The following is a 72,089-nucleotide window of genomic DNA, read 5'->3' on the forward strand; positions in this document are numbered from 1 at the left end:
ACACAACTGAAGGTAAAGAAGGTGATCATGCCCATGGTCTATTCATCGTCCGCAGCCGGATGATGACAGTTAGCACAATAGCCGTGATAGACGACATCATATGCAACAAGGGTAAATAAAACCCTGAGTACGAGAATGTACTCAGCTAGACTTACCCGTCATAAACCAAAATAAAGTGACACCAAGGAGTATGCTTATCTTTGTGGGCTGGTTTAACTTTCCTTTTGCATAAAAAGCTTTAGTTGTATGTAACATATTTATAGTATTTCAGCAGCAGGTTCATTACTTTAACAACTATCCACTAGATTAGCACCTGTTCTAAGCACACACTTGAGTACTTAAGCATCACATTAATAACCATATCCGGATTATCACTTTGCTATCAACATTCTCACCATAACCATTAAGTTTATTTAGTGAGATCTACGTTGCCGCTGCCCAAGTCAAGTTCTCACTATCCAGGAGAGACGGCGATTCGAATCGATTCCTATCCAGCTGGAGGGGTATTCCTAACACTCACCCGAGCATACTTTATGAGGGCAGCTCAGATCACCTTTAGCACAACTCCGGACCAAGTCGCGGGTCCGTACAGCACCGCACACCCAGGGACCGCCAATCTGCCAGGGTCAGGACTCTAACCTGACACCTCGTTCTTACGCCATTGACTCCCCGCACATCCTTACTACCAACCGGGGTGCGCACTTTAACCAGATCGGGGTATCCGGCCGGAGATGCACTCGTAGGCTTCGCGGTCGGAATGACTTATCCAGCCAACTAAGTGATAGGCATGCGTTCAACATGACACGGGGACATACAGCGATTCGGTCCTTAAACGACACGGACGGGGATAGATTCACACCCAAGACCTCCATGCCTTCATCCCGCCCGGTCTCAAGTTTATTATTAGCACATGGTTATTTCCACGACAGCAAATATAGCCAACCGTGATCAGCATCCACCTATCTCTCGCAGGTGACAGGAAATCACTCGGCTTCTACCGAGCTAAGCATGGCTAAGCATCATTTCGATCTTGGACCTACTTAGGTGAGGTATGAGGTAGACAAGGTAGTCATTATGCAGCAAGGGTGTCATATTAACGCCTAACACTTAATGCAACAATACATAACCATAGTTAATTGATAGCTGGACATGATAACAAAATAGTAGGAGGCTTATAATGCTCCGGGGCTTGCCTTCAACGTAGGTGGACGGACGGTGGTCGGGACACTCCGGCAGGTCCTCCTCCTCAGCTCCGCGAGGTGGCTCCTCTTGCTGTTCCTCCGGCTCGGGCAGTTCGTACTGCAGTACCGTCACTCCCTTGGGTACAACTATGTATGCATGACAAGGTGATAAACATAGGGAATGCACATAGAATGCAATATGTCATGATGTTGAGCCAAGGAACACACAACAAGGCATAAACATGAGCATAAACTCCTAAAATTAAGTGAATCATAGAATAACAAGTAAGTGCATACTTCTTCTCTGGTAGAGAGGCTAACTAGACAGGTTAATCAACCTTAGCTACTCCTACTTGGTCACTGGTTTCATAGACAGACCAACTAGTCACAAGTTTCAGCTATAACTTAAGCATCGGTTGGCAAACTAAGCAAATAGATACTTTCTGGAAAGCTTAGAAAATTGTCTACAATTCACTTTTAGACATCCCAGAATGATTCCCAACCGAAATATGCTAAAACATACAAAGTTGACTGGCTGTCCTGGAAAATCCAGAGAGTAAGCACTTTGCAGCAGTCACTTGTAACATTCATAACTTTTAAACTACTCAACCAAATGTCATGAAATTTTGATACGAAGTAGATACGCGTTAGCTACAAGTTTTGTTATAGACAAGTTTCCCAGAAAACATCATCTTCAACTAGTTCTTAAGCAATTGCTATCAGCTACTCAGAATTGCTCTAGGAAAGGCATAAATAGCAAAAATAATATTTTACACATAACAAGAATGTATCAAAGGGTCAATCCAAATATACCAGTAGATAGAACATGTCTAAGGAACACCAGAAAACATCATGGCAAGGTCTAAACTCATTTCTATTATCACCTTTTTCATTCATTTAATTATTAAGGTGATTTAATGAACATGCATCACAAGTGCTCCAAGAATTCTAAGAAAATTACAGCAAGCTACCTATGCTAACACAAGGTTACTGTAAAACGTTTAGGGCACGTGCTCATATAGATTGTGAGATACAAAAATGATAAGCTAGCAAGGGCATGCAAGGCATAAATGTGAAACCCTATCAAAAAGTGTCAAACAACAGATTTCAGATTTTTCCTTGCTTTGTTTACATGTGAGTACAACACTCAGCAAGTTTCACCATAAAAGGAGTTATAATTTATTTATTAAAAATACTACAAGAAACTCTAGTTTAAACAAGAAATATTTATAACTTCACAATCAGACCTCCAAAAATCATGATAAATTTATCAGAGCCTATTCATGTCATAAGTGACAACACCCTATATTTGCATGGCCACCACATCAACAGATCTCAAGATATAATTACCTCCTAAATAAACAAGATTAAATCATATATATTTATTTCTGCAAAAACATGGCATGTTTCATATTTTTAATAAAAACTAGATTACCACATGAACCTAGCAAAATTGGAACCACATCATTTGGATCTGCAAAACGCAAGATATGAATTTTACAAATTACACAGGATCTGCAAAACAGTAAACCAGAGGTGTGAGAGAGAGAGGCTGACAGGTGGGATCCGCTGACACACGGGACCCACGCGACAGAGAGACAGAGACAGGGGAGAAGCTCGTCGCTGGTGAAACTCGACGACGGCGAGGTCTCCGGGGAAACCAAGGGCACCAACGTGACCCTCTCACCAAGGCGGACTTGCCGAGGTGCAAAACCCTAACTCTACCGAGCTCTAGGGGGCTCGACGGCGTGAATGGCGGCTCGGCGGCGCTGCGGGCGATACGCCGGCGTGCACAGCCGATGCCGTCCAGGTTGAGGTTCACGCCGAGCATCAGTGAGCCACGGGAAAGCGATAGGAACAAGAATGGAGAGAAATGGTGGATCAGAGAGGCCTGGCCACGTCGCCGGTGAGCTCGGGCGGAACTCCGGCGAGGAAGAACGGCTAGGAGCTCGGCAATGCCGCCTTACCTGTGCTCGACAGTGGCCAAGGAGGTGACGCCGAGGTAGAGGAAGCTTTGGTGAAGTGTTTGGCTGGCTTTCTTGGTCGGAGACAGCGAGGGAAGCGCGGGCGAGGCTGCTGGTTCGCGGCGGAGCTCGCCGAGGTGAAATGGAGGTGAGAGGGAGCGCTGGGGAGGCGAAATGAGGACGGCCAAGGCTCGGGGTGGCGTCGTGGCGTCCTAGTGAAGGCGTCGGGGCTGACAGGCGGGGTCGCCTTCGACGTATAGCCGCCACGGGTCGTCCACGCGTCGGCCGGCCAGCAACTGACGAAACTGAATCGAACGATTCAGTCATCGTCGACCGTGTCTGAAACCTAAAGTTCATCGACGTTTTACTCTTGATCCACTCGACGGTTTTGGCTCAGATTTGTTCCATTGGATAGAGCTACACGTGTTCTACAAGATTGCTTGAAGGATCGAAGTCTGGTTCGGCTTGGATTTCAAACTACAAAGCTCTCAATCACCCTATGTCGAAACTGTAGGATTCCACACTTAGCCAAATTCGGCTAAGTGTAGAAACAACACTGTTTTCTGGCTTGTGGGCCACTTTTGGTCAGGTTCCAAGCATTTTCATAAAAATTCATCAACAAAACTTTTGTAGCTTATGAAATTTACTACAACTTTGTTTTAGGTGTTATAGACATGCAAGGTCTCTAGCAGCATTTTCATAAAACATCTTTAAAAGAGGTCTAGGAGGTCAATTAGGTCAAACTAGGGTTAACCATGACTTTGGGGTATTTTTGGACAAAACCCTCAACACAAACTTTGTTCCAAATGTTATTCTAAACATGATTAAAGTATATTGGAAGACAATGTACATTTGTATGCATTGGTCACCCTATTACAATCAACCATAGCAAGTCATATAGCAATTCAATCACATAGTATATGTAGCAAATGGCATGTGATCATGGTATGATGCTCATGAGTGATCATGATGATGCTTATGTTGATGTAATGCTCATGATGATCATGCAAGCTAACACTAGGAGTGTTACAACCCTCCCCCCTTACAAAAATCTCGCCCTGAGATTTGAAAGACGTACCATTTTCGTAGAATGCGGGATAAGTTACTTGTAAATAGTCTTCCCTTTCCCAAGTGGCATCCCTTTCATTTTGGCGGTTCCACAGAACTCTAAAAAGTTTAATCACTCTCCCACGAGTAACCCTCTCCTTGACATCAAGAACTTGTACAGGCTTTTCTTCATAGGAGAGATCGGACTACAACTTGATATCTCTTGTTTCAACTCTCTCTTCGGGCACACGAAGACACTTCTTGAGTTGAGACACGTGGAATAAAGGAAAAATAGCTCTCATTTCCGGAGGTAGTTGTACTTTGTAAGCTACCTTGCCACTTTTCTCGATAATTTGATAGGGACTCACATACCTAGGGGCAAGCTTTCTTTTTACACCAAAGTGATTTACTCCTTTCATGGGTGATACTTTCAGGTATACAAAGTCACCTACTTCGAACTCGACTGGTCTTCTTCTTCGGTCAGCATAGCTTTTCTGTCTAGCTTGGGCGGCTTCCATGTGTTTCTGGATAGTGAGGACTTGCTCTTCGGCTTCTTTGATAGAGTCAATTCCGTAGTACCTCCTTTCACCATGTTCAACCCAGTTTAGAGGAGTTCTACACTTGCGGCCATACAAGGCTTCGAAAGGAGCCATTTGGATACTCTCTTGATAACTATTGTTGTAAGAGAACTCAGCTAAGGGTAGCCATTTCTCCCATGCACCCTTGGAGGAGATAACACATGCCCTCAACATATTCTCTAAGATTTGATTCACAAGCTCAGTCTTTCCGGAGGTTTGAGGACGGTAGGCTGAACTGCGAACCAATTTTGTACCAAGGAGTGAATGCAGGTGCTCCCAAAAGCGGGCACTGAACTGAGGACCTCTATCAGAAATAATAGTGTGGGGCACTTCGTGCAATCTAACAATCTGAGAGAAGTATAACTTAGCATAGTCGGACGGTCGGTATGTAGAATGTACGGGAATAAAATGAGCTGACTTGGTCAAACGGTCAACAATAACCCAAATAGAGTTGTGTCCCTTTTGTGTAAGGGGAAGTCCAACAATGAAATCCATACTGATTTCTTCCCACTTCCAACCCAGAACTGACAAAGGTTGCAATAAACCTACAGGTTTAAGGTGAACTGCCTTTACCCTGCAACAAGTATCACACCTAGCAACATAAGCTGCTATCTCCTTCTTCATCTTGGTCCACCAGAAACGAGGTTTCAAGTCTTGGTACATTTTGCTACTACCAGGATGAATGGACAACTTGGAGGAATGAGCTTCATATAAAATTTTGTTGCATAGGACACGGTCTTTAGGTACAACTAGTCGATTGTCAAACCATAGTACACCTTTCTCATCTACCCTGAAATGCTTGGTGTCTTGCTGTTGCATTTTTCTCTTGACATGAAAAATACCAGGATCAGTCTTTTGGAGCTCTATAATTTGACTCTCTAGCGAGCAACCGACTACAATGTTGTGCAAGACCACCGGATGCAATAAATTGAACCCTTCCTCCAAGAGAGGTTCAACATATTGTTTTCGGCTGAGAGCATCTGCTACAACATTGGCTTTGCCGGGATGATAATGTACTTCCAGATTATAGTCCTTTATCAATTCCAACCATCTCCTTTGTCTCATGTTTAATTCAGGCTGAGTAAAGATATATTTGAGGCTCTTATGGTCAGTATAAATGTGACAAAGATTACCCAACAGATAATGCCTCCAGAGTTTCAACGCGTGTACAACTGCCGCTAACTCTAGATCATGAGTCGGGTAGTTAGCTTCATGCTTCCTCAACTGCCGAGAGGCGTATGCAATAACTCGGCCTTCTTGCATAAGTACACAACCTAAGCCAGTGCCAGATGCATTACAGAAGACGTCAAATGGCTTTTCAATGTCAGGTTATGCCAGAACAGGAGCAGTGGTCAGCAGATAACGTAAAGCGGTGAAAGCGGCTTCACACTCCTGAGACCACACAAACTTCACATCTTTTTGCAATAGCTTGGTCATAGGCTTGGCTATTTTGGAGAAGTCTGGAATAAAGCGGCGATAATATCTAGCTAGACCGAGAAAACTCCGAACCTCATGCACCGAAGTCGGGGCCTTCCAGTCTAGAACCTCCTGCACCTTTGACGGATCAACAGAAATACCATCTTCAGACAAAATATGGCCTAGGAAAGGCACTTTCTTCAGCTAGAACTCACATTTGCTGAACTTGGCATAGAGCTGATGTTCTCGCAATCTAGTGAGCACAATCCGAAGGTGCTTCTCATGGTCTTGGGCATTTTCAGAATACACCAATATATCATCAATGAACACTACCTCAAACTTATCCAGTTCGGGCATGAACACCGAATTCATCAGGTACATGAAATGAGCAGGGGCATTAGTCAGACCAAAGGACATGACTAGATACTCATACAACCCATACCTGGTAGAGAAAGCCGTTTTAGGAATGTCTTCGGGTCGAATCTTGATTTGATGATACCCGGACCTCAGATCAATCTTTGAGAATACCTTAGCCTTAGCTAATTCATCAAACAGGATATCAATGCGAGGCAGGGGATACTTGTTTTTGATAGTCACGGCATTCAGCGGACGATAGTCTACACACATACGTAGAGACTTGTCCTTTTTCTTGACAAAGAGAGCCGGACAACCCCATGGAGAAGAACTAGGCCGAATAAGACCTTTCTCTAGGAGTTCTTGCAATTGCTCCTTCAACTCCGCCAACTCGTTGGGTGGCTGTTGACACTTGCTAACACCACTTGAATACTAGGTTGTCATCCCCAGCATGACACTAGAGTGTACTATGGTATTTATACGCACACAGATAATCCGCAAGCGCACGGATTCCGTTGAAGCTTTTACCCGGTTAAAGGTTTTATCGTATCCACAGGGAAACGGGAGAACCAACTACGCTCTAACTTAACCAAGATAGATAGATAGGTATAAATAGGAAAGATAGTTGAATTGAATAAGAACAATATTAAAGGTAAGATAACAGTGAGTGATAATATGGGAATAGAGAGTAGAGCAATTCTAGTATATGGGCGATGGTAGCAGAATAGAGAGGATAACTATGGTTTCTCTACTTCAAAGGGGTATGTCTATGTCTGGGACGAACCACGTGATAAGAGTACACCGCAAAGGATGCTTATCCATAGGCCGATAAACCCTACCCGTCCTGCTAACGAGAGGTGGACTACAGGGGACCAACATAACTGTCACCTACGCGGCCTACCACACGATCCAGCTAGTCAGGGGATATCCACAAGTAATCTAGGTCTAAGCACCACGCTTACACCTATACTACAACTCTAACCTATAGGGTCCTATAGATTAGAAGTACTCAAAAGAGTTGTGAACCAGAACATACATGATTAGTAATTGCATAATGAATTAGAAGTAGATTACCAGAGTCATCCCATGAGCAAGCTTGATTAGAGCTTGATCATGGCGAAGTACAACCGGAGGAAGAACCGACAGGCCGGCCTCTCCTCTAATCCTCCTTCGCTCTCCATCTCGCTACTATCTAGATCTACTCTAGTTTAGAGAAGAGAGGAGAGCTCTCATCTCTAAACCCTAGCTTTTGCTCTGTCTATGAATAATGAATAATGATCAAGGGGTGCCTCCTCCAGGGGCCAGGGGGTCTGGTTTTATAGTCCCCTCAAGTGAACCTGGGCCGTCGGATCAAACCGACATTGATTGAATGGTTATTCTTGATCCTTTAGGTCGGTGGAGCATAATCCGCGAGATTGAGCGCGATTGGCCACAGGAGGTGGGCGGGCGCCCAGTAGGACAGGGCGGGCGCCCTGCCTCTGGCCCCGTTTCGCCTCTGCTTCGGTCTCGTGGCTTCTGGAGTCTTCTAGATGTAAGATAATTGCGCAGCACGTTAATATCTTTACGTAATCCCGGTATGTGGGCCTTTCTTCCATATTTCCTGATAACCCCCTGCAGAAATAGACAAACACTAAAACTCGTGGAATTCTGTCAGATAAAACCCTAAGTCTTGATGTTGATTTCATTTGGATCCTTTTCTTTGTTTATTTGATAGTTAAATTTGATACTTAAGGACCGTCAACAGTGGCATTCGATACGGCCTTCTAGAGATAGGTGCGGTACCCGGAATTAAGTCAATTTTAAACTCTACGTCTCTATCCGGTGGCAACCCGGGTAGATCCTGTGGAAAGACATCCGGAAACTCACACACTACAGGAATCTCTGCCACAGTGAGTGGTCTGATAGCATTAGCAGCGTGACGAATGTCATCATTCTTGGGGAGTTGGACTAAGAAGGCTTCTTTGCTATCAGGCTCCCATAACATAACTACCCTCGTGGAGGTATCTATTAACACCTCATGCTTACTCATCCAATTCATTCCCAGAATAACATCTATCCCTAAGCCTGGCAAAATTAATAAATCTGCCGAATAATAACGCCCTTCGATGGCAATATTTACATCCCTCACAACTTGATTTGTAGCAATTTGATTACCAGCAGCACTAATGCAAAATTTGCCACTGTCAAGATCAACTACATGCTGCCCATGCTTAGATGCGAATGCTTGACTCATAAATGAATGCGAAGCTCCAGAATCAAATAAAACAACTACAGTGTGTTGATTGACAAGAAACATACCAGCCGTGACCACTTCACGTTCGGGGATTTCTTCAATGGTGGTATAGTCCACCCGGCCGGGATGAGTAGTAACCCTAGCTACAGAATTCCTCTTGGGATAAGGGTAATCTCTCGCCCAGTGATCAACTTGTTTGCAGTTGAAGCAAGGGCAGTTGTTAGGGGGAGTCTTGGGACTTCCTTGACCTGTAGCACCCCTAGGGAGAGCAACCGTGAAGGACTTGCGAACACCCATATTCACATTTGATTTCTTCTGTGGCGGCTTGTACCTTGTCACAACATTGGGCGGGCGATAGGCCGGCTTGCTTGTCACCGGAACCTTGGACTGCGAAGCACCTGCCCCATAGGCCCTCTTACGGTTCTTGGATGCAGCATAAACAGCATTGGAGTTCTCCTGGGTCAACGCATCACTCACAAACTCATTAAAGGTGGTACTTTTGTTACCAGCCATGTTCTTGGACAGCTTGGGTCCCAACCCTCTCTTGAAACTAGCAAGCTTCTTGGCTTCAGTATCAACAAACTCGGGAGCATAGCGAGACAAGTTATTGAAAGCATGAAGATACTCAGTCAAGCTTTTAGTGCCCTGAGTTAGGTTCATGAACTCGGTGTGCTTGATAGTCATTAAGCCTTGTGGAATATAGGTGTTCCTGAAAGCAGTTGTTAACTGATCCCAGGTCACAACAGCATTTGCAGGCAGGCTGGTCGTATAGTGACTCCACTAGACTCCTGCTTTGCCCTCCAACTGGTGGGCTGCATATTCCGCTTTCAATTCTTCTGTCACCCTCAACAAGCGGAACTTCTGCAAGAGAGTGTTCAGCCACTCATCCGCTTCTAGGGGTTCAACGGCCTCCTTGAAAAGTGACGGCTTTGTGTCCTGGAAATCCTTGAAATTGCTGTACTGATTTGCCTCTCCGCCTTGGCGGGCATGGCGACCACCCCGGTTCTGCTGCGCCATAGTCTGCATAGCTTCATTGAGCATTCGCTGGCCCTCAACAAGAGTTGCTAAGAGCTCTGCAGGTGTAGGCGGGGGAGGAGGTGGTGGTGGCGGCACCTCATTGTGACCGGAGCGAGTATTGCGAGCCATCTGCACAGGGCATACCAAGTGACCGTTTAGGATAACATGTATGGTTGCCATGATATGAAGTAAATTCATATAATACAAGGCACCATCATCCATGTACAACAAGAGAATATCATCCACGACACTGGTAATTCTCGCGATCATTCACAGTCACAATTCACAAGGGTTAAAGACATTGCAGAAGATTATTTAAGATCAACATAAACATGCAGCATCACAAATCAGTGCATAGGGTTACATAGAGTCACTGCCACAACTTAAGTCTTACAAAAGGGGCACCATGGCCAATACATAGAGTTTCAGCTGAAATTCAGATTACATGTCCATTGCACAACGAGATGGAAACTGATACATGAGCATGGAAATCATTGCTAGGCTACGTATCTTCCTCAGATCTCCATTAGAAATGATGCCATCATCCTAATCTTCCTCACTAGGAGCTTCTTCATGATTAAAGGGAACAGGATGTGGGATAGGATTTATGATATTATTTAAGCGATGGACATCTAACTGTAGCTCAGCAATCCTAGTGATCAGCTCTTCCTCTCTAATTTCAGCATGGAACAAAGCTCCAACTCTAGCAGCTTCTCTATTCTCAGCCAAGCGCATAGCCTAATCTCGCTCTCTAGTCATTTGCATCATCCGGGCTTGTGCTTCATTGCGCTCTCTAACTGCATTTTCGACTTGGTTGCGGCGGGCTTGTAAAGCGGTGTGATAGTTTTGAATTTCAGCTTGTGCATCGCTAAAGGCCTTGCGGTGCTTGCGCACGCGCTTGCCTAGTTTGCGATGTCCAACTTGGGCTTGCTGAAGTGCTAGCATGGCTTCTATGTAGGTGTCTTGGCGTACATAGTACAGCTTAAGTACCGCCAGCATGGCACTCATGGCAGGGCTAGAGCTATATCCTAGTATGGTTTCTCTCATCTCTAGAGGCTCAGTTCCTATCTGGGACATAAAAGTGTTAGTCACACTCACTCTAGGAAATGATCCAGCTGGGCCATTAATTAGCTCATCCCCATAGTCTTGGCATATTTCCAATAGCACTTCTAAAGCTGCTACTTGGGCACCCTCCCAAGGAGTTTGACCATCGGACTCCACTATCCAACCTAGCCACTGTGGGTTATTTGGACAAGGGGGAACTGTAATTTGGACATCTACCCAAGGTAAAGATCCTGCATGCTCGGCCTCGGTCCAAGTGTACTTAGGTGGTTCCTCATATTCCACTGAACTTAGCACCCTCCACAACAAAGTAGGAGTGCCAAACATGTCCAGAAAAGTCTCACTTGCGTGTGGGGCTGCCATCTATAGGAAAGACCACAATTTGAGTAAGGGAGATTAATTACAAGGGAAGATAATTAGATATAATTTTCAGAATTATAAGAATTAAGTAGTGTATGAGGAATGCATGAATGATTCATGATGCATGCATGTTCCATACGTCCTTTCTATTCCTAGAAGAAAGTTCTAACGATATAGTCGGTGGCATATATACGTGCACTCTTCATACGTAACTTCACGGTCTTCACGTTTCGTTGTTAGTGTACCTGCAGAAAATTTCATTTCAGCCCAACCCCGCAAGAGTATATGTGCAGAAATGAAAATCTAATCATCTACATTCAAGCTAGGTACTCTGATATATATTCCCGAACATATATCGCAGCACCCTACCCATTTGGGATACACCCATATTATACATCAAACATGTATACATGGATGCACCTACTACCCACAATTAAGTACCTTCATATATACATGTGTAAAACATGTAAATATTCCAGTAACCACAGCTAACACTACCCTAGACCGACGGTTGGACGGTCATGCTCTCACAGCTCACCCTTACCGTAGCGTAGGGGCATGTAGATCCATACATTACCACTCAAGCAAGTGGCATCCATACAATTTCACGCCGTATGGATGACGAAAGAAAACAAACATTGCTTACCATGGCGTAGAGGTATATGATCCATTCATTACCACTTAAGTAAGTGGCATCCATATTATTGCACGCCATATGGACGACGAAAGGAAAAACCCCCATGTTAGTAATATTAAGCCACCTAGAAGTCCTTATATGGTCATAAAGGGTATGACCACTAGCATGGTATATGTTACTGAAACATTTTTAAAACAACCCTTTGTATAATATAATTTGCCAAATAGTTTGAGAATACAAATTCATTTGTTTTTTAAATACATCTATTATGGTTAAATGCTTAATCTGGCTCTGATGCCAGCTGTAACAGAACCGTCCAATTTATAAGAATTCAATTGAATTAGCGATCACGAAAGCAGTCAAGCCAATGGACTTGAACCCATATAAACCCGGTAGTCCGACGAAATCTCAAAAGACCTCGATTCAACCAACATACAACCAAGATCGTACATGATCAAGCATCGCCATCACAGATTACATACATTCATCACATAACATAGTTTTACATCACATCGGAGTTCTAAACAAAGTTATTACAAACAAGTTTAGTAGCGGAAGCAAAGTAGTTTTGAAACCTCACACACACAGTTTAATTACATGCTAGTTTCATAGTCATCCCAACAACAACACAACTGAAGGTAAAGAAGGTGATCATGCCCATGATCTATTCATCGTCTGCAGCCGGATGATGACAGTTAGCACAATAGCCGTGATAGACGACATCATCTACAACAAGGGTAAATAAAACCCTGGGTACGAGAATGTACTCAGCTAGACTTACCCGTCATAAACCAAAATAAAGTGACACCAAGGAGTATGCAAGGCTTATCTTTGTGGGCTGGTTTAACTTACCTTTTGCATAAAAAGCTTTAGTTGTAAGTAACATATTTATAGTATTTCAGCAGCAGGTTCATTACTTTAACAACTATCCACTAGATTAGCACCTGTTCTAAGCACACACTTGAGTACTTAAGCATCACATTAATAACCATATCCGGATTATCACTTTGCTATCAACATTTTCACCATAACCATTAAGTTTATTTAGTGAGATCTACGTTGCCGCTGCCCAAGTCAAGTTCTCACTATCCGGGAGAGACAGCGATTCGAATCGATTCCTATCCTGCTGGAGGGGTATTCCTAACACTCACCCGAGCATACTTCATGAGGGCAGCTCAGATCACCTTTAGCACAACTCTGGACCAAGTCGCGGGTCCGTACGGCGCCGCACCCCTAGGGACCGCCAATCTGCCAGGGTCAGGACTCTAACCTGACACCTCGGTCTTATGCCATTGACTCTCCGCATATCCTTACTACCAACCGGGGTGCGCACTTTAACCAGATCGGGGTATCCGGCCGGAGATGCACTCGTAGGCTTCGCGGTCGGAACGACTTATCCAGCCAACTAAGTGATAGGCATGCTTTCAACATGACACGGGGACGTACAGTGATTCGGTCCTTAAACGACACGGACGGGGATAGATTCACACCCAAGACCTCCATGCCTTGTTGCTGCACTATCGTCATCCCGCCCGGTCTCAAGTTCATTATTAGCACATGGTTATTTCCACGATAGCAAATATAGACAACCGTGATCAGCATCCACCTATCTCTCGCAGGTGACAGGAAATCACCCGGCTTCTACTGAGCTAAGCATGGCTAAGCATCATTTCGATCTTGGACCTACTTAGGTGAGGTATGAGGTGGACAAGGTAGTCATTATGCAGCAAGGGTGTCATATCAACGCCTAACACTTAATGCAACAATACATAACCATAGTTAATTGATAGCTGGACATGATAACAAAATAGTAGGAGGCTTATAATGCTCCGGGGCTTGCCTTCAACGTAGGTGGACGGACGGTGGTCGGGACACTCCGGCAGGTCCTCCTCCTCAGCTCCGCGAGGTTGCTCCTCTTGCTGTTCCTCCGGCTCGGGCAGTTCGTACTGCAGTACCGTCACTCCCGTGGGTACACCTATGTATGCATGACAAGGTGATAAACATAGGGAATGCACATAGAATGCAATATGTCATGATGTTGAGCCAAGGAACACACAACAAGGCATAAACATGAGCATAAACTCCTAAAATTAAGTGAATCATAGAATAATAAGTAAGTGCATACTTCTTCTCTGGTAGAGAGGCTAACTAGACAGGTTAATCAACCTTAGCTACTCCTACTTGGTCACTGGTTTCATAGACAGACCAACTAGTCACAAGTTTCAGCTATAACTTAAGCATCAGTTGGCGAAACTAAGCAAATAGATACTTTCTGGAAAGCTTAGCAAATTGTCTACAATTTACTTTTAGACATCCCAGAATGATTCCCAACCGAAATATGCTAAAACATACAAAGTTGGCTGGCTGTCCTGGAAAATCCAGAGAGCAAGCACTTTGCAGCAGTCACTTGTAACATTCATAACTTTTAAACTACTCAACCCAATATCATGAAATTTTGACACGAAGTAGATACGCAGGTTAGCTACAAGTTTGTTATAGACAAGTTTCCCAGAAAACATCATCTTCAATTAGTTCTTAAGCAATTGCTATCAGCTACTCAGAATTGCTCTAAGAAAGGCATAAATAGCAAAAATAATATTTTACACATAACAAGAATGTATCAAAGGGTCAATCCAAATACACCAGTAGATAGAACATGTCTATGTAACACCAGAAAACATCATGGCAAGGTCTAAACTCATTTCTATTATCACCTTTTTCATTTATTTAATTATTAAGGTGATTTAATGAACATGCATCTCAAATGCTCCAAGAATTCTAAGAAAATTACATCAAGCTACCTATGCTAACACAAGGTTACTGTAAAATTTTCAGGGCGCTTCCTCGTACAGATTGTGAGATACAAAAATAACAAACTAGCAAGGGCATGCAAGGCATAAATGTGAAACCCTATCAAAAAGTGTCAAACAACAGATTTCAGATTTTTCCTTACTTTGTTTACATGTGAGTACAACACTCAGCAAATTTCACCATAAAAGGAGTTATAATTTATGTATTAAAAATACTACAAGAAACTCCAGTTTAAACAAGAAATATTTATAACTTCACAATCAGACCTCCAAAAATCATGATAAAGAGCCTACTTATGTCATAAGTGACAACACCCTAAATTTGCATGGCCACCAGATCAACAGATCTCAAGATATAATTACCTCCTAAATAAACAAGATTAAATCATATATATTTATTTCTGCAAAAACATGGCATGTTTCATATTTTTATTAAAAACTAGATTACCACATGAACCTTGCAAAATTGGAACCACATCATTTGGATCTGCAAAACGCAAGATATGAATTTTACAATTTACACAGGATCTGCAAAACAGTAAACCAGAGGTGTGAGAGAGAGAGGCTGACAGGTGGGATGCGCTGACACACGGGACCCACGCGACAGAGAGACAGAGACAGGGGAGAAGCTCGTCGCCGGCGAAACTCGACGATGGCGAGGTCTCCGGGGAATCCAAGGGCACCAACGTGACCCTCTCACCAAGGCGGACTTGCCGAGGTGCAAAACCCTAACTCTACCGAGCTCTAGGGGGCTCGCCGGCATGAATGGCGGCTCGGCGGCGCTGCGGGCGATACGCCGGCGTGCACAGCCGATGCCGTCCCTGTTGAGATTCACGCCGAGCATCAGTGAGCCAAGGGAAAGCGATAGGAACAAGAATGAAGAGAAATGGTGGAGCAGAGAGGCCTGGCCACGTCGCCGGTAAGCTCGGGCGGAACTCCGGCGAGGAAGAACGGCTCGGAGCTCGGCAATGCCGCCTTACCCGTGCTCGACAGTGGCCAAGGAGGTGACGCCGAGGTAGAGGAAGCTTTGGCGAAGCGTTTGGCTGGCTGGCTTGGCCGGAGACGGCGAGGGAAGCGCGGGCGAGGCTGCTGGTTCGCGGCGGAGCTCGCCGAGGTGAAATGGAGGAGAGAGGGAGCGCTGGGGAGGCGAAATGAGGACAGCCGAGGCTCGGGGTGGCGTCGTGGCGTCCAAGTGAAGGCGTCGGGGCTGATAGGCGGGGTCACCGTCGACGTACGGCCGCCATGGGTCGTCCACGCGTCGGCCGGCCCACGACTGACGAAACTGAATCGAACGATTCAGTCGTCGTCGACCGTGTCTGAAACCTAAAGTTCATCGACGTTTTACTCTTGATCCACTCGTGGCTCAGATTTGTTCCATTGGATAGAGATACACGAGTTCTACAAGATTGCTTAAAGGATCGAAGTCTGGTTCGGCTTGGATTTCAAACTACAAAGCTCTCAATCACCATATATCGAAACTGTAGGGTTCCACACTTAGCCAAATTCGGCTAAGTGTAGAAACAACACTGTTTTCTGGGTGTGGGCCACTTTTGGTCAGGTTCCAAGCATTTTCATAAAAAGTCATCAACATAACTTTTGTAGCTTATGAAATTGTCTACAACTTTGTTTTAGGTGTCATAGACATGCAAGGTCTCTAGCATCATTTTCATAAAACATCTTTAAAAGAGGTCTAGGAGGTCAATTAGGTCAAACTAGGGTTAACCATGACTTAGGGGTATTTTTGGACAAAACCCTCAACACAAACTTTGTTCCAAATGTTATTCTAAACATGATTAAAGTATATTGGAAGAAAATGTACATTTGTATGCATTGGTCACCCTATTACAATCAAGGGTTTTTTGGATCTGTACCATTGCAATTTTTGGTTCTTGGAAAACTACCATTACTATTCGTCTAATTGGAACCATACCATTATAATTCTACGTGACTCTGAAGAACACCACAGAATACGTTTTGGAACGGCTCAGGCCCATCTGCAGGCATATACGCTGCCGCCGTATTTGCGTATGGACAAGTCTGCCCCTGGGTCAAGTGGATAAGGCCCTCACCCGCTGCCTTTCTTCCACCTGTCGTCAAAGACTCAGACTTCGGTGGCGACAACGACGGCGACTAGGTCTGCGACGACTCCAACTTCGGCGGCGACGGCGACCACATGCACTGAGTCCAGCGCGTCGCGAGGCACACCGTTGACCGCCATGGGTGATCCGCAGCCGCGCATCCCATTGGAGATGGCGGACGACGAGGGCAGGTATGGCTCTTCCTCTTCTTTCCCTTTGTCTCGTGGCACCTGTAGATTTGAATTTGAACCGTAAACTACTGATTGACCCTTGATTGATTGGATTTGGGGATTGTTCTGTTTGTTGCTAGGGTTTCTCTGTTTTCACTAGACATAAAAGTGAAAGGATTTTGTACCACAGACAGTAGTGGTAGAAAGACATACACAAAGGGCCGAGTGATTAAGTTGGATGTTGAAGTAGCTTCATTTTCTTTCGATTTGTTGTTGACAAGTCTGAGCAATGAGGTTCAGTGGTCCAGTAGGCAGTGTCCTAGTGTGTGGTTCTTTAACAAAAGGCTGTGTGAAGAAGCGAATGTAGAAAATGATTTTCAGTTGCATGAAATGTTTGAAATGTATAAGGAGCATATGCAATGTCCAGTTGTTGTAGAGATCGTTGACAAAAGTCTTAGAGAGGCTGATGAGTTTGCTTGGTTAGATCCAATTTGTGCTATTCCACCAGATTGCTATGATGATGATAACCGCGATAAGGACCCCAATAGCAAAGACATTCCACCAAGGAATAGGGATTCCACTAGCCTTGATGGCAACCATGCAACCCAGCTTGATGTTGAGCCTGAACTTGAGCCTGACAGGGAGCCTGACCTGTTTGACAATGAGGAGGAGTATGTTGGTGTTGATGATGAGGGCCTGTACATGTCTGTAGAATCTGCACAGGCAACTAACAACCCTTCTACATTTGCTAATGATGATAATTTAGATAATGATGCTGATCAGTTTGATGGGGTTGCTGCTGCTGAAGGAGGTGATCCTCTTGAGGCAGAGGTAAATGATGCAGATCCAGCGGAGGTACATGTTATCCATGATCCAGAAAACCCCAAGATAAAGAAGGGACAACAATTTCCTGACATTGTTAGCTTCAGGAAGGCAATCAGACATGTTGCAGTAGTCACAGGATTTGAATTGGCTAATATCATTACAGATAAGACTAGGTTTATTGCCCATTGTAAAGCTGAGGGATGTCCTTGGCGCATACATGCTTCAAGGATCTTTGATGGCAAGACTATTGAGGTGTTGCTTTCTTACCACATATATTTGAATTACTTGCATGTAGTTTCTGGTAATAAATTTTATTTCATTTTTTTGTTTTGTGTGTGCAGATCAAAGTCTTGCCAGAAGACCATAATTGTCTTACTTCTAAACTTAGGTAGGGGAAGATGGCAAGCCAAGGATGGTGTGCAGATAGGTTTGGGGATTGGCTCAAGAAACATCCATCTAAAGGTCCGAAGGATTGTAAGGAAAAGTTAGAGGGAGACTATGGTATCAAGCTGAAGTACTCCAAGGCATGGTCTGGCATGAAGCTAGCACTAGATCAAATTCATGGAAAGTATGAGTAGAGTTTTCAGCTTCTTTTCAATTGGGCAGCTCAAATTGAGCAGTCATCACCTGGCAGTATAGTACAGATAGAAGTAGAGAGGGTTGAAAAGAAGCAGAGGTTCAGGAGGATTTTTGTAGCGTTAAAGCCATGTATTGATGGATTCCTAGAGGGATGTAGACCCTTTATTGGTGTTGATGCTTCCTATTTGTGTGGCAAGTACAGAGGTCAGTTGGCATCTGCAACTGGTATAGATGGGCACAATTGGTTATACCACATTGCATATCGAATTTTTGACACCGAGAATGAGGACAACTGGAAATGGTTCTTGGAGCAGCTGCACAGAGCCATTGGTGATGTCGCAAACCTGGTTATTTGTACAGATGCTAGTAAAGGTTTAGAGAATGCAGTAGGATCTGTATTCCCAAATGCTGAAAATAGGGAATGCATGAGGCATTTGTACCAAAATTTTATGAAACACTATCATGGTGATGTTTTCACAGATCACTTGTATCCTGCAGCTAGGAGCTACACAACAGGGATGTTCCAGTGGCATATGAAAAAGATTTTTGAGTCTGCACCAGAGACAATTGTGTATCTACAGACCCACCACAGTAGGATATGGTACAGATGTGGGTTCTCTGAAAACAGCAAGTGTGATTACTTGACCAATAATGTGTCTGAGAGTTTCAATGCAGAAGTGAAGAAGTTTAAAGGATTGTTGTTACATGAACTAGTCGACAAGCTGAGGGAGCTCATAATGGAGAAGAGGTACTTGAGGAAGAAGCTTGCTAGGCAGTGGACCAATGAGAGAATTCTCCCTAATGTTATCAAAGAGCTCAATATGATTAGCAAACAGCTCAATGTGATCAAAGTAAGCACAAGTGATGATGACATTGCAGAAGTCACTCTTTTGGACCAATGGAACAATCAAAAAAGGCATACAGTGGACTTGCAAAATCATAATTGTTCTTGTAGGGAGTGGCAAGTCACTGGGAAGCCATGCAGGCATGCTTTGGCCTGGATAGCATCCCATAGGGGCATCAAAGTTGAAGACTATGTGCATGAATACTACTCAGTGGCTAAGTTCAAGAAAGCTTATGAAGCAAGAGTTGAACCTATACCTGATAGATCCCAATGGCCTGAAGTGGATCTTGGGTTCAAAGTGCACAAACCACTTTTGGGTAGAGGTCCAGGCAGGCCAAAGGTGGTAAGGATTAGAGGCTGCATGGAAAAAAGGGCAACCAAGAAAAAAGTGAGATGCAAAAGGTGTGGTGAATTTGGTCACTTTGCAAAAACTTGCAAAGAACTAGAAGTTGGTGAAGATGGTGCAAGGGGACCATGTAGGAACAAAAGGTAATAATGTGGACACAATATGCATGAATCTGATCCATCTGCCAAATTATTTTCACTAACTTTGTGGCAACATGTAGGAAGAAGACCACACAAACTGATGCTGGTCCTTCACAGGCGCAGAAGAAGAAGAAGAAGACTACCACTAAGAAGCCAAAGACACCTGTGAAGAAGAAACTGAAAAGGGCAGAGGCCAACCCATCTGCTACTGTTGTGACCAGCATCACAAAGCTCGTGTTTGAAGGCTCGTCTACTTGATATAGCAGTTCTTCGGCTGCTTGTAATGCTTTTGGGGTCACAACCCAACTTGTAATGCTTTTGGGGTCACAACCCAACTTGTAATGCTTTTGGGGTCACAAACCTTGTACTGTTGTGCTGCTGATGGCCTGTGAACTTTAGTGGTGTATGTTGGCCTATTTCAGTGAACACAAGTATGATGGTCTATGAACTGCACTAAATATGTTTCAGTGTTATTAACAACGGTTGCTGTCCAATTTCACTTATATTGGTCCTGAATAAGTTTCAGTGTTCTTTTCTATCCACTTTTGAGGTCTTTCTATTGTCTGAACATGCACAAATATATCAGAAAAGGGCACACATGCTGCTCAAAATATTCTGGAAATTAGCAACCAACACATGCTGCTCAAAATATTCTGGAAATTAACAACCAACACATGCTGCTCAAAATATTCTGGAAATTAACAACCAACACATACACAGTTGCAACATGATTACATTAGAAGTTGGGTAATTTCGACAACAACCAACCAAATTCTAACCTACATCTAAGCTACACTACCAACCACAACTACATTGCAGCATGATTACACTAGAAGTTTATTTCGAGCACACAATTGCCACCAGGACAGCGACTAATATTGCCAAGAACAACACAGCAGTCTCATTGTCAAAGACAATTGGGTTCTTTGCCTTTCGGACCTCATCTTTCATTTCTTTCACTTCAGTCTTCAGGTTGCCGATCTCCAGTTTCATGTCAGCAAGCACCATATTCAAATCAAACCCAACCATCCCTTGAACAGCAGTAGCAGCAGGCTGCTGGACGCCTTGCTCAACAATAGCAGGAACACCAACTTGATTAGCACCAGCAGCATAGAATCTCTCCAACAGATTGGGATGGTTATCGCGCAAATATAGCTCATAAGTATCCTCAAACCACCATTTACCACATCCATTTGAGCACTTGTAGTAGTAGTTGCCGTTCTTGCTCCTGCACTTCACCACCGGCACCATGCACTGGGGGCAGTCGATGCAAGGGAGACTCCTCCCCGGCTGTGCGGAGCTCGAAGTTGAGGTGGCCATGGCCAAGCGCCGGCGGCGTGTGTGGCTGCGGCGACGAGGATGTCGGCGGCGTCTGGCTGCAGTGGCTGGGGCGCGGCGAGGTTGAAGAGAATCGCACGGAAGACGAATGGTGGCAAAGCGTGAGGACCTTATCCTCTTGACCCAGGGGCAGGCTTGTCCATACGCAAATACGGCAGCAACGTATACGCTTGCAGATGGGCCCGAGCCGTTCCAAAACGTATTCTGTGGTGTTCTTCAGAGTCGCGTGGAATTGTAATGGTATGGTTCCAATTAGACGAATAGTAATGGTAGTTTTCCAAGAACCGAAAATTGCAATGGTACAGATCCAAAAAACCCTACAATCAACCATAGCAAGTCATATAGCAATTCAATCACATAGTATATGTAGCAAATGGCATGGGATCATGGTATGATGCTCATGAGTGATCATGATGATGCTTATGTTGATGCAATGCTCATGATGATCATGCAAGCTAACACTAGGAGTGTTACAATCACGGTGCTTTTGAGAAGATCAAGTGTATATTTTCTATTGAGCTGGTGGGAAATTTTGGAGAAGACGCGAGAGTGGCCCTGGACGAAGGGTGCAGAGGCACCGGACGCGTCCGGTGTGCTGTCAGTGCTTGGCCCTGTTAGGGTTGAGCACAGGACGCACTGCACCGGACGCAGGGTGTTCCCAGTTCATGCGTCCAGTTTGGCCTGACTTAAGTAGAGGGTGTCTGACTCAGAGCACCGCATGCTATGAGTGCGTCCGGGGGTGTGCGTCTGGTGTGAGGGGGTTTTGCAACCCTCTCTGCGCAGGAGTCCGGTGAGCATCGGATGTGTCCGATGCTCCGAGTCCGGTGAGGTCTTGAGTTTGCAGAACTCTCTGCGCACGAGAACGGTGAGTACCGGACGCGTCCGATACTCACTTGGTCGCGTCCGGTGGTCCACAAGTGACCGTTAGAGTTCAACGCATGAGATTCAAAGTTTGACACGTGGCTAACATCTATGCACCGGACGCAGGGGTCGAGCATCTGGTGGCTCCCTACTGAGCGTCTGGTGCTTAAGATTTCAGCCCAGTGACAGAGCCAACTGGTCTATCTCTTTGGAGGGCTTATAAATATAAGGTAACCGGCTCTGGGAGGCTCTCTCTTGCACATTTGATAACTTATGACATACATTGAGCTATAGAACACTCCTTCCACTCATCTTCTTGCTTGATTGCTAATCTTAGTGAGATTGAGTGAGATTCAAGTGCATTGCATTGAGAGTTGCATCTAGTGGCACTTGATCCTTGAGTTTGCTGTAGTTTTCTTGTTACTCTTGGGTGTTTCCTGACGCCCTATACGGCTTGGAGCAGTGGAGGTGTTGAGCTCATGATTGGAGATTGTTTCGAGCCTCACCAAGTGATTTGCGAGGGGTTCTTGAGCCTTCCCCGCGGAGATCGCAATTGGCTACTCTAGTGGATTGCTCGTGGCTTGGAGGATCCCCATCTTGTTAGTGGATGTGCGGCTCCCGCTGAGGGTTTGGCTTTGGATTGCCAATTAGCTCATGATCCATCAAGTGCGTGTATCGCCACAACAAGGACTAGCTTGCTGGGAAGCAAGTGAACCTCGGTAAAAAAATCTTATGTCGTCTCTTGCTGAGGATTCTCTTGTAATTGTGATTGATTGATTGCTTATATATATATCTACTCTACAACGTGTCTTTTCTTGCCTCTTTGGTTCTTTGTGATTAAACTCTTGTATGCTTGTACCTATTCAACCGTAGCATTTCTTTGGTTCTCGTGGTGATAGCCGCACCGCTAAGAACCCTGGTGATGTCTTAGTGCATTTAGTGCACCAAGGTTGCGGTACCCTACAAGTAGTTTGAGCACTCGTGTTCTTTGTGTGTCACTCTTTCTGATTCCCCATCTCTTACCATGGTGAGTGGATTCGAAGGAGTAGACCACTTCCCCTTTCCTCTCTCTTTGTTCCACCCTCTCTTGGCTCTCGCCAACTACAATGGCGTATGGATTGAGAGAGACCGGAACTTCTCGTGCTCATAGTCTTTTCGATTCCCGTCGATCTCCGTGACGCATGGATCAAAGGGCCACTAGCCGTGGTGTTTGCTTAGGATAAGTTAGGGACTAAGCCATTTATTAAAGCTGTATAGGTTGACAGAGTTGACTCGAGAAGTACCGGCTAGGCTAAGACTCCAGCTTGTACTTAGTGAACAACCATTCCCATTTCTTTTAGCCTAGGGATCGGACATCCACCGAGAGGGCTAAGCCGTTATCATTTCGGTGCTCTCTTAGTGTAGTTGTTCTTCAGTGTTCTATCACCTATTTTTGCAGTCTTTCTAGGTCTAGTGGTCTGATTGTTTCGCCTTGTTTGTCGCTCACGAGGTAGTTGCTTCGGGGTTAGCGTTGATCAGGTCAGGACCCGTTGGAGGAAGTACATGCAGATGGAAAGGCTTTGGATGAGAACTACAAGTGCACTGAGGATCTTGGAAATGTTATTCAACAGGTGCCACGTCCCACCCAACCTCGTAGAATCCTATTCGACAAGCAATATTATAGATGCTAGTGCTTTACTTTTATGCAAATGAACTGTGATAGGTTGCATGGTAGAAATGCTTGTGAGCCATTGCCTTGTTGCAACCTATAACCCTCGCACACCCGCTGTTAGGTTAGATGCTTGCATACTACTTGCTACTGCCTCTAGTATGCATTATATCTGTGATGTGATGCAATGTGGGAGATTGGATGTGAGTGGATAAGGCACGTGGTGCCAATAAATGGATAATGAGATGGTAATGGATTTGGGGAGACCTTGGCATGTGTCTTGGGTGTGTGGCGAGGGTTGAGTCGACCGAGCAGGATCTACGATGAGCCTTGGGACAAGTCTTGCCGGAGGATGCTACCTGGGCGTTATCCATGAGAGATACCTGTGCTGGGTACATATGACAGGGAGAGGTCCCGTAGTGGAGTGTCTTCGTGGGACGAAGCACCGGGATGGGAGGTGCTGTTTAGCACGGGGTAGCCGGATGTCCCATCAAGCGGGGCATCAGTTGGCCTCTCGTGAAGATGTCCTGTTCGGTCCCCCTAAGGACTCATGAGTTCTGGGAACCGGTTCATAGGAATCCCTGCATTCCCACTCGCCTTAGCCATGGAACGGGACGGATGTACGACCAGCTAGTGCGGTGCCACTACTACTAGGTTGATTGCAGATAGTGTAGGGAGGTACGGGCATGAGGACCCACAACCTCCTAAGACAGCATAGTGACATTTGGGGAGCCGGTACTACGCCTCACAGTCTCAGCATGTTAGTGGTACTCCGGTATGGCCCCAGTTCTGAGTGGTAGGGTGGCATCGTATTTAGTTGGGAGGCAGCTCGGAATCAGCCTAGGCGGGGGCCACCGTCGATGATGGTGATCTTGTCGGTAGTGCAAACCTCTGCAGAGTTTTTGGTTGATTGATCGATACATATGCCGTTTATGGCTATGGATCTTTCCTATGTTTCCGCTTCACTTGACTAGAGAGAGGAGTCCCTTCTACCTTCCCCTAGGTTTGTGTTGGATCCGGCGTTGACCGTTGAGGCAAGGCACGAGCGGGAGTCGTACTTGCCGCCTAGAGAGTGAGAGTGTGGTGAGATGTGTGTGATGGGATGGATGGATGGATGTGTGGATGAGATGGATTAAAACTTGATGAATTATTTTTATAAAATATTGATGAACTTGCATAGGAAAACTATAGCAATATATGTAGGTCTTTTGATATACCTTTTGCATTTCCACCTACCACAAAGCTACGCAAAAGCATAGGGTGGGAGCTAGTGGCCAGTACAAATCGTACTGAAAATTATTTAGCATGTTTTGAATGTGGTCTATGATGATAACTATGAAGAATAAAAGGATTAGGTGGTCTCATTCCTGCGCTCAAGTTTGGTTCAAAGATGAAGGCTACGCCTACTGATAAACTACGCCGACTTTGATGATTGCTCGTGAAGGAGGAGCCTTCACTGCTGACGTGCTACATCGACTCTGGTAAAGACTCGTGTGTGTTTCCGCTAGAAAAACGATGTAATAGGCTTGTTGACCAAGAGTTGTAAAGTAAATGTGTTGTAATTTTGTTTTTTGTACAATGTATGACTATGATAACAGCTGATATATGATAATGTGATGGCTCAATTTCTGAATTATCACATTATAATTCGAATCTGTTGATTTTCCCCTTTGTGGAAAAATCTAGGTCATTTCATGGAGGATGAGAGGTGGTGGTTTTATAGAAGATCCAGCAAGAGGGTGCCTTGGTCGGCCGCCCTGCCCTAGTGGCAAACACCTTTGCTCTTTTTTCCCACTCACACTTGTCTAAAGCTAAAACAAAATTTGTGTCGGTTGAGTGCGTTTGGACGGTGGAAAAGGAATGGTAGTGGAGACATGATGTGATGGGTGTGAGTGTGACTATGACATGTGGGTCCCAAAAGGTGGCTCCCCTTGCTGTTCCTCCGGCTGCGGTGGTGCGAACTCCAAGACCGTCACGCCCTTGGGTACACCTAAGTATGCATGACAAGGTGATAAGTATAGGGAATGCACATAGGATGCAATAGGTCAAGATGCTGAGCCAATGAACACATAACAAGGTATAAACACGAGTACAAGTTCCTAACATTAAGTGAGTCACAGATTAACAAGTAAGTGCATACTTCTTCTCTGGTAGAGAGGCTAACTAGACAAGCTCTTAGCTACTCCTACTTAGTCACTGGTTTCATGGGCAGATTAACTAGTCACAAGATTCAGCTATAACTTAAGCATAATTTGGCCAAACTAAGCAAGTGGGCACTTTCTGGAAAGCTTAGCAAATTGTCTACAATTAACTTTTAGACATCCCAGAATGATTCCCAACCGAAATATGCTAAAACAGACAATGTTGGCTGGCTGTCCTGGAAAATCCAGAGAGCAAGCACTTTGCAGCAGCTACTTGTAACATTCATAGCTTTTAAACCACTAAGGGAAATGTCATGAAATTTGGACACGAAGTACATACGTAAGTTAGCTACAAGTTTGTTATAGACAAGTTTTCCAGAAAACTTCATTTTCAAGCAGTTCTTAAACAATTGCTATCAGCTACACAGATTATGCTCTAGGAAGGACATAATTAGAAAAATAATATTTTAACACATACTAAGAATGTAACATTGGTTCAAACCAAAAGCACTAGTAGATGCAACATGTCTAAGAAGCACCAGAAAACATCATGGTAAGGGTTAAACTCATTTCTATCATCACCTTTTCTATTTATTTAATTATTAAGATGATTTAATGAGCATATATCACAAGTGCTCCAAAAATTCTAAGGAAATTACAGCAAGCTAATTAGACTACCACCAGTTCACTGTAAAAATTTCAGAGCACTTGTACATGCACATTGTGAGATACAAAAATAACAAGCTAGCAATAGCATGAAAGGCACAAATGCGAAACCCTATCCAAAAGTGTCAAACAACATATTTCAGATTTTTCTTAGCTTTGTTTACACATGGTTACATCACTCAGCAAGTTTCACTATAAAAGGAGCTATAATCTATTTACTAAAAATACCACCATAAAGCCCTATTTAAACAAGAAACATTTATAACTTCACTAACAGTCATTCAAAAATCATGATAATTTTATCAGAGCCTATTCATGTCATAAGTAACAACATCCTAAATTTGCATGGCCATCGGACTCACAGATCTCAAGATATAATCACCTCTTATTTAAGCAAGATGAAATCATATCTATTTATTCCTGCAAAAACATGGCATGTTTTATATTTTTAATAAAAACTAGACTAAATCAAGAATCTAGTAAAATTGGAATCACTTCATTTGGATCTGTAAAACTCGAGTTATGAATTTTTCAAAAACAACACAGGATCTGCTAAACAGTGAACCAGAGGTGTGAGAGAGAGAGGCTGACAGGTGGGGTCTGCTGACAGACGGGACCCACGTGACAGAGAGACAGAGACAGGGGAGAGCTCGTCGCCGGTGGAGCTCGACGACGGCGAGGTCTCTGGGGAAACCAAGGGCATGTACGTGTTCCTCTCCTCAAGGCGAACTCGTTGACCTACTTTACTCGTTCTCTACTGACCTCTAAGGTGCTCGCCGTCGCGAATGGTGGAGTAGCGGTGCTGCGCGGCGTTACGCCGGTGAACCTAGGCAATGGCGACGCGGTAGAGGTTACGGACGAGCAAGAGTGAAGGAAGGTGAAGCTATAGGAAGAAAAATCACGGCCAGAGGTGAACCAGAGAGGTCTGGCCACGTCGCCGGTGATCTCTGCGAACTCCGACAAGGTGGAGCTCGCGACGGAGTTGGCAATGCGGCCTCACCGGTGCTCGGCTAAGGGAAAGAAGCAGACGTCGAGGTAGAGGATGTCGAGGCGGAGCTCTGGGCGGGCTGGCTTGGCCGGAGACACGGTGGAGCGGCCGGGGAAGCTCGCCAAAGTGCGGCGGAGCTCACAGAGGACGAAGGCGGACGCAATGTGGAGCACTGGAGGGGTGAATGGCGCGTCTGAGGCGTCCACTCGGTGCGTGATGACTTGTGGACGTCGTTGGAGCTGACAGGAGGGGTCACCGTCGACGTACGGCCGACAGGTGGCCGGACACGCGGCGGCGGGCGTGTTCTGTCCAAACTGAATCGTTTTCTGAATCGCCCGATGGCAATGACTGAAACTTGATTTTCATCAACGTTTTACTCTCAGTTTACTCGATGGTTTTGGCTCAGATTTGTTCCTTGGGATAGAGCTATGTGAGATCTACAGTTTTGCTTATAGGATCAGAGTCTAACTTGGCCTAGATTTCAAACTACAAGGCTCCCAAGAACCTTATGTCGAAACTGCCGAATTCTAGACTTAGCCAAATTCGGCTAAGTGTGGAAACAACACTGATTTCTGGCTTGTGGGCCACTTTTGGTCTGGTTCCAAGCATTTTCATAAAAAGTCATCCACCTAACTTTTGTAGCTTATGAAATTTACTACAACTTTGTTTTAGATGTCATTTACATGCAAGGTCTCTAACACCAGTTTCATAAAACATCTTTGAAAAGAGGTCTAGGGGTCAACTAGGTCAACCTAGGGCTATCCATGACTTAGGGGTGTTTTTGGGCAAAACCTCCAACATAAACTTTGTTCAAAGTGTTATTCTAAACATCATTAAAGTATTTTGGAAGACAATGTACACTTATTTGCATTGGTCACCCATTACTATCACTCATAGCAAGTCACATAGCAATTCAATCACATAGTGTATGTAGCAAAGGACATGTGATCATGGTATGAAGCTCATGAGTGATCATGATGATGCTCATGTTGATACAATGCTCATGGTTAACATGCAAGCTAACACTAGGAGTGTTACAAGCACTAGCCCAAGAGCGCAGCACCTTTGCCCTTTCTCGCCCTCGGCCCGTTGGCCTCTACGCGCAACCGGCCCAGTAAGCCACGTGGGCAGCGTTCCCCTCCCTTTCTTGGCTGACAACCAGGCCCTGTTCTCACACTCACTGGTGTGTAGGGCCCACATGTCAGTTGCCGTCATCAACCTTAAGCCGTGACCGGCTTGGACTCTGTCGCATAGCATCGCACCGCCAGAGCAGGTTTTCGCGTGATCGAGGGCATGCCTTTACGTTCGGGTCTCCTAAATACTGAGTCCTTCCCTAATAGCCCTGCCAATCGAGCCCAAGCTCTTCATGTTGAGCCCTAGCTGAGCCACAGCAACCGCTGAGAGAGCCGTCAAGATCAATCTCCTGTTCCGCCGCGTCTCCACTTCCGTGAGTCCTCTACCAAGCTTCACATCGACTTCGCGAACTCGTCAAGCTTCTCTTTCCTCTTTTTTGTGCTCTCTATGCTCCGCTTGACGCCGCTAAACTCTTGCAGAAGCCGCCGCCCACCATCTCTCAATGCCGGACCTCTCCGAGTCATCCCCGATCGTGAAGAGGCCCTGGGTGAGTTCGCGTTAACCCCTTCTTGCTCCCCATGCCCTCGGTATCGTTTTTGGTGGACCGCAACGCTTAGTTCGCGAACTCCGACGAGCTTCCCTGTTTTCCGGTCCTAATGCCACCGGCTGGAGCACTGTAGTCGACCAACACTCTCTCTTCCTTTGCCTGGATCAATCCTGACTGTCTATTCAAGATCTAGTGGCCGAAAAAAGAATATACCCCTTCGGCTGCGCGTTTTATTAAGGAGCCCCTCGACTTCTTAAATATAGAACCCACGGTCCATGATGGTTTTCAAGAATACACTTTGTTCTTTTGAAAACGTAAAAGCCTTAGTTTGAAATGAAAATACGTTTTCAGTATTTACTAAATTGCCACTGAGTTTCTTTTGGCCATAAAATATTCATTTTAATGTTGTTTTGACCCATTCAAATTGTGTTGCATTCGTAATAATGAGCTCGACATGATAGTCTCACTGTTTCACTAGTTTGAAACTTTTTAATTTTGAGACCCTATTTAATTAATTATTTTTTTAAAGAAAATCTTAGGAAATTCGTATCTTCTACGTTTTATCTTCGATTTTTGTGATCTTTACGTCTCTGAGATCGTAGCGATGCGTAGAATCATTTTATAAACATTTCATACTATTTTTATATGGTTGGTGTACTGTCCAAATTGTATACTTGTTTGCTTCGTGCATATTTTCTCCGATTGTTTGTGTGATGATGATCGATTATCGAGTTTAGATGGTGAGCAATTTGTGGTGATTAAGAATACTTCAGTGATCAAGATCAGAGCCTTGGACAACTAGTAAGACCAGCAGGATCAACAAGAGCATTTGGATTAAGGCAAGTATAGCATTTGGGTCTTTATTTCTGTGACCATGATCTTGTGACTTGATTAATGTTAAGTAACAAACGATAAAAACGAGTTTTTAGCCACTTGATGATTTATCTGTAGGTGATAACCGAGACAACTGTGCAACCATGAGGGCTATAATGGCTCTGGCTTTAGTTAAGTATGAGTAATTTTTCTAGCTCGTTAGCAGTTACCCGTGTGGCGTAATTGGGGAATAGCAGATCGTGGATTCCTGCGGGTGGATCACACAAACTGACTAATGAAACCAAGCAGCCCTAACTTGTTAGACAAACCTTTGAAAGACTTCATAGTGATTCCTGCCTACCTTCCTTGGTAGTGGGTTAAGAGGTTGATCACCTCAGGCGAAAGGGTAAATCATGACTCATGGGTAAAGATGTACAACCTCTGCAGAGTGTAAAAACTGGTATACTAGCCGAGCTCACGGTCAGGAGCAGCCTTGGGGATTCTTGCATTAAGGGTGATGATTCTTGTGGTGTTAATATGCTCATATTTATTGTTTAATGTTTTACATTATTTATGTCACATTGATCATGAGATTGTGGGATCTATACAATCTAGTTGCTATATTTGTGGAGTTCGACATGAACTCACTCTTGCTATTTTCTCATACTTAAGGAGAAGTGTTAGGCTTGTGATCAACCAGTCAGTTGGATCTTGTATAGTTGAGTTAATACCCAAAGTTTGGAGTTATCTTCCGTTGTTTGCTATCTAAGGTTACCTCTAATTCACTATGTACGTTATATTATTTATGCATTGTCTTTTGATATTACCCCTTATTATTAGCTATATGTGAGATTTGTTTTCTAAGACTCACATATGGTATATATCTGTTTTTGTCTTTAAAATCGTATATTACAAAGTGGTATCAAAGCAATGCTGACTGTAGGACACAAGCCGAGTTAGAACCGAACGTTTTAGCTTACTTCTACCTCAGCTTACTTCTTGCTTTCATCTTAACCTTGATAATTTCTAAAAGTTATGCTTACTTCTTGCCCAGTTCTATTATAAAACTTTGTCTCCATTCTAAATCCTCCATTATTGTCTCTTTAGATGGATCATAACGAGGAGACCTTTGGCCAGAAGGAACAAAAGCACCCAGACATGCCAACCGTGAAAGCATTCAACAAGGAGAAGCTTTAGGCCATGCAAACACAAGTACAGGAAGGAATAACTTAGAATAGGAACTCTCAACAACGCATCTCAGGACCAGTGAGGAGACAAGTAGAAGAAGTTGGAAAAATATGAGAACTCATGGAACTGTTGGGAGTAATACATCAGGATATCAGGATCAATGCCACTATTGTGAGCATTATGGCCTCCCTTGTCTTCAAAAAAGGTCATCTAAAAAGGAAGATAAGACAAAACCAACTTGTGTGACTAATGAGGATAAGAAGTGGAAGGCAAAATCACTAGAGCTAACATTAGGTAGTGATCAACATTCAAATCTTAAGTTGACACATGTAACTTCGAATTCTTGTTAGGAAAATTCAAACCTTGGAGATGAACAAACTCCCCAAGCTAACCCCACTGCTCATGAGGTATGCATAGATGGATGGACAATCACTTATAAAGAGTTTCAACCTCGAAGGATCAAGCAATGTAGAAAGAAACCTAACCAGACAAAGATAAACCATCAGAATCAGCAAGTTGATAACACACCGAGCAACACTTTAGTGGAAAATGACATCACAAAGGATCCAGTTAAGAGAAGGTGCATGTTATCACTGCCAGCAAGAAGGACATTATATAAGCTCTTGTCCACAAAAGCGTCAACATATGATCATGAAAGTAGCCACCCCGAGTTCAAGGTATAGGAGTTTGTGTCCCCTCGTGTAATAAAAACGCTAGTAGTGAAAGTTGAGGTTGTGTGCCATGTGAACCTTTGATGACTAATTGGGTTGTTATTATGTTTATGCTTGATTTGGATCTTTATAATGAGTGCAATTATTTTGTGGGATTTATCCACAATATCATTTAGATTATGGGCCTAAGGCATAAGGAGTAATGAAATAAGTAGTTGGGTTTGGTTATATCCTGTTTCTATCACTTGCTGATTTCTAGAGCAGTCTACAATAATTCTGGTGTATCTCAAGTTCTGATCGTGCAAATTTTATCACATTTTTCTGGGAACAACTAGACTTCAAGATCATTCTCTGACCGCAAGAATCACCCTCATAGCTGTTATGGTTTGGAAGTTACAAAAATCACAAGATGATACAGATGTGCTGTCAGAGGACCAGTTTCGGTTACTTACTGTTTGAGACAAATGTAACTATGGAATTTGGAAAAGTGTTCGACAGAAAAGTTGTAGACAATTTTGTAAGCTTACCAACGGTATAAGCTGGAACTTATTGGATAAGTAGAACCCCAGATATGATATTTACAATTGGATGTTTCTGTTCTGCTAAAAAATCTAGACAGACCGGGTAATTACCAATTTCAGCTAAATTAACTTCAGAATCTGGGAAAAAGTTGTATATGAAAGTTGTAAAGGATTTCCTAAGCTTTTCAAAAATGTAAGGATCATCTCCAGATCAGCTATGTAGCTCAAGATATAACTTCTAGAAGTTACTGCACCTTCGCTGAGACATTGTCAAAATGGATATTATGTTTGGCTATTTTACCTAAGATTAAAGACAGAACCTAAGGAAGTTATCTATATGAAACTTGTAGGGAATTTCACAAGTTTTCTACCGGTATAAGCTAAAACTCTATTGGAGTAACAGAATAAGAGTTTTATGTGTTTTACTACGCTGGTGTTTTTCATATCACGAGAAAAATTTCAGGATACCTGTTTGTTCTCTTGCACATAAGTTCTTTGGGATGTCAGAAGTTCTCAATGCTAGTTAACTTGTCTGGAAAACATGCAAGCTACCTTTCTTGTGTCCCCTAGATGGCCTTTCTTAAAGGGGGTATCCTAATTAAAGAAGTTACAAGGAGAATGATTGGTAAAAGTTAAATCATATACAAGAACATCAAGTGCTTGGTGAATTTGGTTTGTTCAAGATATCATCCCATTTAGAGAGTATTAATGGAGATATATGTCATTACTGATACTCAAGGATTAAAAGTTGTTTATGAGGATCAGATGACACCAAAGTTTACGAAGTTATATCTAGGGTGTGAGAGTGAATGAACTTGATTGTGATAAAGGTACCAATAGATGGAAACTTAGTGATGAAACTAACTTTGGATTAAGAGACTTGGTACAATCAAATTAAAAGACTATGATGTGTAGCATCCAAAAAGGATAGGACTAGTCCCTACTATTCCCCAATCAATCTCGTCATAAGGGGGGTAGTACCTTGATATCATGAATGATGCATTTTCAAACTATCTTGAAGTGATAATTGTCGTCTTGAGATATTCTATGGTTATGATCATCTATCCTTGTCGTGTTAGTAACGTTGGTCACTTGATGACAGGGAGTGTAGTGTCCCATGGATCAGGAGCCCAATATGATGCCTCGCATGGATATGTAGGAAGAGTATGATCATCTTGCCTTTGAAGAAGGATGTTATGAGTATGACAAACCTGAGTACTAACAAAATAATAATATTGAAGGGCAAGTTGACATTGAATGAAATCAGAACCCACAATGACAAAAGCGTAAAAGGAAAGCTTGTAAGAAGCCTGCTTATGGAAGTAAAGTGTAGCAAAATTATATCAATGGAAGACTGAGTAATGTGGATAGGAATAACATTCAAGGAGCCACCAAAGTGGTGGGAGGCTATATTCAAGTGGACTCAATGCTAGTTTTTTCTCTGTTTCACCCAAGTGCTTCGCATTCTTTCATATCTAGCAACTTGGTAAAGAAGATTGAGAGAATGAAGTGTCCAACGAGGAAGCCTTTGTTAGTTCAAACCCCATTGGGAGAGATATAGGAAGATCAGGTTTGCTCGAATATCAATTTGGTCATAAGCAAGGAAAACTTCACAATAAACCTCATTGTGTTAGAGTCACTCGACATTCCCTTGGTTCTTGGTAATGGATGGTTATGTGCACACAAAGGAGTGATCCGTGCTACCTAGTTTAAAATTTTCTTAACCGCACCATCAGGGAAAAGAATTGAGTATCAAGGTGGTCCATTCTTACCTCAGGAGGCAAATCCATGCTAAGTTATCATGTCTTTGAGTTGTAAGTCGAAGAGTTGGTAGTCAAGATGGATTTTGATCAATTATGAATAATAGATATTCTACGGACAAATTTTTTCACGAGATATCACTATAAGACATAAGTGTTTACCTTTGGAATACAAGTTGTGAAGTTGAAATAGTTCTTAGTATCTTTTTCCAATTTCTCTTTTGGAATTCGTGTCTTTTCTGAATCTCGAAGACGAGATTCATTTTAAGGGGGTAGATTTGTAACACCCTAAATTTTGCAAGTCTTCAAATAGAATAAGTTGATTTAATTTTGTAGTTTGTGCTCATGAAAATATAGGAAAAATAATATTTTTCATTGAATTAAAAAATATCATAGGAGTTAGTAATGTGGTTGAGCATGCATGCCTTTGCATCTTATTTATTGTGATGAGTGTATTTGAACCTAAAGTTCAAAATGATTTAAAATGATTTTTGAAATAAGAAGAAATGGCTTTGGAATAAAAAAACAGACAAAACAAACAAACAAATCAAACCCTTCCCTCTATTCTGGCCCGAAGGCCCACACCATCCTCTTCACACCGTGGCCTAGCTTCCCCCTTCTCCATCTGTGTGCAGCACCAGACCAAGAGCGCAGCGCCTTTAACCATTCTCCCCCTAGGCCCGTTGGCCTCCACGCGCAACCAGCCCAGTAAGCCGCGTGGGCACTGTTCCCCATCCCTTTCTTGGCTGACAACCAGGCCCCGTTCTCTCTCTCACTGGTGCGTGCGGCCCACATGTCAGTTGCCGTCATCAACCTCAAGCCGTGACCGGCTTGGACTCTACCGCATAGCATCGCACCGCCCGAGCAGGTTTTCACGTGATCGAGGTCGTGCCTTTACATTCGGGTCTCCTAAATACCGAGTCCTTCCCTAATAGCCCTCCCAATCGAGCCCAAGCTCTTCGCGTTGAGCCCTAGCTGAGCCACAGCAGCCGCTGAGAGAGCTGTCGAGATCGATCTCCCGTTCCGGCACGTCTCCACTTCTGTGAGTCCTCTGCTGAGCTTCACATCGACTACGCGAAGTCGTCAAGCTTCTCTTTTCTGTTTTTTGTGCTATCTATGCTCCGCTTGATGCCGACAAACTCTTGTAGAAGCCGCCGCCCGCCATCTCTGAACGTTGGACCTCTCCGAGTCATCCCCGATCGCGAAGAGGCCCTGGGTGAGTTCGCGTTAACGCCCTCTTGCTCCCCATGCCCTCGGTTCCGTTTTTGGTGGACCACAGCACTTAGTTCGCGAACTCTGACGAGCTTCCTTGTTTTGCGATCATGGCGCCACCGGCCGGAGCACTGTAGCCGGCCGACACTCTCTGTTCCTTTCCGTGGATCAATCCTGACCGTCCATTCAAGATCTAGTGGCCGAAAATAGAACATACCCCTTCGGCTGCACGTTTTATTAAAGAGCCCCTCGACTTCTTGAATATAGAACCCACAGTCCATGACGGTTTTCAAGAATACGCTTTGTTCGGTTTGAAATGAAAATACGTTTTTAGTATTTACTAAATTGCCACTGAGTTTCTCTTGGCCATAAAATATTTATTTTAATTCCGTTTTGACCCATTCAAATTGTGTTGTATTTGTAATAATGAGCTCTACATGATAGTCTCACAGTTTCACTAGTTTGAAACTTTTTAATTTTGTGACCCTATTTAATTAATTATTTTTCTAAAGAAAATCTTAGGAAATTCATATCTTCTACGTTTTAGCTCTGATTTTCGTGATCTTTACGTCTGTGAGATCGTAGCGATGCGTAGAATTATTTTTAAAACTTTTCATACTGTTTTTATTTCTGTGACCATGATCTTGTGACTTGATTAATGTTAAGTAACAAATGATAAAAATGACTTTTTAGCCACTTGATGATTTATCTGTAAGTGATAAACGGGACAACAGTGCAACCATGAGGGCTATAATGGCTTTGGCTTTAGTTAAGCATGAGTAATTTTTCTAGCTCATCAACGGTTATCCGTGCTGCGTAATTGGGGAATAGCAGACCGTGGATTCTGGCGGGTGGTTCACACGGATTGACTAATGAAACCAAGCGGTAGACGAACCTTTGAAAGACATCATAGTGATCCCTGCCGACCTTCCTTGGTAGTGGGTTAAGAGGTTGATCACCTCTGGCGAAAGGGTAAATCATGACTCATGGGTAAAGATGTATAACCTCTGGAGAGTGTAAAAACTGGTATACTAGCCAAGCTCATGGTCAGGAGCGGCCTTGGGGATTCTTGCATTAAGGGTGTTGATTCTTGTGGTTTTAATATGCTCATATTTATTATTTAATGATTTACATTATTTATATCACATTGATCATGAGATTGTGGGATCGATACAATCTAGTTGCTATACTTGTGGAGTTCGACATGAACTCACCCTTGCTATTTTCCCATATTTCAGGAGAAGTGTTAGCCTTGTGCTCAACAAATCAGTTGGATCCTGTAGAGTGGAGTTAATACCCGAAGTTTGGAGTTAGCTTCCATTGTTTGCTACCTAAGGTTACCTCTAATTTACTATGTACGTTATATAAATTATGCGTTGTCTTTTGATATTACCCCTTATTTGTAGCTATAAGTGAGATTTGTTTTCTAAGACTCACATATGGTGTATATCTGGTTTTTTCCTTAAAATTGGATATTACATTGCTTTGCATTGAGTCCAGTCAACCTTTGTAGTATACATTACGAGAGTCTTGTCGTGCTTTTAAAACCTTAGTATTTCTTCCTGAGTTTATCCAACGGCAAGCTATTATTATGACTAGAAGAGCTCTGATATTTATCTATTTATGATAACTAATCACTATTTATCTTATATCTTTTATCAAGTGACTTATCCCTGTTATGAGAAGGATTCTAGTTATGGTTTATCATTCACACCAATAGTATAAGTTATAGTTATAAGTCCTATATATACCTTCCATGTGGATACGTTATTTAAAACCCCCCGGGTAAAATGTGACATTGGTATGATATCTGTATGCTTGCAGATAATCTTACTTAAATCTAATTTAAAGGAGTCCAGTTAATTTATACCAACAACAACTCATATAGAGTGCTTTAATCTTGGTAATTTCTTGTTTGAAGTAGTATTTCATAGTGTAGGCGTGGTGCCTAGGCTAGGTTTACTTGTGGATGTCCCCTGATCAGCCGGACAGTGGTAGCTCGCGTAGGTGACTTTATAGCTACGTTGATTCCTCTGTAGTCCACTTCATGTTGATAGGACTGATAGGCTTATAGGTGCCTGGTAGGAGATTACTCTATTTCTTCTCCTATTCGGGTTACTTGCCCGATAAGACGATATTATACAAAGTTTACCACAGTCAGAACTAGAGTGCATTAGTTATTTCATTTTTATTGATATGATCTAGCCTAATTGTAGGGTTAATACTATATACTTGGTCATCATCACAGCTATTCCCTGTGGATACGATATTTAAAACCTTCGGGTAAAATGTGACACTGGTAAGATATTTGTGCTCTTGCGAATAATCCTACTTAAAACTTATTTAGTGGAGTGCAGTTAATTTATATCAACAAGCATTTTTGGCGTCGCTGCCGGGGATAGGGTTTATCTCTATTTTTAGTAATGACGTTAGAAGTGTCAACAAGCATTTTTTGGCGCCGTTGCCGGGGAACGGCGTGCTGATTTTGACATAGTTTAGCTTAATCTTGTATTATACTTTTATCTTTTCCTATTTTTATCCTAGTCTCTTCATTTTTTTTGTGTTTATCCTTATGTATATTTATTTAAATTCCACACCTATCTTTATGGCATGTGCAAAAGCTTAAAGCATAAACCTTATAGTAATATCTATAAGCTATGCCCATGTCTGCATAATAGAATAAACTCTTCTCAAATATATCATGGGATCATTAATCCTGACCTTGGTTTGCTAGGCCCCGTGTTTATTCAACATTTGGGTCTTACCAAGAGTTATAAGGAATCCCTTGATTTATCTTCTCAAGAGTCCTTTCTTATCTTTTAAAAGCAAGAGTTTATGCTCAAAAGAGTTGCTCTGGCTATTTCTGAACTCCCCAAAAGAAGAAATGGATTTATTATCTAAACTAAAAACAGAAATCTTGATAACTAAAATACAATCACATCTTTCCTAAGATTTAGCTATTAATCCTAAATCCTTAAAATTCCAATTCCATGATTTAGACTTCCAATTAGCTAAGATGCTCCTAAATCAATGCATATCAGATCTTCTTATTAGAGTATCTTGGAAAAAGCATCATCAACTTCCTTTCCTTCCTAAAAAGACATTGGGAAGAATTCAGGGATGGCATGCCAAGTGATGCCATAGAATGTGAGCCAAGCCACTTAGAAATAAATTCTGTCTTCTCCCCTTCTATGCCCATATTAAATGTCTTTGAACCCATTTCTAAACCCATCCTTAACCACAATAAATCTTTTTATGCTCCTTCTACTAAAATGACCCTAGAAATCCATCAAGACATCCTAAGAATAGGAGTCATCAAAATTATAGGAATACCCTTGAAGAGCAATGTTGGCATTTCATAGGGAATCACAAAAGATAGACTAAAAGTTCATCCCTGCAACAGCACCAGAAAGCCTCTTGACTCCAGAAGTGGCAAACGGAAATACCGCAAGCGTACGGTAGTCAATGTAGCTTTCACTGGGAGTATTCGAGGTATCGTTTTTCCACTAGGAATGTAAAGTGAACTAACTATGCTCAAGGTCATCCAAAGGGTCAAGGATAGGTAAGGATAGGTAAGTGATCTCACACAGATCCTAATCTAAAGATAAATGGTAGAGAACTAGCTAGGTGGGAGGACAACGAGTGAGAAAAGACTCCTATGACTCTATACTCCTATGAACCAATCTAATCTAGTAGCGGACACACACTAATGTCGCTAAACTTAACTGCTTGTTTGTTGGAAGTCGACTGCAATAGGAGGATGAAACTCCTATACAAGCGGACTCGTTTCTTATGGGCGCCTATAGACCGTACCCGACGTGAATAGAACCTGCTGGGAAGTAGAGGCCTGTCACGCTTCGCCGCCGCCCGCTATCACATTTGATATGGTGGTATTCAAGGGCAGGCTTTAGTCTAAGCACCACGCTTATGCTAACTCCTACTACTCAGACTAAGTATATGACCTAGTCCAAGCACCGTGTTACCGGCAGAGAAAACAACCCAAGCACTTAAGACTAACTTAGCTAGTATATAACTACTATGAGACACACTAGGACACTACAATAGAATATTGCACTAAGTAAATATTGAAAGTAAATACTTAGAAAAGTAAAGGAAAAGTAAATATAATAAATACTCAAAGTCTTACAAGAGAAAAGGTAAAGAGGAATACCAAACTCTCCAAAAGACGACTCTGGGGACTCCAAGCTTCGCTCGACTCAACTCTAACTCCCACACTAGACAAACTACTACTACCGTACATTGTAACAAGTGGATCTTGAAGTGTGAAATGAAATGAGATGAAAACCTATAGGGGGTATTCATAGCAGGAGGTGGAATAGGGGCTACTCCACTGTCACCTCAGCAATCCGTGTGACCTCCAGCATGCACCATTGGATAAACCGACCTTGGAACCATCATATGATCAACGGTTGGGGATTTCCATCACATGTTCATCATGGGGATGTCGGTGGGAGTGAACCGACTCAAGATGGGGCCCACATGTAGGTCGGCCGACCTACCCTCTAGATGACAGTGGGTCCCACTGACCTTCTGGAAGGTCCTTAGGTCAGTGGGAGGCTGGGCCAGGTGGCATGACCCAATTAGTCGGTCGGCCGACCGACCTTTGGGGCCCCTGGCCCACCATTAGCCTCCTAGTGGTGTCCCCACTTGTCATGTGAAGTGTTGTCCAAAGTTGAGTATGCTTGCACACTTGCTTGCTTCCATGTGGGCCCAAGGATCCATGTGCTAAGTGTTTGAACTGTTGAGGACAAGCACACTTGGATCCAAGGGTTGGGATTGACTCCTTGGAGTATGCCATGACTCATGCCATGGAGGGGAGCCCCTGGTGGGCCCAAACCATGGTCGGCCGACCAAGGTTATGGGGCCCACAGGGCTCATTTCCTTCTTCCCTGCATTGAACAAGCTAAGAGTACAAGTGGAAATTTATTAGTGATAAATATGTTCATGTGATGCTTATCTTCCTTCAATCAAGGACTGTTAACAGGCTTTTGAGTATATAGAATTGGGTCTTATTTCCCGTCAACAAGAACCCCCACACTTAAGTCTTTGCTCGTCCTCAAGCAAAGGTTAGAGAAAGATAACCTATGATTATGACACTTTTAAGATAAAAGCAAACACAAAGACTACTCAAGACATATCTTATACAAGTGGGTTATGTGGCACTGTCTAACATATATCCTTAGGATGTTGAAAAATGGAACAGTTCTCAAAGCAAAGTCATCTTCCCATTTTCATATCCTTAGCACTTAGAGTTTTTGATAAATGTTTTTAAAGAAAGCACATATACTCTCAAGTCACTCAGTAAGTATAGGATTCCTCACCAAGGCTTCATAGCATAAGATTGCCTTCTTTTGTTTTATCCTACATCTATTGGGCTTATAGGGCTTAGGTAGGGGGAAACAAGATAGCATACTTGCATTATATCTATTGTAAAGTCAAACCAAGGATCCAAGGAGAAGAATGTCATAATCCTAGATCAAGATGTGTAAATGTGTGAAAAAATGATTACAAAAGAATGCTCCTCTATTTGATAAGACCTCTCTCTATTTTATTTGAGACCTAGCTAGTTTTTTTTTTCTTTTTTTTCAAAAGCAATGGACCTTCATGTGCCAACTTTTTTTACTAAGCATAGCCTTTGTGTCTCATCTTATAAACAATACTTAGAGAGAGATATTCTAAACCTTAAAACATGGAACATCTATATGGTGAAATGGATGGCTTGTTTTTGCGTACTTCCAGTGTAGAAGCAGCATATATATGTGGTGTGTGTGATCTTGATCATGGGACTATGACATAATTGTAACATCTCTGATGTTACGGATAATAAAACTAGATCATGTCATCATAAGCATTGCATAGCATATTTGTTAAGCACATCCTGATGCATCAACTTAAAATAAGTTTATTTTGGTTGATTGTACTTAGGGAATTAAAATGTGTTTTTGTTGTGAAGTGATGCTTGTGATGGGTGTTTAATCCCTAGTTGAGGAGGGTGGTAAGGAATAGCTAAGGAAAAACCCCTAATTTCATCCCTAGTTTTTACCCCCTTTTGTGTAACTTAAAAACTAAGCAACATTTGGGGATGAGTTCAAAAGCAGAGATGTAGATCTTGTCAAGATGTACAACTTTGGTGTTTTGAGTTTTTTGAAGTTTCAATACAAAATTCAAAGTAATTTTGAAAATATAGATTTCGAAAAATTGCCCCCTTTTCAATTTGAATCTCTAATTCAAAATCTATTTGGAATCTTGAAAGGTGATCAAAATGAAAGTTGTAGACCTCATCAAAATGAACAGCTTTTATTTTGTGAGTTTTTCAAGTTGTTGAGTAAAATCAAAAGTAATTTTGGAATTTCTGTTCTAATCAAATTCAAATTCAAATTTGGAATTTGATTTCAAACTGTTTTACTCAAACTCATACCATTCCACTCAAAATTGGCTCTGGGTCCTTAAATGAGTTTTGTAGAGTTCAAACTTTTGAACAAACTTTGTTTTGACCAAAATTTGGTTTCTACTCAGTTTTTTGGAGTTTTTTGGAAAGAAGACAGAAGGGAGGGGGGATAGGCTCGTCTACAGTGATTCGATGAGGATCACGGGCGCGTCTGCCGCGCAGCCGGTGGGCGTGCAGAGCCGCACGCGCTCTTCGCAGCCATGCAGCTGCTTGCTGGTCTATGTCACCGTGCGACGTGGATCACCCGAGCTTCTTCTCCTCATCCTTTTGAACATCCCACACGGCCGACCTCGAGCTCCCTTGCCTCTATGACCGAAACCACCCGACAAAGCTTCGTCACTCGATACACCCTGCACGTAACGTCTCTAGCCAATTTGACTTCCCCATCACCTTTGCTATATCCTTGCGAACCCTGCGCACATCCAGGAGCGCCCCCTGCCCTACCCAATCGCCCGAACGCCTTCTTTCTTCCCCAACTCCGGCCGGAACCGCTGCAATGAGCCCTCTCTGTGGCCAAGCTTTTCTCGAAGGTAACATGCCCTGCTAGCGGGTGTTTCCACTTCCCCTCATCACCTAGGAGCTCATGCGCTTGCTATTTTTCTTTGGACGCGAGTAGGTTCACTGGAACAACTTCGCCGAGCCCAGAGCACCCGCCCGGAGGACCCGCTACCGTCGCCAGCGCCTTAGGCTACCTCTCCGAGCCCCACGATGTGAGCACCACACTCCCCACCCTCCCTAGAAGCTCTCCGACTTGTGCATTAGCGCTCTACCAGGCTCTTGCGACCAGTCTATGAGCGACCCGAGATGCCGTCCACCATGCGCATAGCCGGAGTGGAGAAGCCGCTGGGCATCTCCGCGCGAGTTGGGACCTCGCCAACAGCACTCCTGTGCGCAGCCGAGTCAGTGGCGAGAGGAGGGAGACGGAGCTGATGAACGGGGCTCACCTGTCAGCGACCACCAGAGAGGGGAGGGAGTCAGTGCGCGAGTGGGCCGGCCTGGGCCGTGGTTAAGCGGGCCGACCACGACCACAATGTTGTTTTCCTTTTTCTTTTAGGCATAAAAGTGATTCATGTTTCATTTTGCATAGAAAAATATGTGCAGATCCAAAAATAGTGGAAATTTTTGTATAGGTTCTGTGCAGTGAATAAAACTTAGGAAAAATGCTAGATTCCATTTTATGATACTTTGAACATGTCTAAAAATTGTGTCCTTTACTTAATAAATAGAATTTCGTGATTTTTAGGAATTTATTTATATGTCCAAAAATCACCAAAATTTGTGAGGTGCCTCTGAGTAATATTTCCTGGCTTCACAAAAAGTTTGGTGGCATTTGGATAAAGTTTGAGTAAAATATTAATATACCCTTAATTAGTAATTAAGTAATAATCCTAAAATAATTAAATAATGATTAGTTTAATTTCAAAATTAGGATTTGAGTGATTTTGGAATTATGTGATGACCTGAGGTCATTAACCTTAATGACCTTTGGCATTTAATTATTGTTTGGTATTGATGCTTAATTGTTGTAATTAATGCTTAAATTAAAGATTAATTGAGATAAAAGGGATTAATAATTAGTTAATTAGGAATAATTATGTATTAGGAAAAATCTTAGTTTACTGTTGCAACCTCTTGGGTAAAAACACTAAAATAGTAAACAACCTTTAATTACTACGTTTAACTTGCTTTTGCACTGAGAAGGAAAGCTGTGCTCAAATAAATCCTTCTTATATGTTGTCGTAAGCATATCATGAGCATACATCATTTTGTGTATGGTGCACGTGACCGAAGGAGCGACCGTTGAACCAAACCCCATGGTTGGTGTCCCATTCGAGGAAGTTGGAACCAAGACATGAAAAGTCTCCGAGGAACCCACTCAGCCCTGCAACCAAGGCAAGCCCTGGATGCATAAACCCTTCCTTGAATATTTTAAATCTTTTATCACTTATGAATTAAAAATGCTGCATTACGTAGTTAAGAATTGGGTTTAATCTATTTGTTGTATTTACTACCTTGATATTTGTTATCCTGTCCTTGGCACCTGTTTATTTTTAAAATTGCGTAGTGATGCTTAGCCCTGCTTATCAGATAGGTTTTCAACTAAGAAAGTTTGAATGGTTGTTGTGGGATACTTTTTATGGTCAATGATGTTTCAAATTGAGACCGGTCGGTGGACTTGCTTTAAGAATGGAGTTTCAAAGTAGTGTCTCCGACTGTGTCGATTAAGGACCAGTCCATTGATGGCTTGCTGGGTTGAGAACGTATAGTACTAGCCACTTGCCCTCGGTAAGCCCTATCTTGTGATTCCTCGATGAGAGCGGCTACTCGCGCACTGGGCATGGAGCGATGGCGAGAGTAGCATGTACCCTCCTAGCAAATGGGCTGGATGGTGGAGTACTATGCTCTCGGGTGCCACGAACCCGGTCAGATCTTGGGAAAGCTAGATTTGGGTTGACATTTGCAAGATTCAGTTCTACATATATCGGGTGGTTAGGAACTCCAGCTAGATTGCTAGGCGGTTCGAATCGTCGTTACTCCACGATTGCGAGACTCAATTCCTTTGACCATCATCATAGTTAAATATGCAACTAAGTTATGAAATGGGAAAAAGGAAATGTCTCATGGAGTCCAGATCCCAATTCCCGGACTCACAGTGAATTGAAGCTATGGCCGTCGGATAAATACCATTCTTGGTAAGGATTCGGGATTCATAGGCTTGTCTCTGAATAGCAACTAGATAGAGTGTCCTCGAATTCCTCGACTCCTCGAGGTGACCGATTCGAGGCTAAAACTTGAAAGTAAGGATCCACTATTAGTAAGCTTTTATGCAAAACAACTTGGTTCCTTGCTCAACCACTCCTTGTCTACCCTAAGCCTGCATTCCTAAGTTCTCCTCTTTTTCCGTCGGGTAAGTCTTGTTGATTACTCCCGTACTCAGGGTTTTATAACCCCTATTGTAGGTGAGGCACAGGAGCCGACTTGCTTCGGACCCTATTGCGTGATCGTCATCGAGGTTGACGATAATGAGGAATGAAAGTGACCCATGGGCTGGGTCAAAAAGTTGTAATCTTTGTAATATGGTTAAGGTTGCTCCGTTAAACATGGTTTGTAATAACACTTTACCTAAGTCCTACTTTGATGAACTACTTTTGTAAATTAAGTTATGTAATTAAGTTATGTAATGCTTCCGCTATTTTACTCTGAAATGCTACTTTTGTTATGTATTGTCTATGATGTGGCAATGTCTTCGCAATGAATGATCCTACTGTTAATGTGATCACTCGCTATCCAGTAAGGGCGAGAAGAAGAAGTTCTTGTTAATTGACCATTGCTGGTGGTCAGGATGAGTCCTGCAAATTAAGCCACATGTAGTAGTAGAATGGGCGTCCTAGGATGCTCATCAGGCCTCTAGAGTGGATGGATCCCTGACATCATCGTTAGAGGTCTTTGGGACGATGACAGGCGTCGGTGGGCCCAACTACTTAGGAGGTTCTGCCACAGCTGCTATCAAAGCATTCATTGCTAAGATGACTGTTGTATCCTTTGAAAAACTTCAAAATTATTTGGATCAAATATTCTAAACTTGCATATTTTGAGTCCAAGTGCTTTAGCTTTGTCTTACCCTTGTCTGTAGGCTTTAATAAGGTTTTTAAGGCCATGTGAAGGAGCAGCATAAAGTACAGCCCTATGTTGTAAAATTTTAATTAGTATAAATGTGTATTTCTAATACGAATCGTAAATACGTGCATGCATCATGACATATCACTTGGTTAATTACCTTCCTGTTTATTTGGGTTGGGTTGTATAGGATCATTCCCATTCTTGCTAAACTTTAAGGTTTACTTTACTAAATCTAAATTCACCCTCTACAGGATGGGCCGTCTCAAGCAAACTCCCCGCAAGAGGGTAGGTCCCAAAGGAGTGCCTTATCATCAACTGGCCCCAAGGAGCGAACAAGCCAGTAGCAGTCATTCCCATCTTCAGCATGAGATAGAGAAGTTATCAGTAGAATTAGATGAAGTTACTAGAGAAATAATGCTCAATGTTATGGATATCAACAAGTTCCAAACCCAATTGGCAAATCAGAAGCAAGCCACAAAGAACTGCGAGGCGATGTTGACCCGCATGGTGGACGAGCATAACGCAGCCGTTGCCCGAGAGGAAGAGGCTAGGAGTAAGCATGTGCACGAGCTGACCCGCGCAAAGGCCAAGCTATCTAAAAGCAAGTATACAGAGGGCTTATACAAGAAGATGGCAGCCACCATCACCGCTCAAAGGGATGTTGTGTGGCAAAGGGAAGATCAACTACAGCTTGAGAAGCTTGAGTTGGCACATCAAATGGCCGCAGTCAATGATATGGCAATGCAATACCGTGATATTGTATTCGATTTGTATCACCAGCTTCATCCATCTCTAGGGGAAGGGGAGATGGATACTGATGGACAGTTAGCAGATGGAGGAGAGCCTGATCAAGACCCCAGCAGTGAGGAGGAACAAGACTCTAGTGATGACAACCCGGGGGACGACCACGGGGACAACGACGATGACCCAGGCTATGGTTCTGACCACATCGACTAGTTCGGTGGAGTTGCGAGCGGCATCGTTGTAGATCTCCCTAGACTACCTTAGTTGGGTCGGGTTTATCAGTGTAGTGTGCTTTAAGTTTGAAAAGTTGTAATCGTTTGTTTTAAGTATGTTGAACTGTTTGATGTAAGTTGTATAATAAATAAGTAGAGTTATGTAAAATATGTTTATGAGTTGTAGACTTTAAGAAGTAACAAGTAAAATATAACTATCATGGTAGATGCCGATGCGTACCCGCAGATCTGACAGAGCTGGAACTTCCCAGGGAGGGGAGGACATCCCCAACCCTCCACCTACTCCACCTTCCTTAGCTGATGCTATTGCAGTCCTTCACAGCGCCACCACAAACAATGCTCGTCTGTTGCGCGAGTAGGCGCAGCGACAACCAAATCCTCCTCCAAATTTCTGAGCTCATAATAACCCAGAGGGAGAGACACGTTATGTGGACTTCACTAAGACCAGCCCCCCTGTGTTCACCAAGGCAGATGAACCTTTGGAGGCTAACGACTGGCTCCGAACAATGGAGCACAAGTTTAGTTTGATTCATTGTTCAGAAACCCAGAAGCCTCTCTTCACCACCCAGCAGGTTCGGGGAGCTGTAGAGGCGTGGTGGGAGAACTTTCTTGCAATCCAAAATCCTAGAAATCAGGTCACTTGGACAGAGTTTAAGGACACTTTTCGCGCCCATTACATTATAGAGGGTCCGATGGCAATGAAGGTAGAAGAGTTTCTCGCCTTCGAACAAGGCAATAAGAGTGTGATGGAGTATGTGGCTAAATTTAATCATCTTTCTCAATATGCCCCCAAGGGACATGAAGAAAAAGGTCTGCTTCATGCGTGGCCTAAACACTAAGCTGCAAACAATGATGACTACCTGTCAAAGTGCCACATATTATGAGGCGGTGAATATTGCTATCACCTCAGAGGAGAAAAATAAGAAACATAAGGAAGCAAAGAAGAAGCCTATGTCTTCATCTTTCTCTGGTCATAGCCAAAAGCGCCAAAGAATTATTTATCATCCTCACAGATATGGGTGCTTCCCTGCACAGCCACCTTTTCGTGGTTCTTTTTCTACCCCACAGTACCGACCTGGGCAGCAGGTTTACCCTAGGCCTACTATCGTCGCTGCAGCACCACGCCAGCCGAATACCCTAGGCGTTCGTCCTTCCGCTCCTCAGAACCACAATTATCCCTGTTATAATTGTGGCAAACCCAGACATTTCTCCAAGGAATGCCCGTACCGTAAACAATACAACCCCAATTTCCAAAGGCCGCCTGTCAGCCAACCACAACAGAGCCAGTTTAAGAACGTGGCTCAAAAGGGTCAAAATGCACAGAGAGGCAAACCCATGAAAAAGGTTGGACAAGTTTTTCACATGGAGGTAGAAACCATACAGGAAGGCGAGCCGGTGATGATGGGTACGTTTTCTGTTGCTAATCATCCTGCTTTAATGCTTTTTGATTCCGGTGCATCCCATACTTTCATCAATCGCACTTTTGTGGTAAAGCATGAAATACCCATCGGGGAAACTAAAGATCATTACTATATACAGTCGCTAGGGGGACGACTAAGCTCCAAGGAAATGGTCTATCAAATACCCATCAAATTTGGTGGGCATAGTTTTCCCACCAATATGATTGTTCTTAAAGATCAAGATATTGATGTTATATTAGGCATGAACTGGATGGCACAACGAGGGGTTGTGCTAGACATCCTGCATAGAACTATCAAGATGCATTTGCTCGATAGTAACTCTTACCTCCTAATTCAACTGGCCACTCCAAAATGGGCAATTGAACAAGTTCATGCCGCCACAGTGAAAGAAGTTGAAAATATCTCGGTAGTTCAGGAATTCCTATATGTGTTTCCCGAGGACCTACCAGGTCTGCCACCAGACCGGGATGTTCAATTCAATATAGAATTGAAACCAGGGACAGTCCCAATTTCTCGAAGAGCCTATCGAATGACACCAAAGGAACTGGCTGAATTAAAAACCCAATTACAAGAATTGTTGGAGAAGGGTTTTATTCAACCTAGTTCATCTCCATGGGGTTGTCCAGCCTTCTTTGTGAAAAAGAAATATCAGACATTAAGGCTATGTGTTGATTCTCATCCCTTAAATGAAGTGACGATTAAAAATAAGTACCCGTTGCCCTGCATTGACCTGTTATTTGATCAGTTAGCCTGGGCTAATGTATTCTCAAAAATTGATTTGAGATCTAGGTACCATCATATCAAGATTAAGCCGAAAGATGTTCCCAAGATGGCTTTCACAACCCGCTACGGGCGGTATGAATATCTGGTGATGTCCTTTGGCTTGACCAATGCACCAGCTCACTTCATGTACTCAATGAACTCTGTCTTTATGCCAGAACTAGACAAATTTATAGTCGTCTTTATTGATGACATCTTGATCTATTCTAAAACAAAAAAAGAACACGCTGAACATCTGAGGATTGTGTTGACCCGTCTAAGAGACCATCAACTATATGTCAAGTTCAGCAAGTGTGAATTCTGGCTAGACAAAGTTCATTTACTGGGCCATGTATTATTAGCAGAGGGAGTCGTTGTAGACCTAGGCAAAGTAGAAGATGTTTTGAGTTGGAAGCCACCTACTATGGTACATGACATCCGTAGCTTTTTGGTTATGGCGGGATATTACCGCCGCTTCATTACTGACTTTTCAAGTGTAGCTAAGCCGATCACAACGTTGCTCAAGAATCAAACAAAATTTGTTTGGTCGTCGGAATGTGAGCAAGCCTTTCAAACCTTGAAAAGGTTGTTGACTACTACACCGGTGTTAGCGCAGCCGAATATTGAGAAACCCTTTGATGTGTATTGTGACGCATCAGGAATAGGGATAGGCTGTATGCTGATGCAGGAGGGTCGAGTGATTGCCTATGCATCTAGGCAACTTAAGCCACACAAAGAGAATTACCCGACCCATGATCTTGAGATAGCTGCCGTAGTACATGCCCTGAAGATCTCACGCCATTACCTACTGGGAAATACTTGTCATCTGTATAAAAATCATAAGAGCTTGAAGTATATTTTTACTCAAGCTGAACTTAATATGCGCTAGCGAAGGTGGCTAGAATTAATCAAGGACTACAATCTTGAGGTGCATTATCACCCAGGCAAGGAAAATGTAGTAGCAGATGCCCTCAGTCGTAAGGCTCACTGTAATTGCTTAACGGTGATGCCTAGGGATATAACCCTGTGCCAAGAGCTTGAGAACTTGGGAATAGAGATGATTCCACAAGGAAGCCTGGCTAATTTAAAGATTGACTCCAATCTCGAAGCCCAGATCATAACGGCACAAAAAGAAGATAAGGGCATGAAATACCTCAAAGAGAAAATTGCTAATAGAGCACGCACAGACTTTAAGGTGGATGATGCAGGTGTAATCTGGTTTAAAGATCGGTTAGTAGTTCCAAAGGTACCTGAGTTATGTCAACAAATCCTAGATGAAGCCCATACCACAAGATATTCTATTCACCGAGGAAGCAATAAGATGTATTAGGACCTGAAGCAGAGGTTTTGGTGGACGAAGATGAAAATAGAAATAGCCCGGTATGTAGCCTAGTGTGACACCTGTCGAAGAGTTAAAGCCATTCATCTCAAATCCATTGGGGAGTTGCAGCCGTTGCCTATTCCAGCCTGGAAATGGGACGACATCAACATGGATTTTGTAGTGGGACTGCCTAAAATGGCAAAAGGCTTTGATTCTATTTGGGTTATTGTGGATTGTCTCACCAAGACTGCACATTTCTTACCTGTGAAAACAATATATACCACGGTCACCTATGACAAGATCTATTTTGATCGTATATTAAGTCTGCACGGGGTGCCAAAGACGATAGTGTCTGATAGAGGCACTCAGTTTGTCTCCCAGTTTTGGAAATGCTTACATAAATCCTTGGGCACCAAGCTTCTATACAGTTCAGCTTACCATCCTCAGACAGGTGGGCAAACTAAATTGGTTAATCAAACATTAGAAGATCTATTGAGATCATGTGCCCTAAATTTCCAGACAAGTGGGATGACTGCTTGCCTCTAGCAAAGTTCTCATATAACAATAGTTATCAAGAAAGCATCAAAATGGCTCCATTCGAGGCACTATATGGTCGTCGATGTCGAACTCCATTACACTAGTCTGATCCCGATGAAAGATGGTTCTTTGGGGTTGACTTGGTAAAGCAAACCGAAGAAAAGTCAAACAAATTCAAAATAACTTGAGAGTTGCTCAATCCCGACAAAAGAGATATGTTGATAGAAGACGTTGACCCTTAAGATTTGCTAAGGGCGACCATGTGTATTTAAAGGTATCCCCGATGAAAGGAGTGAATCGTTTTGGGGTTAAAGGCAGATTGACACCTTGCTACATTTTTCTGTTCCCAATCATCGACTGATGTGGATAGGTAGCTTACCGCCTAAAATTGCCCAAACAGTTATCTAGGGTACACAATGTGTTCCATGTATCCTAATTGAAGAAGTGTCTTCGAGTGCCACACCAGGTCCAAGATTTTGAGGATGTGGATCTTGAACCTGATCTTACTTATACAGAGTATCCCATCCGAGTACTGGACCAAAAGGATCGAGTTACCCAAAGAACAACCACCAAGTGGTACAAAGTGCAATGGAGTCAACATTCTGAAGAGGAAGCCACGTGGCAAAGCGAAGACTATCTCATAGAGAACTTTCCTGAGTTTTATGCTTCTCTTTAGACTAATGGCTAGTAAGAATAAATGTGATCTAAAGTGAGTAAAAGTGTAACTGGAGACATGTGCTTAATGTACGTGTATGTTTATAATGAAATGTTCTTCCCCAACCACCTATTTTGTGGAAAAGCTAATGATATATTAGCTTGACACATTTCCTTTTCCATTACTTACCCTAAGGCTTTAAATCTCGGGGACGACATTTCTTTAAGGGGGAAGGACTGTAACATCCCTGATGTTACAGATACTAAAACTGGATCATGTCATCCGAAGCATTGCATAGCATATTTGTTAAGCACATCATGATGCATCAACTTAAACTAAGTTTATTTTGGTTGATTGTGCTTAGGGAATTAAAGTGTATTTATGTTGTGAAGTGATGCTTGTGATGGTTGTTTAATCCCTAGTTGAGGAAGGCGGTAAGGGAATAGCTAAGGAAAAACCCCAAATTTCAACCCTAGTTTTTAGCCCCTTTTGTGTAGCTGAAAACTAAGCAAAAATTGGGGATGAGTTCAAAAGCAAAGTTGTAGATCTTGTCAAGATATACAGCTTTGGTGTTTTGAGTTTTTGAAGTTTCAATACAAAATTCAAAGTAATTTCGAAAATACAGATTTCCAAAAATTGCCCCCTTTTCAATTTGAATCTCTAATTCAAAATCTATTTGGAATCTTGAAAGGTTATCAAAATGAAAGTTGTAGAGCTCATCAAAATGAACAACTTTTATTTTGTGAGTTTTCCAAGTTGTTGAGTAAAATCAAAAGTAATTTTGGAATTTCTGTTCTGATCAAATTCAAATTGGAATTTGGAATTTGAATTTCAAGCTGTTTTACTCAAATTCATACCCTTCTACTCAAAATTGGCTCTGGGTCCATAAATGAGTTTTGTAGAGTTCAAACTTTCGAACAAACTTTGTTTTGACCAAAAATTGCTTTCTACTCAGTTTTTTGGATTTTTTTTAAAAGAAGACAGAAGGGGGATAGGCTTGTCTACAGTGATCCGATGAGGATCACGGGCGCCTCTACCGCGCAGACTGTGGGTGTGCTGAGCCACGCGTGCCCTGCAGCCACGCAGCTGTTTGCTAGTCTGTGTCACCGCACGACGTGGATGCCCTAGACTTCTTCTCCTCGTCCTTTTGAGCATCCCGCGCGGCCGACCTCGAGCTCCATTACCTCTGCTACCGAAACCACCCGACGAAGCTTCATCACTAGATACACCCTGCACGCAACCTCTCTGGCCAATTCGAGTTCACCATCACCTTCGCCATCTCCTTGTGAACCCAGCGCACATCCAAGAGCGCTCCCTGCCCTACCCAATCGCCCGGACGCCTTCTTTCTTCCCCAACTCCGGTCGGAACCACCGCCGTGAGCCCTCTCCGTGGCCAAGCCGTTCTCGAAGGTAACACGCCCTGCTAGTGGGTGTTTCCACTTCCCCTCATCACCCAGGAGCTCATGCGCTTGCTATTTTTCTTTAGACGTGAGCAGGTTCACCGAAACAACTTTGCCGAGCCCAGAGCGCCCGCTCGGAGGATCCACTACCGTCGCCAGCGCCTTAGGCTACCTCTCCAAGCCCTGCGATGTGAGCACCACACTCCCCACCCTCCCTAGAAGCTCTCCGACTTGTGCATTCACTGAGGCGACACGTTGTCCCGATCTTCACGACGTAGGATGAACACCGATAACTAGCTGAAGAACAGCGGGATAACCTGCTGCAAGCAGCGATAACTAGTGCAACCTGGCAAATAAAACTCGAAGCCAACCACCGTCTTTAACCGGCAACCTGAATCGAGGATTCGCCCAACCACACTCTCAAAGAACCAACCAACACAGCCTACAATCAATCAAGGAATACCTTGAAGGGAGTAGGAGTACCAATTGGGAGCGGATGAAGCCGCCGCCTATGTAATCCCGCGAGGAAGTCACAAGAGAAAAGGGGTAGAGATCACTCTCTGAATTTGTTAGCACGCAGCTGAAAAAAGGGGTTCTGTATTTCAATTATCAAAAGTCTGAGATTACAGTGAGTCTTAGGGGGTATTTATACTAGCAACAGCCCTGCTAGATAGGTATGAAAACGAAATAGAGTTTCTAAGGGAAGGCAATGTGAAAGGTCCCCTCGAAATGGATTCCCGAAGTGGTTTCGCGTGACTGTTGGCCTCCAGGGAAGTTTCCAATAAACTGACCATAACTTTTTATTGGGAAGTCCAAATGATAAATCGTTTCTTGGGTGTGAACCTAGACTCGGAGGGCTTTCCAGAAATGTATGCCAACCAACACGAAACATTGTATATTGGTACAGTTTTACTTGGCAAGTTGTACCAACATTCTGTCACGACAGACTGTTGACCTTCTGAGCAGTATGTACTAATTCTGGTCTGCATACAACATGGCATACCCAAACTGGTCGCCACTAGATTCATTGGAAAGTAGACTCGTCAAGCTTTCCAACAAGTCTTCATGGACCTTCATAGCTTTTGTGAGTAAAAAGTTATGAAGATTTCTTGCACTGATCCGTTTTTGACTTCTTCTAGAACTTGCACTGGTCCGTTCTTCAGGGTCCGATTCATCCTTCTCTTCTTCTATATACCTGAGTATAATCAAGGTACAACACTTAGGTAGTATATAATTCTTATTAATATTAAAATGAATCTCACAATGTAGCACGTAGACCTCTTGTTGTAGCTTCTTTGCACGACTACGTGTAATCGGTCCATCGATGACTTGGGCTGGTGTCGGTGTAGGTGAAACTTGAGTAGGTGTAGCTTGACTTAGAGCTTGTGACATCTTGCTTGGTGGCGTGGTCATATCATCCTCCCCCCCTTGAAAAGGAGTCGTCCTCGACTCTAAAGTGTCTTCACTTGTGAATGGTGAGAGATCAGCAACATTGAAGGAGTTGCTCACGCCATAACTTGCAGAAAGATCAATCTTGTATGCATTGTCATTGATCTTCTCAAGAACACAAAATGGACCATCTCCTCGTTGCAACAATTTTGATTTGTGCTACTGAGGAAAGCGATCCTTGCGCAAGTGTACCCACACCAAGTCCCCGGGTTCAAATAACACCTTCTTCCTATGTTGTTCATACTTGCAGCCTTGCGTCCTGCCTTGAGTTCAATTGCTTCCTTGGTCTTCTCGTGTACCTTCTTGATGTATGCAGCACGCTTGGAAGCTTCCATATTGGTTCTTTCCTGCAATGGAAGGGGCAACAAATCTACCGGAGCAATAGGTTTGAACCCATATACAATTTTGAAAGGACACATATTAGTGTTAGAGTGTACTTCCCTGTTATATGCAAACACCACATGTGGCAAGCATTCCTCCCAAACCTTCAGGTTCTTTTTCACCATTGTTCGCAGCAACATGGATAATGTGCGATTCACTTTCTTATATTTCATAATGTATGAAAATGTTTCGATGAACTCAACCCATTTGGCATGACGACGGTACAGTTTTGCTTGTCCTTTCAAGTATTTCAAAGCTTCATGATCAGAGTGAATAACAACTTCTTTTGGCCATAAGTAGTGCTGCCATGTTTCAAGCACACGTACCAAAACATATAATTCTTTATCATAGACAGAATAATTCAGTTGAGCACCTCCTAGTTTTTCACTAAAATATGCTACAGGTTTTCCTTGTTGCATAAAAACTCCTCCTATGCCAATTCTGCTAGCATCCCATTCAACTTCAAAAGTTTTAGTGAAATCAGGAAGAACAAGTAATGGTGCTTCAGTTAAACGTTTCTTTAGTTCTTGCAAAGCATTTTCTTGTGATTTTCCCCATTTAAAGTCAACACATTTCTTTGTCAATTCATTCATAGGAGCAGCGATGCTACTGAAATCTCTCACAAACCTCCTATAAAAACCAGCAAGGCCATGAAAACTTCTTACTTGACTTACATTTGTTGGAGTTGGCCAATCCTTGATGGCTTTCACCTTGCTTTCATCCACTTCTATGCCCTTTCCTGATACAACAAAGCCAAGAAACACAACATGGTCTGTGCAAAAACTGCACTTCTCAAGATTAGCAAATAATTTCTCCTTTCTAAGCTCTTGCAAGACTTGCCGAATATAATTCTCATGTTCCTCAAAAGACTTGCTGTAAATTAAGATATCATCGAAGTAGACAACAACAAATTTTCCAATGAAAGCTCTCAAGACATGGTTCATTAATCTCATGAAAGTACTAGGAGCATTAGTCAAACCAAAAGGCATAACTAACCATTCATACAGCCCATATTTTGTTTTAAATGCAGTTTTCCATTTATCCCCTATTTTCATTCTTATCTGATGCTATCCACTTTTCAAATCAATTTTAGTGAATATGGTGGAACCACTTAATTCATCAAGCATGTCATCTAAACTTGGAATAGGATGGCGATAGCGAACAGTGATGTTATTTATAGCTCTACAATCAACACAAATTCTCCAAGAACCATCTTTCTTAGGCACTAAAATTACAGGAACAGCATAGGACTTAAACTTTCACAAACAAAACTTTTATCAAGAAGTTCTTGCACTTGCCTTTGTATCTCCTTTGTTTCTTCTGGATTGGTTCGGTATGGTGGTCGATTAGGTAGTGCAGTCCCTAGATTGAGATCAATTTGATGATCAATCCCATGAATTGGAGGTAGTCCCGCCGGTGTTTCTTCTGGAAAGACATCTCCATAGTCCTGCAAAAGATGAGACACAAAACTAGGAAGAGAGGTCATGTCGTTAGCTGAAATTAAAATGTCTTTGTACACAAGTACAAAGAGCACTTGTTCGGGGTTGTTCCTCACTTCTCTCATTTCAGATTTTGTGGCTAGCATGACTAAATTCTCTCCCTCTCCTTTCTTTTTCTCCCTCAAATTTGGCTTGTGGCACTCACTCACCGAATTGTGGATGGCACTCACTTTCTTTTGCTCTCCTTCCTCTCTACTCACTGGAACAATTTCAGATTTCTTGTGTAAATGTTCAGCCATGATTTGTTGGGTTGTCATAGGCTTGAGAACAAACTTCTTCGCCATTAGATTGATAGTAAACTGATTTGTTCTCCCACAATGTTGGCTGTATCGATCATATTGCCTTGGCCTTCCAAGCAGCAAGTGACACACCAACATAGGTGCCACATCACACTCTACTGTGTCAACATATTCACCAATCTTGAATGGAACGTTTACTTTATATCCAATCTTGATATCTCCCAAATCATTCAGCCACTGTACATGATATGGATGAGGGTGTCGTAGTAGCTTCAGGCCAAGTTTATCACCCATCTCACGACTAGCAAGATTATGGCAGCTCCCTCCATCAATAATCACCTTCACCTCTTTATCATGCACCTTTGCTCTAGTTTCAAATAATTTGTGTTGCTGCCCATTTTCAGCTTCATTTGCCCAAACACTCAAGATTTGAGTCATCTCAAGAGCAGCTCCTTGCTCAAACTCACAACAAGTAGAGTCCTCGTCTCCATGGGCTTCCTCCTCAATTCCCTGTTCACTAGCTGATTCAAATATTCCATCATCATTCACAATGTTCACCTGGTTATTTGGGCACTCCTTACTTATATGCCCAAGGCCTCCACACTTGAAGCTCTGAATTCCACTACTCGTGGAAGTAAAACCCACTAAAGTAGTGGTTGATGCTGCCGGTTTTGAACATGGGACAGCAATGTTCTTTCCACTAAAAGTACCCTGAAAATTAGATCGTGAGCCTCTACTTGAGTCTTTCACCGTAGATGATTTAGCAGCAAACTTTGTTTTTGGTTTGCTTCCTCTAGAGAAATTCCTCGTAGATGGTTCAGCAGCAAATTTTGGCATGGTAAATTTCAGTTTGCCAAATCTTTCTTCATGGTTGCCTCTTTTATGACATCGGCGACCAAAACTGAGTTGGAAGCGGTTGTCATTGGCCTCATCTTCAGATTCATCATCATTTCTTCCACTATGTCTTCTTCCTTTACCATGTGCAGTCCTCTGGTTCCTCCGATCTCCTCTTCTTCCATCACTATCTTCTCTATCTCCACTATGGTTGCTTGCACCATCATGAGGTGGATGATGCCTTCTGATTTCAGTCATAAGATTCTGAAGATCTTGTATCAACCTCTCTTGCTTTTCTTCCATGCTTTGTCGGAGTTTATTAAATTGTGATATGGTAACACGATCTTTAATGTCCACTTGACCCATCTTCCTGTAAGGTTAGCTGAATACAAATAATTTGTATTTGTGGAATATAAAAATTTGGTGGCTCTCACAACTCACCTCTCTAACCAACAAAGCTCTTAAAATTCCTCTACTGCAGATTACAAGGAAAACAAATGTGTGGTGGCAACTGAAAGTGATGACGAGGCGAATACAAGAACGGAGAGTACCGATTACGATGGTTTTTATGTGGAGCTTGGTGGGGAGTAAGTTGTTGTAAAGTTAAGTAATGATTCAAACTAGAAGTTCTCTGCCTTGCAGATCAAAAGATTCAAAGTGTATAAATAGATCACACACACGCAAAGAAATTTCAGAATTGATGCAAACAAGGAGTATGATTGGGATGCAAGTGTTGCAATCAGACCCAACCAAAGTTTTGCACCAAACAAAGATAGCAAACTGGTTGCAGAACTTGATATGAAACTTTCAACACTTGCGCACATAAATCAACTAATCTTTCACTGAACCTTTCTTATTTTTTTTCACTTCACTTTTTTTACACTTTCTTTTCTTTTTTTTTGACACACTTTTCTTTATATATACCTAAACACAGGGATCAGATTATGACACTTGCACAACTAAAGACAGAAATAAAACAACCACCAGTAGCTCAATAGGATCAAAGTTAACACAAAGGATGATATAGGCTATAGAGATTTTTTTGTGGGGATTTTTAGATATAAAAGAGGCACAAATGATCAGCAACTAAACAAAGACTCTAATGGACTGCGACTTAACTGAACTCACTAAAATAACAGATTGAAACAAAGGTCTAAGCAATATATTTTTCTGGCTTTTTGGTGGATAGGACGAAGCAAAAATCATGCACCATTGGATAAACCGAACTTGGAACAGCCATATGATCAACAGTTGGGGATTTCCATCACATGTTCATCATGGGGACATCGATGGGGTGCAACTGACCTGGGGGGCCCACATGTCAGGGTCGGCCGACCAACCAATTGCTTCCATGTGTGCCCCACGAAGGTTCTAGAAGGTGCTGAGGTCGGTGGGAGTATGGGCCAGGTGGGACCCCACCAAAGGTGGGTCGGCCGACCTACCATCTGGATGACAGTGGGTCCCACTGACCTTCTAGAAGGTCCTTAGGTTGGTGGGAGGCTAGGCCCGGTGGCATGACCCAATTGGTCGGTCGGCCGACCGACCTTTGTGGCCCCTGGCCCACCACTGGCCTCCTGGTGGTGTCCCCACTTGTCATATGAAGTGTTGTCCAAAGTTGAGTCTGGTTGCACACTTGCTTGCTTCCATGTGGGCCTAAGGATCCATGTGCTAAGTGTTTGAACCGTTGAGGGCAAGCACACTTGGATCCAATGGTTGGATTGACTCCTTGGAGTATGACATGGCTCATTCCATGGCGGGGAGCCCCTGGTGGGCCCAAACCATGGTTGGCCGACCGAGGTTATGGGGCCCACAGGGCTCATTTCCTTCTTCCCTGCATTGAACAAGCTAAGAGTACAAGTGGAACTTTATTAGTGATAAATATGTTCATGTGATGCTTATCTTCTGTAACAACCCTGATGTTACGGTTACTAAAACTAGATCATGTCATCATAAGCATTGCATAGCATGCTGGTTAAGCACAACCTGGTGCATCAACTTAAAGGAAGTTTACTTTGGTTGCTTGTGCTTAGGGAACTAAAGTGTGCTTATATTGTGAAATGATGCTAGCGTGGTTGTGAAATCCCTTGTGTTGGAGGTTTCCGAGAAAATGGGGGGGGGGGAACCCTGATTTTAAAACCCTAGTTTTGCCCCCTTTCGTACGATTTAAAAACTAAGCAAAATTTGAGGTTGAGTTGAAAAGCAAAGTTGTAGATCTTGTCAAGGTATACAACTTTGGTGTTTTGAGTTTTTGAAGTTTCAATACAAAATTCAAAGTAATTTTGAAAATACAGATTTCTAGAAATTGTCCCCTTTTCCAATTTGAATCTCTAATTCAAAATCTGTTTGGAATCTTGAAAAGTGACCAACATGAAAGTTGTAGAGCTTCTCAAATTGAACAACTTTTATGCTGGGAATTTTTCAAGTTACTGAGAAAAATCAAAAGTAATTTTGGAATTTCTATTCTGCCCAAATTCAAAATTGGAATTCCCACAATTGGGATTTTGAAATTCAAAGTGTTTTGCCCAAATTCAAACTCTTCCACTCAGAATGAGCTTTGGGCACTTAAAGATGTTTTGTAGCTCTTAAACTTTTGATTTGTTGGAATTTTGACTTCAGTTCAAATTTTGGGAGCATTTTGCAAAAAACAAAAAGGGTTGGATAGGGACGGCAACAGTGATCCGATGAGGATCACGAGCTCTGTCCAACGCGGCCGCAGGGCGGGCAGGCGCCGCCTTCGTGCGCGCCATCATGCACCCGGCCACGCAGCTGCTCGCCTGCTTGCAGTCGCAGTGAAGTGGACGAGCCCCTGGCGTCTTCATCCACTTCTCCCCGTGGCTAACACCCCGCTGCGACCCTCTTTTCCTTTTCTCGCTCAACGCCGACGAGCTTGCTGCGCCTGCAAATTCCACCTCAGCTGCTCCCTGTCTGAGCCCCCAAAGCACCTCCAGAGCTTCGCCTTGAGCCCAGCTATTCCCTGGACCTTCCATCGTACGCTCTAGCCCCTTGTAGCCTCAACCCGAGCCGTTCTCCTCTGATTCCGGCCGAAACCACCGCCGTGAACACCTCACCGCGGCCAGACCTGCTCCGATTGCTTCACTAAGTCACGGTGAGCCACTGATGCTTGTGCGCTTTTCGGTTCACGCTCTACTCGCTTGCAGTGACCGGTGCTCGCGCGGCTGACGTTGCCGTCCGCCATGGACGCGGGCAAGGTGGATTAGGGGGGAGTAGCGCATGGTCTGAGCACCTCAGGAGATGCGCGGAGAGCTGAGGGTGCCAGCTCGCCCTACCGCGGAGGCCGGGAGCTCGCCGGCGGCGTGCTTGGGCTCGCCAGAGCCGCGGCGAGAGGTGGGAGAAGGATCTGACGGGCGGGGCCTGCCCGTCAGTGGCCGCAAGAGAGGAAGGGAGCCCGCGCGTGACGCGGGAAGCGCGTGGGCCGGCTTGGGCCGAGGTTAAGCGGGCCAGCCGCATTAGCACAGAGTGTTTTCCTTTTTCTTTTTGATTTAAAAAGGCTTGATGTTTGATTTTGTATAGAAAATTGTGTGCTGATCCAAAAATAGTGGAAATTTTTGTGTAGGCTCTATGAAATGAGTAGAACACAGGAAAAATACTAGGTTCCATTTTCTGGTAATTTCTATGTAGGTAAAAAATTGTATCCTTTATTTAGTAAATAAAACTTCCATGAATTTTAGTACTTTATGTATATGTCCAAAAATCACCAAAATTTGTGGGATGTCTCTGAATATTATTTCCTAGCATCACACAAAATTTGGTGGCATTTGGATAATGTTTGAATAAAATATTAATATACCCTTAATTAGTAAGTTAGTAATAATCCTAAAATAATTAAGTGATAATTAGCTTAATTTCTCAAAGTAGGATTTGAGTGCTTTTGGGATTGTGTGATGACCTGAGGTCATTATCTTTAATGACCTTTGGCATTTAATTATTGTTTGATGCTAATACTTAATTACTGTCTTTAATGTTTAATTAAAAGATTAATTAAGATAAAAGGGATCAATAATTAATTAATGGAGAATAATTATGAATTAAGAAAAATGTTAATTTACTGATGCAACCTCTTGGGTAAAAACACTAAAATGATAAACAACTTTAATTACTGTTTAGCCTATTTTTGCACCGAGAAGGAAAGTTGTACTCGACTCGATCCTTCTTAAACGTTTGTCATACTCATATCATGAGCATCCATCATTTTACGTATAGTGCACGTAAGCGAAGGAGCGACCGTTGAACCGAACCCCGAGGTCGGTGTTCCGTTCGAGGAAGTAGGATCCGAGACTTGGGAAGTCTTCGAGGAACCCACTCAGCTCTGCAACCAAGGCAAGCCCCAGATGCACTTAACCCTTCCTTGAATATTTTAAATCTTTTATCACTTATGAATCAAAATGCTGCATTACGTAGTTAGGAATTGGGATAACCAATTCTTGCATTTACTACCTTAATATTTGTTATCTTGTCCTTGGTACCTATTTATTTTAAAACTGCGTAGTGATGCTTAGTTTTGCTTATTAGATAGGCTTTCAAAACCTGAAAGTTTGAACGGTTGTTGTGGAATACTCTTATGTTCAATGATGTTTCAACTTAAGACCGGTCGGTGGACTTGCTTTAAGAATGGAGTCTTAAAGTAGTGTCTCCAACTGTGTCGATTAAGGACCGGTCCGTTGATGGCCTCCTAGGTTGAGAATTTATAGTACTAGCCACTTGCCCTCGGTAAGCCCGGTCTTGTGATTCCTCGATGAGAACGGCTACTCACGCACTGGGCGTGCAGCGATGGTGAGAGTAGTGTGTTCCCTCCTAGCAAATGGGCTGGACGGTGGAGTACTGTGCTCTTGGGTGCCGCGAATCCGGTCACATCTTGGGAAAGCAAGATTTGGTTTGACATATGCAAGATTTGGTTCTACATATGTCGGGTGGTTAAGAACTCCAGATGGATTGCTAAGCGATTCGAATCGTCGTTGCTCCCCGATTGGGAGACTCAATTCCTTCGACCCTCATCGTAGTTAAATATTCAACTATGTTGTAAAATGAGAAAGGGAGAAATGCCTCATGAGGTTCGGATCCCAATTCCCGGACTCAGAGTGACATGATGCTATGGCCGTTGGATGGATAATACTTTTATTAAGGACTAGGAATCTACAGGCTTGTCTGTGGAAAGCCAGTAGATAGACTGTCCTCGAATTCCTTGGCCTCTCGAGGTGAGCAATTCATGGGTAAAACTTGAAAGTAAGGATGCATTTTTAGTAAGCTTTTTAGCAAAACAATTTGGCTCCTTGCTCAGCCACCCCATGTCTACCCTAAGCCTGCATTCCTAGGTACTCCTCTTTTTCTGCCGGGTAAGTCTTGTTGAGTACTCCAGTACTCAGGGTTTTATAACCCCTGTTGCAGGTGAATCTCAGGAACCGACTTGTTTCAGACCCTGTTGTGTGACCGTCGTCGAGGTTGACGACGAAGAAGAGTGAGCGTGACCCGTGGGCAGGGTCTGTGAATTTGTAATCTTTGTACTATGGTTAAGTTGCTCCCCTGGACCTGGCTTGTAATAACACTTTATCTAAGTCCTACTTTGAAGAACTACTTTTATAAATTAAGTTATTTAATGCTTCCGCTGGTTTACTCTAAAATGGTATTTTGGTTACACCTGTGTGTGATACTGCAATGTCTTCGCAATGAATGATCCTGGTGTTAACGTGGCCACTTGCTATCCTGTAAGGGCGAGAAGAAGAAGTTCTCGTTAATTGACCATCACTAGTGGTCAGGATGAGCTCGGTTGATACGCCATAGGTAGCAGTGGAATGGGTGTCCTGGGATGCTCATCGGGCTTCTAGAGTAGATGAATCCCCGGCATCACCGTCAGAGGTCTTTGGGACAATGACAGGTGTCGATGGGCCCAACTACTTAGGAGGTTCTGCCACAGCTAGTATCGGAGCATTCGTTGCTAAGATGACTGCTGTATCCTTTGAAAAACTTCAAACTTATTTGGATCCAATAATATAAAATTGCTTATTTTGAGTCCTAGTGCTTTAGCTCTACCTTACCCTTGTCTGTAGGCTTTACTAGAATTTTTGAGGTCATGTGGAGGAGCAACGTAAAGTATAGCCCTATGTTGTAAAATTTTAAGTGTTATGGTTATGAGTTTCTATTGCGAATCATAAGAACGTGCATGCATCATAATCTATCACTTGGTTAATTACCTTCCTCTTTATTCGGGTTGGGTTGTATAGGATCAATCCCATTCTTGCTAACCTTTAAGGTCTCCCTTACCAATCCAAACTCACCCTCTACAGGATGAGCCGTTGGAAGCAAACTCCTCACAAGAGAACAGGTCCCAAGGGGGTGCCTCGACACCAGTTGGCCCCGAGAAATGATCAAGCTAGTAGTTGCCGCTCCTCACCTCAGTAGGAGATGGAGAGGTTGTCAGCAGAATTGATGGAAGTGACTAGAGAGTGGATGCTCAACGTCATGGAGATTGGGGAGCTCAAAGTGCAATTAACAAATCAACAACAAGCTACAGAGAATTGTGAGGCGATGCTGACCCGAATGGTGGAAGAGCGAAATGTAGCCATTGCTCGAGAGGAGGAGGCCAAGAGCACACAAATGCATGAGCTGACCCATTTGAAGGACAAGCTGACCAAAAGTAAGTACACTGAAAATTTATACAAGAAGATAGCGGCCACACTCACTGCATAGAGGGACGTGGCGTGGCAACGGGAGGATCAGCTGCAGCTGGAGAAGCTTGAGTTGGCTCACCACCAGGACGTCGTCTGTGATATGGCGATGCAATACCGAGATATTGCATTTGACTTGTATCATCAGCTTCAACCACCTCCAGGGGAAGGGGAGATGGATACAGATGGAGTACTTGCAGATGGGGGAGAGCCTGACCAAGAACCCAGTAGCGCGGAGGAACCCGACTCCGGTGACGACAATCCTGGGGACGACCATGGTGATAACGACGACGACCCGGGCTATGGTTTCGACCACACCGATTAGTTCGGTGGAGTTGCGAATGGCGTCGTTATCAGGCTTTCTAGATTACCGTAGTTGGGTTGGGATGGTAGTGAAGTATGTTTTAAGTTTGAAAAGTTGTTCAGGTTTGTTTTCAGTGTGCTGAACTGCTGTATGATAAACAAGTTGAAGTATGTAAAGTATGTTGCTAAGTTGTGGGTTCCAAGTGTTAATGTGTATATATAACTGTTATAGCAGATGCCGATGCGCACTCGCGAATCTGATGGAGCCGGATCTTCTTAGGTTGGGGAGGACATCCCAAATCCTCCGCCTACTCCACCTTCTTCAGCAGATGCAATTGTTGTTCTTTTGAGTGCCACTACAGACAATGCTCGTCTGTTGCGCGAATTAGCGCAGCGACAACCCCACTCTTCCCCAAACTTCCGAGCATAGCATAACAGGGAGGGAGAAACTCGTTACATGGATTTCACGGAAACAAGGCCACCAGTGTTCACCAAGGCGGATGAGCCTTTGGAGGCTGACGACTGGTTCCGGACAATGGAGCATAAATTCAGCCTGATCTGCTGTTCAGAAACCCAAAATCCCCTCTTCGCAGCCCAACAGCTTCGGGGAGCTGCAGGGGCCTGGTGGGAAAATTTCCTTGCTATCCAGAATCCAGGACACCAGGTCACATGGGCAGAATTCAAGGACGCTTTTCGCGCCCATTATATTCTAGAAGGGCTTATGGCAATGAAAGCGGAAGAATTCCTTGCCTTGCGACAAGGCGACAAAAGTTTGATGGAATACGTGGCCAAATTCAATCACCTTTCTCAGTATGCCACGGGGCACGTGAATACTGATCGGAAGAAGAAGGCCTGCTTTATGCACGGCCTTAATGCAAAACTTCAAACTATGATGACCACATGCGAGAATGCCACTTACTACGAGGCAGTTAATATTGCCATCGCCTCAGAAGAGAAGAACAGAAAACATAAAGAAGCAAAGAAGAAGGCCACTTCTTCCTCTTTCTCTGGTCGCGGCCAAAAGCGCCAGAGAATCATTTATCACCCACAGAGCCACGGGCACTTTCCGGCGTAGCCACCTTTTCATGGTTCCTTTCCTCCTTCACAGTATCAACCCAGGCAGCAGGTCTATCCTCGACCAACTGCCATCACCACAGCACCACGCCAGCCGAACACCCCAGGTGTTCGTCCTACTGCTCTACCATACCACAATTACCCTTGCTACAATTGTGGTAAACCTAGGCATTTCTCTAGAGAATGCCCCTACCCTCGACAAAATAACCCCACTTTCCATAGGCCACCTATCGGCCAACCCCAACCGAGCCAGTTTAAAAATGGGGCTCAGAAAGGGCCGAATGCACAAAGGGTTAAACCTACAAAGAATGTGGGACATGATTTTCATACAGAGGTTGAAACAATAACGGAAGGAGAGCCGGTAATGATGGGTACGTTCCCTGTTGCTAAACATCCTGCCTTAATGCTTTTTGATTCTGGTGCGTCTCATACTTTCATCAATCGCACCTTTGTGATAAAGCATGACATACCCATCAGGAAAACTAAGGATCATTTCTATATACAGTCGCCAGGAGGACGACTGAGTTCTAAGGAAATGGTTTATCAGATACCCATCGAATTTCGTGGACATAGTTTTCCCACCAGTATGATTGTTCTTAAAGATCAAGATATTGATGTTATACTAGGCATGAACTGGATGGCACAACGAGGGGTTGTGCTAGACACCCTGCATCGAACCATCAAGACGCCCTTGCCCAATGAAAATTCTTACCTTCTAATCCAATTAGCCACTCCAAAACGGGCAATTGAGCAAGTTCATGCCACTACTGTGATAGAAGTTGAAAATATCCCGGTAGTTCGGGAGTTCCCGGATGTGTTTCCCGAGGACCTTCCAGGTCTGCCACCAGACCAGGATGTTCAATTCAGCATAGAATTGAAACCATGGATAGCCCCAATTTCTCGAAGAGCCTATCGAATGGCACCAAAAGAACTGGCTGAATTGAAAACCCAATTACAAGAATTGTTGAAGAAAGGTTTTATTCAACCCAGTTCATCTCCATGGGGTTGCCCAGCCTTATTTGTGAAAAAGAAAGATCAAACATTAAGGCTCTGTGTCGATTATTGTCTCTTAAATGAAGTGATGATTAAAAACAAGTACCCATTGCCCCGTATTGACTTGTTATTTGACCAGTTAGCCGAGGCTAAAGTATTCTCAAAGATTGATTTGAGATCTGGGTACCATCAAATTAAGATTAAGCTAGAGGATGTCCCAAAGATAGCTTTTACAACCCGTTATGGGTTGTATGAATATCTGGTGATGTCCTTTGGTTTCACCAATGCACCAGCTCACTTCATGTATTTGATGAACTCCGTCTTCATGCCAGAGTTGGACAAATTTATAGTCGTCTTCATTGATGACATTTTGATCTACTCCAAAACAAAGAAAGAACACGCTGAACATCTGAGGATTGTGCTGACCCGTCTCAGGGATCATCAACTATATGCCAAGTTCAGCAAGTGTGAGTTCTAGCTAGACAAAGTCCATTTACTGGGTCATGTATTATTAGCGGAGGGAGTCGCTATAGACCCAGGTAAAGTAGAAGATGTTTTGAATTGGAAGCCCCCGACTACGGTGCATGAGGTCTGTAGCTTTTTGGGTATGGCGAGATATTACCACCGCTTCATTCCAGACTTTTCAAGGGTCGCTAAGCCAATTACAGCCTTGCTCAAGAATCAAACAAAATTTGTTTGGTCGTCTGGATGTGAGCAGGCCTTTCAGACTCTGAAAAGGTTGCTAACTACTACACCTGTATTAGCTCAGCCAAATATCGAGAAGCCCTTTGATGTGTATTGTGACGCATCTGGGATAGGTTGTGTGCTAATGCAAGAGGGTCGAGTAATTGCATATGCTTCCAGGTAGCTTAAGCCACACGAAGAGAATTACCCGACCCATGATCTTGAGCTAGCCGCCGTATTGCATGCTTTGAAGATCCGGCGCCACTATCTGTTGGGAAACACTTGTCATCTATACACAGATCATAAGAGCTTGAAATATATTTTTACTCAAGCTGAACTTAATATGCGCCAGCGAAGGTGGCTAGAATTGATCAAAGATTACGATCTTGAGGTGCATTATCACCCTGACAAGGCGAATGTAGTAGCTGATGCCCTCAGTCGTAAGGCTCTCTGTAATTGCTTAACAGTGACGCCTAAAGATATAACTTTGTGCCAAGAGTTGGAGAACTTGGGAAAAGAAATGACCTCCCAAGGAAGCCTTGCCAATCCAAAGATTGATTTCAATCTTGAAGCTCAAATCATAGCGGCACAAAAAGAAGACAAAGGCATGAAATACCTCAAAGAGAAAATTTCTAATAGAGCACCCACAGACTTTAAGGTGGATGATGCAGAAGTAATCTGGTTCAAAAACTAGATAGTAGTTCCAAAAGTACCTGAGCTATGCTAGCAAATCCTAGATGAAGATCATACCACAAGGTACTCTATTCACCCAGGGAGCAATAAAATGTATCAGGACCTGAAGTAGAGGTTTTGGTGGACGAAAATGAAAATAGAAATAGCCCGCTATGGAGCCCAATGTGATACTTGCCGAAAGGTCAAAGCTATTCATCTCAAATCTGCTAGAGAGTTGCAACCCTTTCCTATTCCAGCATGGAAATGGGATGATATTAGCATGGATTTCATAGTGGGATTGCCCAAGACGGCAAAAGGCTTTGATTCTGTTTGGGTCATTATGGATCGTCTTACCAAAATGGCACACTTCTTACCCGTGAAGATATTATACCCTGCTTCCACCTATGCCAAAATCTATTTTGATCGTATGCTGAGTCTGCATGGGGTGCCAAAGACAATAGTGTTGGATAGAGGCACACAATTTGTCTCCCAGTTTTGCAAATGCTTACACGAATCTTTGGGCACTAAGCTTTTGTACAGTACAGCCTACCACCCTCAAACAGGTGGGCAAACTAAAAGGGTGAATCAAACACTAGAAGATCTATTGAGATCATGTGCCCTATGTTTTCCAGACAAATGGGATGACTGTCTGCCCCTAGCAGAATTTTCATACAACTATAGCTACCAAGAAAGCATTAAATTGGCTCCGTTCGAGGCACTATATGGCCGTCGATGTCGGACTCCACTACACTGGTCTGAAACCGGTGAAAGATGGTTCTTTGGGGTTGACTTGGTGAAGGAAACTGAAGACGAAGTTAGACAAATTCAAAATAACTTGAAGATTGCTCAATCCCGACAAAAGAGCTATGCTGATAGAAGACGTCGACCCTTAAGATTTTCCAAGGGTGACCATGTGTATCTAAAGGTATCCCCAATGAAAGGAGTGAATCGTTTCGGGGTTAAAGGCAAACTAGCACCTCGTTACATTTGTCCATTTCCAATCATTGACTGGTGTGGACAGGTAGCTTACCGCTTTAAATTGCCCGAACGATTATCCGGGGTACACAATGTGTTTCATGTATCTCAACTAAAAAAGTGTCTTCGAGTACCAGACCAGGTTCAAGATATTGAAGATGTAGAATTTGAACCGATCTGACTTATGCAGAATATCCCATCCGAGTATTAGACCAAAAAGATATAGTTACCCGAAGAACCACTACCAAATGGTACAAGGTGCAATGGAGCCAACACTCTAAGGAAGCCACATGGGAATCTGAAGACTATCTAATGGAGAATTTTCCTGAGTTTCATGCTTCTCTTCAACATAACATCCAATAAAAAGAAGTGTACTCTAGAGGGAAAAAGGGTAGCCGAAGCCATGTACTTAATATACATATATGTTTATAGTGAAATGTTCTTCCCCAACCGCTTGTCTTATGAAAAAGCTAATGATAGATTAGTTTGACAAATTTCATTTTCCATTACTTACCCTAAGGCTTTAAATCTTGAGGACGATATTTCTTTAAGGGGGAAGGGCTGTAACATCCCTGATGTTACGGTTACTAAAATTGGATCATGTCATCATAAGCATTGCATAGCAAGCTGGTTAAGCACAACCTGGTGCATCAACTTAAAAGAAGTTTACTTTGGTTGCTTGTGCTTAGGGAACTAAAGTATGCTTATATTTTGAAATGATGCTAGCGTGGTTGTGAAATCCCTTGTGTTGGAGGTTTCCGAGAAAATGGGGGGGGGGAACCCTGATTTTGATACCCTAGTTTTGCCCCTTTTGTGCAATTAAAAACTAAGCAAAATTTGAGGTTGAGTTCAAAAGCAAAGTTGTAGATCTTGTCAAGGTATACAACTTTGGTGTTTTGAGTTTTTGAAGTTTCAATACAAAATTCAAATTAATTTTGAAAATACAGATTTCCAGAAATTATCCCCTTTTCCAATTTGAATCCCTAATTCAAAATCTGTTTGGAATCTTGAAAAGTGACCAACATGAAAGTTGTAGAGCTTCTCAAATTGAACAACTTTTATTTTGCGAATTTTTCAAGTTATTGAGAAAAATCAAAAGTAATTTTGGTATTTCTATTCTGCCCAAATTCAAAATTGGAATTTCCCCCAATTCGGATTTTGAAATTCAAACTAGTTTGCACAAATTCAAACTCTTCCACTCAGAATCAGCTTTGGGCACTTAAAGATGTTTTGTAGCTTTTAAAATTCTTAACAACTTTTGTTTTGGTCGAATTTTGACTTCTGTTCAAATTTTGGGAGCATTTTGCAAAAAACAGAAAGGGTTGGATAGGGACGGCTACAGTGATGCGATGACGATCACGAGCTCTGTCCAGCGCGGCCGCAGGGCGGGCAGGCGCCGCATTCGCGCGCGCCGCCACGCACCCGGCCACGCAGCTGCTCGCCTGCTTGCAGTCACAGTGAAGTGGACGAGCCCCTGGCGTCCTCATCCACTTCTCCCCGTGGCTAACACCCCGCTGCGACCCTCTTTTCCTTTTCTCGTTCAACGCCGACGAGCTTGCTGCGCCTTCAAAATTCACCTTGCCTGCTCCCTGTCCGAGCCCCCAAAGCACCTCCAGAGCTTCTCCTTGAGCCCAGCTATTCCCTGGATCTTCCATCGGCCGCATTAGCACAGAGTGTTTTCCTTTTTCTTTTTGATTTAAAAATACTTGATGTTTTATTTTGTATAGAAAATTGTGTGCTGATCCAAAAATAGTGAAAATTTTTGTGTAGGCTCTATGAAATGAGTAGAACACAGGAAAAATACTAGGTTCCATTTTCTGGTAATTTCTATGTAGGTAAAAAATTGTATCCTTTATTTAGTAAATAAAACTTCCATGAATTTTATTAATTTATGTATATGTCCAAAAATAACCAAAATTTGTGGGATGTCTCTGAATATTATTTCCTAGCTCCACACAAAATTTGGTGGCATTTGGATAATGTTTGAATAAAATATTAATATACCCTTAATTGGTAAGTTAGTAATAATCCTAAAATAATTAAGTGATATTTAGCTTAATTTCTCAAGGTAGGATTTGAGTGCTTTTGGGATTGTGTGATGACCTGTGGTCATTATCTTTAATGACCTTTGGCATTTAATTATTGTTTGATCCTAATACTTAATTACTGTCTTTAATGTTTAATTAAAAGATTAATTAAGATAAAAGGGATCAATACTTAATTAATGGAGAATAATTATGAATTAAGAAAAATGTTAATTTACTGATGCAACCTCTTGGGTAAAAACACTAAAATGATAAACAATTTTAATTACTGTTTAGCCTGTTTTTGCACCGAGAAGGAAAGTTGTACTCGACTCGGTCTTTCTTAAATGTTTGTCATACGCATATCATGAGCATCCATCATTTTACGTATAGTGCACGTGACCGAAGGAGCGACCGTTGAACCGAACCCCCAGGTCGGTGTTCCGTTCGAGGAAGTAGGATCCGATACTTGGGAAGTCTCCGAGGAACCCACTCAGCTCTGCAACCAAGGCAAGCCCCGGATGCATTTAACCCTTCCTTGAATATTTATATCTTTTATCACTTATGAATCAAAATGCTGCATTACGTAGTTAGGAATTGGGATAAGCAATTCTTGCATTTACTACCTTGATATTTGTTATCTTGTCCTTGGTACCTATTTATTTTAAAACTGCGTAGTGATGCTTAGTTTTGCTTATTAGATAGGCTTACAAAACCTGAAAGTTTGAAGGGTTGTTGTGGAATACTCTTATGGTCAATGATGTTTCAACTTGAGACCGGTCGGTGGACTTGCTTTAAGAATGGAGTCTTAAAGTAGTGTCTCCAACTATGTCGATTAAGGACCGGTCCGTTGATGGCCTACTGGGTTGAGAATTTATAGTACTAGCCACTTACCCTCGGTAAGCCCGGTCTTGTGATTCCTCGACGAGAACGGCTACTCGCGCACTGGGGTGGAGCGATGGCGAGAGTAGTGTGTACCCCCTGGCAAATGGGCTGGACGGTGGAGTACTGTGCTCTCGGGTGCCGCGAACCAGGTCAGATCTTGGGAAAGCAAGATTTGGGTTGACATATGCAAGATTTGGTTCTACATATGTCGGGTGGTTAGGAACTCCAGCTGGATTACTAAGCATTCGAATCGTCATTGCTCCCCGATTAGTAGACTCAATTCCTTCGACCCTCATCATAGTTAAATATGCAACTAAGTTGTAAAATGAGAAAGGGAGAAATGTCTCATGAGGTTCGGATCTCAATTCCCAGACTCAAAGTGATATGAAGCTATGGCCATTGGATGGATAGTACTTTAATTAAGGACTAGGAATCTATAGACATGTCTGTGGAAAGCCACTAGATAGACTGTCCTCGAATTCCTCGGCCTCTCGAGGTGAGCAATTCGTGGGTAAAACTTGAAAGTAAGGATGCACTTTTAGTAAGCTTTTTGGCAAAACAATTTGGCTCCTTGCTCAGCCACCCCTTGTCTACCCTAAGCCTGCATTCCTAAGTTCTCCTCTTTTTCTGCCGGGTAAGTCTTGTTGAGTGCTCCAGTACTCAGGGTTTTATAACCCCTGTTGTAGGTGAATCTCACGAACCGACTTGTTTCAGACCCTGTTGTGCGACCATCGTTGAGCTTGATGACGAAGAAGAGTGAGCGTGACCCGTGGGCAGGGTCTGTGAATTTGTAATCTTTGTACTATGGTTAAGTTGCTCCGCTGGACCTGGCTTGTAATAACACTTTATCTAAGTCCTACTTTGAAGAACTACTTTTGTAAATTAAGTTATTTAATGCTTCCGCTGTTTTACTCTGAAATGGTATTTTGGTTACACCTGTGTGTGATACTGCAATGTCTTCGCAATGAATGATCCTGGTGTTAACGTGGCCACTTGCTATCCTGTAAGGGCGAGAAGAAGAAGTTCTCATTAATTGACCATCGCTAGTGGTCAGGACGAGCTCGGTTGATACGCCACAGTTAGCAGTGGAATGGGCGTCCTGGGATGCTCATCGGGCTTCTAGAGTAGATGGATTCCCGGCATCACCGTCAGAGGTCTTTGGGACAAT

The sequence above is a fragment of the Sorghum bicolor genome, chromosome 3 (genome assembly GCF_000003195.3).
Source record: "Sorghum bicolor cultivar BTx623 chromosome 3, Sorghum_bicolor_NCBIv3, whole genome shotgun sequence".
Lineage (NCBI taxonomy): Eukaryota > Viridiplantae > Streptophyta > Magnoliopsida > Poales > Poaceae > Sorghum > Sorghum bicolor.